General features: G+C 47.6%; 3 protein-coding genes across 3 annotated transcripts; 1 reads left to right on the plus strand and 2 right to left on the minus strand.

Moving 5' to 3' along the window:
* Window positions 1-33671: 33671 nt before the first annotated feature.
* F5891DRAFT_1283250 (uncharacterized protein) lies at window positions 33672-35298 on the minus strand (the record flags this gene model as incomplete). Its single annotated transcript, XM_041370568.1, has 5 exons — window positions 33672-34093; window positions 34142-34374; window positions 34421-34760; window positions 34810-35048; window positions 35097-35298. 5 exons carry the CDS (start codon window positions 35296-35298, stop codon window positions 33746-33748), a joined length of 1362 nt encoding a protein of 453 aa, XP_041216941.1. The 3' UTR covers window positions 33672-33745.
* Window positions 35299-35804: 506 nt separating this feature from the next.
* F5891DRAFT_988107 (uncharacterized protein) lies at window positions 35805-37475 on the minus strand (the record flags this gene model as incomplete). The annotated part of the gene is made up of 5 exons (XM_041377977.1): window positions 35805-35995; window positions 36155-36191; window positions 36374-36489; window positions 36510-37128; window positions 37158-37475. 5 exons carry the CDS (start codon window positions 37473-37475, stop codon window positions 35805-35807), a joined length of 1281 nt encoding a protein of 426 aa, XP_041216942.1.
* A 529-nt stretch (window positions 37476-38004) lies between these two features.
* Window positions 38005-41551, plus strand: F5891DRAFT_1132109 (uncharacterized protein; the record flags this gene model as incomplete). The annotated part of the gene is made up of 6 exons (XM_041364724.1): window positions 38005-38189; window positions 38243-38453; window positions 38575-38925; window positions 39872-39994; window positions 40016-41120; window positions 41169-41551. 6 exons carry the CDS (start codon window positions 38005-38007, stop codon window positions 41549-41551), a joined length of 2358 nt encoding a protein of 785 aa, XP_041216943.1.
* Window positions 41552-72089: the final 30538 nt, after the last annotated feature.

Genomic DNA, 72089 nt, shown 5'->3' on the forward strand with positions numbered 1-72089 from the left:
GGGAAAATGCAATGGAAGAAGTCGTGTGCGAAAACCCCAGCTAGAGTTAAGGATGAAAGGATAACGCATGGACACAAGCCCATATGAGGAGCAGTAACACTATTGTTCGACGGTCTGCATGAAGAGCTGCTGCTCGATGGCAATGTACTTTGTGGATGTTATCGATGATTGGTGTGTGTTGAGGGTGGAGGATTCCAACCTAGTTTCATAGGCAACCTGGAGTCCGAGAGACGAGGTAGACCCATCCAACCGGAAGAAGGGGCAATCAGCCAGGTGCACTAAATTTCATGCAAGGAAAAGAAAGGCCAGTAGCCAGGATATAAAACCGACGGGGAAAGGAGAATACCCAGATTAGGACACAATCCAGGATGCAGAAGGATGTTGCCAGGATGCGAGACATCGAGCGCGAACAGACTCAGATAGATAATGGGAATCAAGCACACGTATGTGCAGCTAGAACTCAAGCTTCGGGATGCCAACTGTAAAACCAAAATATTCGATGCAAAGAGCGCAAGAAGCTCGCGAGAGCAAGACGAGAAGCGAAATAGTGAAGGGCCTAGGATGATGCCAGTGAGTCATGATATGACCATGAAATCCCTTCGGAATCAAGTTCAGCCCGAGTTGTAGTCAGTACTATACGAGGTAGCGCGTCAAACACGGACGAGGAGTAAGGCATGGACAAAGTGCTATTAACAAAATGATAAATGATATAAACTTGAAGAGATCGGCATAGGTGCACACTGGACGATGAAATCAATAGAGGAATCTAGTATACTAGCGCACTGGAGAAACAATGAAAACCGAAAACCCGAAAGGACGAGGGAGGAGGGGGCGAGTCACGCACGAGTTCCAGACTGTGGATTTTAGTTGGCATGTTCGTCCCAACAACGTCACATGAAGGGCACTCATTAATATCCATCCATCCATCCATCCATCCATCAATCCATCCATCCATCCATCCATCCTGTGATCCAGCATCTTGTTCGGCGACACGAGCTAATTCCAGCCATCTTTGATGCATTAACTTGTTCGGCGAGAGAGGGTTGGACCTATGTTTTCCGTGATCAATAACACATTCTGAAAGCTGTGGAAACATGAGTAAGATGCATGTTTACAGTGCAGTCGAGGAAGGCAATTAATACTCGTAGAGATCATTCTTGCTGGAACGGTGATAGTGAACTCGTGTTCTCATATATGGAAACCAGGTAGGTTAGCGGCACGGTGAAGCAGCATAAAAACGCCGAATACACGCACCTCTGCAGCTTAGAGAAAGACACCCACAATCCCTGGACCGTGTTCGACACCATCAACCTCCAATCAATGTCAAGCACCATACCCCTTCGAACTTTTGAAGATCATCAGGGGATCGTAAAGGCAGTCGCAGTGTTCCCTGACAAGCGACGAATAGTCATAGCCTCGAACGACAAGACACTTCGTCTGTGGGACTTGAAGACAGGTGTTGTGTTGAAGAAGATGGAAGGACATAGCGGTGGAGTGTGGGCATTGGCGGTATCACGAGATGGTCAAATGATAGCAAGCGGTGATACAGAGGGAGAGCTCATTGTCTGGCACGGAGAAACAGGTGAATCCATCACTCAACCCATTAAAGCGCACTCCAAGTGGATCACCTCGCTGCATTTTTCTCCTGATGGTACGATGCTGGCCACTGGTTCATGGGACGAAACGACGAGGTTTTGGAGTACCGAAACATGGCAGATGCAAGGAGAACCAATCAAGTGTGATGTTAAGATCAACTGCGTTCGATATTCGCCATCTGGGAAACTTCTTGCCATCGCAACAGATAGCAATAACGAAATTTATAATCCAAGCACGAGGGAGCGCGTCGCATCTTTCAGGGGTCACGCCCGATGGCAAACGCCTTCTTTCAGCAGGCAATAAAGACGATCCTACCATACGGGAGTGGGATCCATTAAATTGGGAGCAAGTCGGTCATCCCTGGGAAGGCCATACTCGCAGTATCTACGCCATTGCCATTAATCCCGCTGGCACTCTCGTCGCTTCTGCATCTGATGACAACCATCTCCGTCTCTGGCGGCTCTCAGATCAGCGAACCATCGCAATCTTCAAGCACCCATCCAGCCTGACATGTATCACATTTTCTATGGATGGCAGGCACATCCTCAGCGGAGGTCATGATAAAAAGATCTCAGAGTATGAAGTACCGAGTGACCTCAATTCAAGGGCGAGTTTCCATCCTCGACTCTCATACTTGACGCAATTCGAGCATTCTTCGTGTAGATCTTGGATATTGCGACAGCCCGCAATGCATGCATCATTGGGGACCTGGACACCGCTGAAGAGTTACTCAACCAAGAGATCGATACCGATGCCAACCCTTATACTTCTTACGCCAATCGCTCATTCATCATGGCCCGAAATCACGACTGGGACCATGCTCTTCAGGATGCAATTGAAGTGAGTTATGCTGACCCGTCATGGTCTTCTTGCAAAAGGCTAACCTTCATTCATGACATAGTCCGTCAGTATTCAGCCTTCATTGACAGGCTACATCGCCAAAGGAATCGCCCTCTGCGGAAAAGGCTGCGTCCGGGAGGCAAGGATAGCATTCGACGTTGCATCCGTGTTCCCAAACCAAGATTCAAAAGCCAATCATTTTCTCCTCTTGATCAAGGTAGCTTCAGTTTGTTTTGCATCTTCTCTATTTCACTGTGTGTTTCAGGCCATTGCACTCTTCAACGCAGATCAACGCGAGGAAGCAATGCTGCTCGTTGAAGAATTCACTGCCGCTTGTCCGAATACCGATCCCCTCGGGTGTCATGTCGTAGAAGTAAATATCGTGCAGCCACGCTCGGTCATCAACGCTGATCTTCGTCACTTGCACATTAGACATATCTACGCGTTCAGCTCGGAATCACAGCCTTGAATGGTGCGCGTTATGACGAAGCTGCTGACCACTTCACTACCGCTATCAACTCCAGCGCTTTCTCATCGAAAGCCATTCATGAAATATTCGAGGACTTGACCGTGGTGTGTCAAGATGATATATACATAATATTTTTCATAACTGAGTGCTTTGTCTAGCTCTTCGGCTGGGACGTCAAGTCCTCGCGTCTCACTGCAAACCAGAAACGGTGCCAGGCTTTCCTTTCGGGAGGTGAACCCAATGAAGCCCTCGAAGCACACAAATACATGATGGACACCATCGACGAATCTGCCAAAGCCAGCTGCCTTGATTGGTCCAATGGCAAGTTTTCATTGACGCCACTCAGGCTACATACTCACCACCATTTGACCCAGAATTTAAGGAGCGATGTAGTGCACTCGCTGCACATGATGACCGTATTCTTGGCGTATGTACTCTCTTTCTCATTTCTTTCTTTACCGACCTGTATGCAGGCGGAGATACCCGAGCACGGTCATGATGGCTACGATATAGGACCCAATTTCTTCTATGGAATGCATCAAGTGTGTGCAACAGCGGGTCTTTCTTCTTTTCACATCATTCATTACAGCATTCTCAGATTTCCAGGTCACGACCTCAACAGCGCCCTGGACGTTAAAAGACTCAGGCTCGCTATGACGAGAACCCCTCGTTCAGCTCCTCTACCTGTACCACCCACCACCACCACTACTACCACCACCACCTTCAAAACTTACTTACGGCACCTATTCACCTGGCTGCCCCATCATGCAATGCCGCCTGTTGTCGATGTTCCTTTTGCGCAGGGTCGACAGGTGTGCCCGGTCTATATTCATAATTGTGTCTTGGGTGTCTGATATGTAAACATGCAGCGTAATGCTGCAGCGGGTGCTCCTGAGAGTGAGCACTCTTTGATACGTGATGAAGACTATCATGAACCTCCTACACCGGACCCCAATTCACGGCAGCAAAAGCAAACGGTAGCAGTTCAGGCAGACACCGGGCAACACGGAGGCGACCGGTCGTATTGCTGTTGCTAGCATTGGTGAATGTGCGAGGGTATTTCAGTTCTATTGTCGCTTCGTACTGGCAGTTCTTATTTTATTGATATGTATCCTTATTTCGTGTCCTCATCTATAGCTAATCATAACCATCAAACTCGCATCCTCCATTTGTACAGCTTGCCTTGCACACAGCAAATGAATCCTGATACATTTTGACTTCACCCGAGGACATTGGTCTGCCAAAGTTGGTGGATATCTTGAATTTACCTGAGTCCTGCACGGACGATAAATCGGAGGACGACCTCCGTGATGACGCGATTGAACCATAAGTTGAAGGGGCACTTCCGAAGACTTGTATCACCCATACCATTCATTGCCAAGTGATGCATATTGCTACATACATGGTCTTGACATCGGTGGTTGGAAAGCTCAAGACACCATGGAGGAGTGACCTGCTGAGGCATGCACAACAGAAAATGGGGACTCGGTAAGAACGACAGACTGAGATATGATGTTAAACTTCCTCCCAGTTGGTGCCAGTACCAGTACAAATGGGATGACTCAGGAGTATTGTCGCAGCTGTGATGGACTCGGACAGAAGGTAATAAGATAGGCCTTGTCAGTATGAAATCTATGGTTATTGGCGCTTAAACATCTGTGAGGCCAAACTTTGATATCATATCTAGATGCCATATGCGATAGACGTTTCCATAATGTTAAATCAGGGCACCTCGTAAAGTGCCGGCAGCATCCATGCAGCCATAAATACTCCAATAACATCGATCGACGCCATCCAGCAGCATCGCCACCTTCAATTCTTCTCTATGAATTGATTAAAGATCTCTTCGACCTCCCAAGCGCCCGCCCAGTACTTGACCTGACACTGATGACCACCTTCTCGAGAAATGCGGCCCTCGAGGCCACGGAACCGCCGGCAGAGCACTAGATCCTGGCTACTAAACCTCAGCAACGAGATAAAAGTAGAAAATGATGCAGATTTACCTTCGCAGTCTGAGGATAGGACAAAAGTCATTAGACCCATCTCCAACATAGACGATACGGTCGTAGCCAGGCTTGTGGCGCTCCAAAAACGCAGCGAGCTCTTCACCTGGGTGCTGCGTTAGCTAAGATTTTGCGGTCGTATGGAGCGGAACAAATGACCTTTACACATGTTGGGGCTGCATCCGACTGCACAGCTGTGCTGAGGCCCGTCGGGGTCGACTCTACGACGGAGCTTGAGTAAACCCGAAGGATCAAACTCTGCTGGGTTAGTCACGATTTCTTCAAACAGGTTTTGCAGCCCTTTGGACTGCGATTCCTCATGAGCCAAAGCGACGAACTCGAAACGCGAGGGAAGGCACCTCAAGAATAGTGTTGATAAAAACAGAGTTAGCGTTAGAGAGGCAAAATAATGTAGTGGTGGGGTTGGACGCTCCCTTGAGGTTGGTGATACCGCGTACCATCGCGGGGTGCTAAAAGTATATGCTTCAAGATGCCTACTCCCCTACATGCGAGTTACTCACGAACGGCATTTGACGAAGGGTATGTTCGATCTCCTCACGCGTCCTGCCGCGTGCATGAATTTCCTGCAACGACTGTGCTCTGCAAGCCATGTGAGGTTGATTGGATAGGAAAATGGAGTGCACGGACATGAGATCGGTCCATTGAACGCTTTGTTGGAGCGTTTTCATCTTTCTGCGGATATCAGGCGCCAAGACTTCGAATACCCAGCGATCAGTGTCTTGATCTGCCATCGACCTAGGATGCGAGACATGTATGATAAATGACGGAGCGAATGAGAATGAATTACCAGTCAAAGTCGAAGACGATCAACTGGGTTCTGATCGCGGTCATGGTGGTTAAAGAGATAAGTCGATCTTAGAATGGTGAGCTTGGTGTTGTACGTCGCGGTGTTTAAAAGTGTACATTATTGGAAGGTGGTTGTGTGAGCGCAAAGTCGACGATGCCTACGACGTTGTGTTCCGCCAAAGCATCCTACAAAAAACAACCCGGTACTCTCGAACTAACAGATTCACTTTTAATATGGACACAAGAAGGCAAGAAAACACCAGCAGTCCGTGTTCAGCACCCAGAAGCATCTTGTAAGTAAACTCAATTCACATCACATCAAGCTCATTATCGCTTCCAGCTCTGTTCTGCAGCAAAGAAGGCGCTGCTCAAGTCCGCCTCAAACTTGGACTTGTAAACGATGAAGCAGGACATAATTTTACTTTCACTTCGCCTTCAGCAGTCGCGTACGCCGAGCGGGAAGCATTCAAGCAAGAGCTCACAAACATCATCTCTCGAAACCGGAGCGCTGCACCGACACCTTTACCAAAACTGACACCACTCAGCACACCTGCAAAGACACCTGCACCAATCCCATCCACATCCCGTGCCACCTCCGTCTCGAGTGACACTCGCACTCCAATCCTCTCCGGTATAGATGCAGCAACTGACTTTCGCCTCAGAAAAAAAGTCCTCCTTTCGAATCCTGAACTTTTGGTGCTACATAAAGAGCTTGTTATGAGTGGTCAAATCACTGAGTCTGAGTTTTGGGATGGCAGAGAGGTATCGTATCCTGCCTTTATACACCCCTTTCTTGTCCTGAGTTATTATGAAGCACCTCTTGCTTGCAGAAGCTGCTGCAGAGGGCCAGAAACGCGGGCGTCCAGGCCAGCTCGTCGACCCTAGACCACAGACCGTAGAAGGTGGCGAGGTCAAGATTGTTATCACCCCACAGCTAGTTCACGACATATTCGACGAGTTCCCCGTCGTTGCAAAAGCATACAATGACAACGTTCCTAACAAGGTCCGTCCCAATTCCATATTCATCGCCTGTATCTAAACTGCACCGCTACAAGCTCTCAGAAGCCGAGTTCTGGAAGAGATATTTCCAGTCAAAGCTCTTCAACGCCCACCGTGCTTCTATCCGTTCCTCGGCTACGCAGCACGTCGTAAAAGACGACCCCATATTCGACAAATACCTAGAGAAAGACGACGATGGTACACCACTTCTATCTACTCTGAAATTCACCCCCGTCATTTCATTCCACAGAGCTAGAGCCCCGAAGAGCACGAAACGAAGTCTCGGACCTCTACATCAATATAGGAGCGACACTTGAGGACCATGTAGAGGTAATACCATCTAGCATGTTTGGTTCATGTTCTCTCTTACCCTGAACAGACAGGAAACGAAAAGGACGTGACGATGCAAGCCGGAAGACAACGCGGGGCCCTCCCTCTCATCCGAAAATTCAATGAGCATTCTGAACGATTACTCAATTCCGCTTTGTCTGTCTTTTCTTTTCAGAATCCATACTGATCTTGATGAACTCAATGTATGACAGAGGCGAAGTACCACCCGCCAAACGCCGACGCATTGATAGTGGTAACGATGAGGACGACGACGCATACGCCCAGATCACGCTCGATGATCTAAGGGACTCAGAAGCTATGAGTGGAATCACGCTCCAGATGCAAGACCGCGAGCGGTATTTCGAGGGACAGCTTGCTCGAAGTGCTTCAGAGCAGGCAGGTAGTGAGGTGCATTTCCCTCCATTCTATTCTCTTGTATCTCAAAGTACTCACACTGAATAATCAGGTCGTTGACGTCCGCGCCGCTTTTACAGAATTGAAACATGGCTTTAGGGGTTGGGAGACGCGATTCAGTCAGGTAACGTCTCCTTTTTTGATGTATCGACGACACATTCCCAATTCCTTTACAGCTTCGAATAGACAAAAGAGCAGGAGACGCAGCGCTTGACTCAATGACTCAAAATGTCTCTGCGCGATTAGATATCCGCACTAGAAAAAGTGCGTACCCCTCACAATCACCACCTCTTTCATTCAAACCCTTGCTTTAAAGCTGATTTCCCACCAACGCTCTTCCGCCAACTCACGACATGCCAAACGGCTGCAAACGAGTTCCTGAGGCAATTTTGGACTTCTCTCTATCCTCCCCCAACGACTACTTCATCAGGCGCCACGCCCTCTCAAAGCGTAGCTAAAGCAGCTAAGATGGCGGGTTATCTCAGTAAGACGCGCGAGAAAGTCGAGGCGCTCGTGCGGGCGGGCCAATTAGAGGGTGTAGAGCCTGAGAGAGTAGAGGTGGTGAGTCTTTGTTCTCTTCTTTTGTTTGGATGATTTGTGCTGAACGCGCTTTTGCAATAGGCTATGAAACCCCTCTTGGACGCTGTCGATCACGCGCTTGCGTTTTATAGGGCGCGGAGTACAAAGACTTCGACGTTTAAAACTGCGTAGTGCGATTCAGGAGGGTGATTGCGTGTCTCAGCATGTAACATAGCCATAGTGCATTGATATTTTACAGCATATAATCTAATCAGCTTTGAGCATGTGTCCCTCCAAGTTCCACGACGTGGTGAACTCTAAAGCGAGCGGTCAACTAGGATTATCTCGCTCAAGACTCCACCATGATCAGTAGGGCCCCGGCTGAACCTGCAGCTGCCCGCTTGACCACGCACACTCATACACCGTGACGACAACTAAGAGATGCAACGCTGCCGCATAAAAGATAAACGCCGTACGTGCACGCCGGTTCCCAATAATCCCACGCGTGAGCACGAGCACACCTCGCTCGACAGGATTGAGAGCCTCATATGCACGTGTCGCTTCCTGAACGACAATCATCAACCCAGCACACACGAAGCCCAAGTACAGGACACATACCCTCCCACGAAACGCTTCAAACGGATTCATCGCTTCCTCATACCTCGTGCGCCATTTCCCTAACTCGTCCCTTCCACCACCACCACTTCCACTTACATTCCCGCTTCCGCTTCCGTTAAATGCCGAGGAAGAAGACGGCGGAAGAGGGTCAAGCTGCGAGACGGATCCTTGTTCGCGGTATGATTGCATGTAACGGACTTTCTCGTAGAGCTTGAGGTTGTCGGATTGGAGGGATTTGATTTCGGTGCGGAGTTCTGAGATGGTGTGGTAGTGTTTACGCAGTTCCTGGGGGCGGGTTAGCATCGGGCGGGATGAATGACGACAGAAGAGCTGTAGCAGAAATGTGAATGCCAAACTTGACACTTACTTCCTCAAGCTCTGCGTTCCTTTGCCGGAACCGGTCCCGCTGACTGGTCACGATAGGAAGAATCGAGGTATCGGCGGATGACGTGAAAGGTATCGGTGTCGAGCGTGTGGTGCTTGGATCCGCTGCGTCCTGTCATATCAATTGTACCAACTGCCCAAATTAACTCCTTCAAACGTAGACAAACCTTGGTCCGTAAGCCAAATTCGAGCCCAAGCCCCGAAATCCCACTCTCCCCGTTCTCCCCGTTCTCCCCTCTTAACCCGCCCCCATTGTTGGTGTTCAGAGCAAGTAGGTCCGTCTCGAGTTTCTCACAAAGGGCTTGTTGCTTGGCAAGTTCTGTGTGCGTATCTGCGAGCTCATCTTGTGTGCTTTTGAGGGAGGCTTCAAGAGATGTGTGGAGGATCTATGGAACAGAAAGTTGGATGAAGAGGTCAAAATCAACAGTAAGCATACCCTAAATCGAGTCAACTCCTCCAATATCCGTTTATTCTTCGTCGCAAGGAGCACTTCAAGACTTTTTCCGTGCTGTGCATTTGCTTTGTCCGCATTTGGATTTGGCAGATGTACTCCGTCTTCGTCCTCATCAGGACTTGACCAATCATCATCGGGGTCGAGACCTGCAAATTCAACGTACTATCATGGGGTCGACACGATGAGAAGGACACACGAGGGAAAGGCGCACCTTCAGAATCTCCAGTTCTCGCTTCACCTCGTCGTAATCTGCGTATGTTTTTAGTTTGATCTTGAGAGCGTCTACTTCTGCACGAGCAGAGTCTGCTTCACGAGCCTGTGGCGTGTTTAGGTTATCATGAGGTATGTCTCTCCAAACTTGAAACGACACCTACCTTCTCTGAAATCTGCTCCTCTGATCGCGCTGCAGCGCTTCGTGCGACGTCAACGGCGCTTTCGAGTCGCGTGCGCTCGGACTCAAGCTCGGAGAGACGAGTTGTAAGCGATCTAACACTGTTCGAACATATGCATGTCAGTTGGGTTGAGAGCACGTATAAGAGTCAAACACTCAGAAAAAGTGGGTGGAGGGGAAAGCGAAATGGAAGATCAGACGTACCGTTCACTGCTTTCGCTGCCAGTGCGCAATGCCTCGATCTCTCCACGGAGTGCTTCCTGTGGAAGTAGTCAGTGTCAATTGGATTTCAGAAGAGTAATAAAAAGGAAAATAGTAGGGTGAAATGCATGCATAACAATGAAGGGAAGGTGGTGATATGTCAACCATGTGACAGCTGTATAGTAACTGGGGTGGACGCATGCAAGATGATGCGTAACAAATAATGTGGAACAACAGAAAAATGACGAACAAGGAGTAGAGGCTGATACAACTTACATTCCGCTGCTCGACGGTCACGACTCTGCTATTCGCACGTTCCAAGTCGACCATGATCATGTCAGCTTCTGCGAGACGGGAAATAACTTCCTGGTCTAAGTAGAAGTGTCAGCGTGCAAGAATAACGAAGCAGCAAGAAGGAAGCAAAGCAGCACAACTTGCCTTGACGCTGGCTGTGATCAAAAAGCTTCGCTTGATTCGATTCGTTCGACAATCGGAGATCGCGCACTTGGTCCCTATATAGTGCAACTTGGCGATGCAAGTCCTGTTCCCTGCATCTCAATCAGCATCATGCAACTGCAAAACATTGACCTAAGTAAACAACACGCCACGTACCGTTCCTCGTAATTACGCATGCGTTCGTCGTACGCAGCATTGATCTCAGACTCCTTCTGCGCGACAAGCTCGTCCATACGCGTCTCCAACTGTTCGACACGACGCTTGGACCCATCAAAAGCGCTAGACGACTGTCGAAGCTCAGCGTTCTCAGCACGCAACCGGGCAACTTCAGCTTCTAGTGCATGCGCTTCTGCGGCTTTAACCGTTTGGTCCTACGCCCGTGTGAGATTGGGGAGAAGTGAAGAAGATGGGTGAGACGCACGACAGCAGCTTCGAGTAGAGGATATGGATCCGGTGCTTCAGCGAGGACCTTGTACACGTTGAGGAACGCATTCTCAGAAACCTTTGACCGCTTCGTGAGGTTGTCGATCTCTGTCTGGTACGCTACGCCAGGGTTAGCAATTGATGGCAGGTCACTGAGAAGAGGATATGCGAACCTTTGAGCAGGCCTTTGAACGAGTTCAACTTTTCATCATCTGTAATCTTCTTGAACTCTACACAAAGTTGGGAGCTGCTGAAAATCAAAGAAGGTATGCACGCGGACCTTTTGTGCGGTCAGCAAGCTGCTTGCGACCCAGTACAGATTCCTTCTGGTTGTCGACGATCTCGATACCTTGAGCGTCCAGCGTCTTTTGCAGCTCGTGCAGCTTGATGTCTGCGCTCGTTAGCTTGTCGTTTTATGCATTTAATTTACTTTGCGTACCCTTCCATGTTGCCAGCGCACCAGAAAAGTTGTGCTCTGCTGCGCTCATGGTCAACCGCGTCCTAGTCTAAGCGTAGTAGGCCACGTGACTCTACTAGTGTATGTATATAGATATACAAATAATGCAAAAGATTAATGGTCGGTTACCGTTGAACGTTGAAACTCTACTATATCCTGACTCACAGTTTCCTTGTTATACCATTACCATATTGTGTGCCTACATGTGGGATACTTCAGTGATGTTGGCAGCCTGAGTTTATCGTGATTATATGGCCCGCAGTTGATGACGGTGGTCAACATGCCCATCATGGCTCGTCTAACTTTTCTCCAGAAGGTACTCCGAAGACCTTCCCAGAAACTACAGGCTCAAGCTGCACACCATCAACTTCAAAAGCCCCTCAACGTCAAGAGCAGCCTCACCAGGGATTTTTACTCGACTAAGGGCAAGTTGCTTCGTATAGTCCAAACTCAATCATGATGACCTGCCTGACCAAAATGATCATGAGCACCGACGTTGTTTCCCAGATAAATCATGTGCATTTAAACAGGTGGGTCACGATAAATACATCTCAGAACACACCGACATATATTGACATCTGTCCTTGCTGAAGAACGGCCGGGTTGTCCTTACCGCTGCGACAGCACTGAACTTTGGAAGACAGGCTTCCGGTGTTTCTATCGCCGCTGACGTCCATAGCAGGAAGCTACAGGCGCCACGACAAGAAACAATTTGGGAGTCCCACGCTTCTGCAGATCAATCTATAGATCCCTCTCAACACGACTCTGAAGAGGTGTTCTACACCTCTCCCAGTTCACCTATATCTTCCCCTCCAGCTCACTTCCCATATTCGACACCTTTTCACTTTGCTGCATCGTCTACCGCCACTTTAGGGTTTGATAATCCCCAGTTCATATCTGTGTCAACAACATCCTTGATTGAATCTTCTCTGAGTACCACAGTCACCATGATTCCCATCAAGAACGAGCCGGGCTGTCATAAACGTATTCCCAACCACTGTAAGCTGGCTTATACGGATCGAGATTGGGCCAAAGACGTTCGGTGGCTTGAGGCCTCGCAACATAACGGGGCTAGAGGCAACGATATCCCAATACTTTGCCGAGCAGTATCTCAAATGCAGCATCACGCTCTGCCTCATTTTTACCGACCACTGATGTGTCTTCTGTATGATTGCATGTAACGGCCTTTCTCGTAGGGCTTGAGGTTGTCGGATTGGAAGAATTTGACCTCGGTGACCTAATACTTACTTCCTCAAGCTCTGCGTTCCGTTGCCGTTGCCGATCCCGCTGACTGGTCATGATAGGAAGAATCGGAGTATCGGCAGATGGCGTGTAGCTGCTCTCAGGTTAACGTCTTGCGTGCAAATAGTCTATAATGCATAACTCAACGGTAAGTTTTCACGCATTACTTGGAGAATATTCGGGGTGATATTTAATGTTGGTGTTAGGTATTATCGGGCAAGGCTTACTTACTTACCCACCAGTGGGTGTTTGTCGGACAATTTGTGATTACTACTTGGTTTTTTGACCTTCGTACTTGCCATTGAGCTTGAGGTACTTTCGGTACCTGAGCTTATATGAGCGTAGATGCGGTCAAATAAAAGATATCCACTCATGCAGATCCAATCTCAGATCTCGGACGACGAGTTGGACCGCAAACCTCACCCCATGTGCATGTCAAGGCGCCATCTAAAAAACCCCGTCAACCTTTCATACGAAGCGGGCAGACTCTGCGCAAGTAAGGATTCCAATAAACATTTAAATCAGATCCAGCGGTGTAAACGCGGCATAGGCGGACTACATAAGAAAAAAGATCTAAGGGTATTGACTCGCCGCTAGTTATGATTTTGGACTTGGCATCTGCAGCATCCAATGAACTATCATTTGGTATATCATTTACAATACAAGATAGTATGTCAGGTAGTCTGTACATGAAACGAGTTGAGTGTGACGTCTTGATTACTGCCCTTTTCACACCGTGGAGGATGATGGGCCCTGGCATCAGTAAATTCACATATTGCTTAATTTCCTTTTTCGCTCTTAATTTTCCCACCCAAGAGCGGCAAAGTGCTGACATGAACCAGAGTGCCTCCTTGTCACAAGGAGCAACAAGCTGCCAAGAAGATCCCTTCCTCTTGATTTGAGCATTTTTGCACTTGTTTTTAGAATGAGCTACATTACAATCCCTTTTGTCGTACTTATTTTCAGCTTGTTCACACTTTTTTATACTTGTTCACACTTATTCACACTTGTTACAAGGAAAAACAATTTTATTTCAAGCAGACAAGTAGTAAGTAGCCAGCAACAAAAAAGTAAAATAAGGAAAAAAACAAGTACTACCAAGTAGATTAATATGAAGCTAAAAACAAGACATAGTAGTGCAGCAAAGCAAATGGTATAATGACATTAGTAGTAGCGGAGGTGGTAACGCACATTTGTGTTGCACGAGGGTCTGCGAAGTCATGAAGTTTGTGAGGGCCACTATTGCGCCACTCTGACAACCGCTGGAGGGTCTAAAAAAAGAAATGATAGATTTAAATAGTGTTTGAAAAAAAAAACATACCATGGCAATGAATACCAATAGTGGTAGTGGTAGTACATGGGCGGCAGCACCATCAGCATCGAGTAAGTAGGTCGAAAGATGAGATCACGTACCATCAGCATGAGGTAAGCAGATAAAAAGGCAAGAGATCATGCACAAAAAAAAAGGTAGGTTAGCATGATGAAGCAGCATAAAAATGTACAATACACGCACCTCTGCACTTAGAGAGTTCAGATACCCTCGATCCCAAAGACAAGTGCTGTTGAAGAAGATGGAGGGGCAGAGCAGTGGAAGAAAGGTGTTGACTATGTCACTGTGTCGAAGAACAAGGAATGAACGATGTTGGTTGAACCATTTGAAAGTCATGTGAGAACGTGGGAATAAATAAACATACACAAATGTTAGACTTGAATGTTTCGGATGTCATCGTAAGCCACTGCTTTCACAGGGCTGGTGCGTGTGTGTTCCTACTAGTACCATTGACGGTTGGCACAATTCCCAACAGACCTTTCGACCTGTCTGGCGTGACATCGAGCTTGGTTGTGACTGGCTCGCATTTGTGAATGTGAGGTTTGATGGGATTCGATTGCTTCGGCTGGATGTCTTTCCCTGGGGCCTGGAGGTACATGTATATTCATTAAAATCATTTTCATATGGCTGATTTGTGACAGGCCATACCGGTATGGGTTTCTGTGGACCTCATTCGCAAATATTCGAGGAGTGCTGCTGCGAGCAGCCTTGCATAGTTATTTACTTGTAATCTACAACACACTTTGATTTGCATTGTTTTCCCTGCTTACTGTAGAGATACGACACTAGGTTTGTCACAGGTCACAGCCCTTAACGAATTGAATCTATTTGGTGTGACTGTCACACAAATTTTTGGTGGGACGAAGCTAATATGTGACATATGGAAAAAAAACATAGGTTGTGTGTTAATGGGACCAGAAATCATCATAAATCAAATTTGCGATGCATCTACGCTTTCCACGCCCATAGTCAACATTCAGAACACTGTTCGAGCCACTCTCCACATCTTCGGCAGTAATGTCACCCACATCATAGACTTCGGAGTGGTTTGAACACAGAAGTCCGCCATCTGCATTGATACGGCAGTCAGAACGGACACGTTCACCCCCGGAAGCCATATGGTCAAGAAGTGCATCCATTGGTACATCACTGGCATCAAGGTCATGCTCGCTAGCATCGTTGAAGGGGGATTCAGCTCCAATAGTATCAGTGGCCTTGTCCTCTGACTCGGAGTCTGTTGCCTGGTCGACGCTGACAGTCTTGTACTGAGCAGTAGCAATCCTCGTCCATCCAGCTGGATCATTCTTCTGGACATCACGTAAATATTGCAACGCCTCTCGACTTGCGAGGCTCGCGAATGAGAGATTGAAATTCTCCCCGGCCTTACACATGAAAAATGCCTTGAAAACATGATTTAGCTCTGTGCATCAAGATTTGACAGTGCGAGAAATTGAGAAACAAACCTGCTTTACAATAGTGATGGCCAGGTCTGGTTCTGAACCGCAGTTCAAACCTGAACCGTTTCAAACCTGACCGAAGTCCAGTTCAAGGTTCGGGCAATAGGGAGGACCGAACCGTTGGTCCAGTCCGTGGTTCGGGGACTTGCAGAATTGCAGAACTGGTTCTGAACTGGTTCAAACCTGTTCGAACCGAAACAAACATGGGGTACCTGATGAGCAGGTGGACGTCGTTGGACCAGAGGTCGTGTAGCATTAGCCTAGTGTATGTATGTTGAGCCCAACAAGATCTTTGAATGAAGGTGTTACATACATGGAGTGCAGATTTGTTGGCCTGGCATTGCAAGTCTGTTCAGTTGCGAGAATGTAATACAATGAGACTATCAACTCACCTTTGAAAAAACTTGCCAATGGACCAATCAAGGCAAGCGGCCTTCGTAGTTTCATCACTCTCATCCATCATATATCGAAATGATCTAACAGCTTCGATAAGTCTACCCGCACAAAGAAGTGCCTCACACCATTTCTGCACATTCGGTTGCATCACATCAATGTACCATAACGAAGTCCTCGTACGTAGAATGAATGGCTGATTCAGACAAAAAGCCAATGGCATTAACAGCTTCGGCGAAATGGTCAGCAGCTTCGTTGTGATGCCCACCATCCAAGGCATTGGTACCCAGTCAGACAAGAAGACAAGCTAAAGTACAAATTAAGAAAAAATACTGTCAATCGACACAAGAACCTGGATTTTGTTGAATGTAAGATGCTCACTTCTACGATGCCATACGCAGTGTTATCGACGTTAGGGCAAGTGATGGCAAGTTCCCGAAGGCGCTGCACTCCGTCCACTCGTTGATTTGCATTGAAGAGTGCGATGGCCTGAAATTTGGAATGAAAGAGATAGTATGTGAGCGAAACTAAACCTGCCTTGATCAATAGAAGTAAATGAACAGTCTTTGAATCTTCGTTCGTGAATGTGAACGCAAGGTGTTGTTGGGCGTGTTTTGATATAATTTTTCTTGATGAATTTTTTATTAGTTTGGATGGTCTGGTTCTCGGTTCGAACCCTCACTGAACCAGAACCGGACCATTTTCGGACCGAACCAATGGTCTGGTCCATGGTTCTCCTAATTTCCTGGAGAACTGGACCAAACCAGACTTTTCCATCACTACTTTACAAGCTCGGGCTTGTTTATAGCATGATATCCATTTATAACCCACTCCAATGACCAATCACGAAGGGTGCCAATGGTTGTGTCAAGTCGGATGAGTGACACGGCAGACCCGGTGTCTTGGGCAAGTCGAACAAGAGACTCATCACTTGGCAGGCTTTAAGACCACGGAGTCCAATTCCACTTGTTACCATTCAGCGCTATGCGAGGCGAATCCATGACAGACTGAAGCAAGTTGCTTGAATCGCGAAGCAGCATGTCAGATGGTTGCAAACGGCATTGCGAGCGAGCAGCGAAGCACCACGTCCGATCTGCAGGCGAATCTATTTGGGTAAGGTCACAGGTCGCCTGGACATTTGAACCTGTAACACTAAGTGTGACATAGTCACGGGCTGCACGTGATGAACCTAGTGTTGTATCTCTACAGTATTTACTTTTCGGCATTTGTTTGCACTTGTTTGCACTTGTGAATCATGCATTTGCTTGTGAGTGCTTGTGAAAAAAAAAGACAAGTGAATAAGCAATATAAGCGGCAACATTTTGAAGATTTTCGTGACAAGTGGCGAAAAAGGACGTTAAGGAATTTGTGAATTTACTGATGTGTGACTACAATAAAAATCGACTTGTTCAGTACCAGTCAAAATACGGATAACTAGATGATGGACATACAGAATGTCACAGGGATAAAACCTGGTGGGTAGCAGCAGCCCAACTTGCAGGAATGAAGACACGTCCTTTGGGTCCATGAACATGATCGGCAATTGCAGAATGGCATGGCTCTGAGGATGTGATGTGCGCATGAAGGAGATTGTGACAGCACTTCACAACTCCACATGCAGAGCAATGCAGTTTGACACCGAGGTGAACAAGAAGGTGTCTTGTCATGCTTCCTTTTTTCAGTGTTCTGGAGCAGCCGCCCCATGTAGCATCAGTAAATTCACATCTATGTTTTGGACTCCGTTGTTCTGAGACTAAGTCAAAATATTCAAACTAATATTTTCGGACCATGAGCAAGCTATCTCAAACGGACTAAGGCAGACGCCAACAATGAAACTAACTAAGTGTTCTTTTTTGGGCAATAAACTTTCAAGTTTATTCAACTGAAACTTGCCTCTGTCCTGCAGGGAAACAAGGACAAGCATGGGCTAAGGACACCCAAAAGGAAGGAGCACAATGATGCATCCAGCGAATGCTTGACCCCAAGAAGAAAGGAGTGCAGCGACTCACCAGCTAAATCAACGCACGGCAGGCATCGCATAGTGAGTGAATGGTTCCAGTGCAGGTGTGTCTTGAAGGTAAGGCGCCATCACAACTGCGTGTTGACGCAGGTATGAAATGAATGAATCCCCACTCCATCTCCCCATAGACTTCACATTTTCGAATGGGACACCTTGTAAAAGATACTCAAGGGTCCTGCTGATTCTAATCCCATGTCCTTTCAATCCAGGGACACCAATAGACATAGAGGCATGGTCCAACCAACAGAGGAATTCAGACCTGGTCAAAGGCCAGCGACCATTCTTGTGCTTCCAGCTGAAGAGCGCATCGGAAGGAAGTGGAGAGTTGACCTGAAGATGGTTGGATAAGGCTGACAGCAGCATCAGCAAAACCCTCCTGGGCTAAATATCAGTGATTATCGACAATTATTGATGGATTACTCAAAAAGCGACTGATTTCAAGGATCACATAGATTATGTTACCCCAAGAAACTTTGACAGAAATGTTTCTAATTATTAGCTATTTGACTAATTTGTCGAGCATTTGTGAGACCATCCATTCAAATTTCGGCAAACAGTGTTCACCAATTTCCCCACCATCAGACAGCATTACACAAACAAATTAGTTTTTGATTAGAAAAGGGTATGCAATAGCTAGTAATGACTGGAATAGAGATATGTATCAATCAACACCACAACTTGGAGTCTTGACAATCTTTGAATCACATAGGTACACCAAAAGAGCAGATTCCCGTCACTAGTCTTCCTCCATACCCTCAAGGTCAAGCAGTTCGAAGGTGTTCAGCTCGATGTGATCCCCAGTAGCACCACTCTGTTTCAACTTACTGCAAGCAAAGTGACGAGTCAGTAATGAGCATCGAGGATGAGGCAGCCTAAGAACACTCACTGTGCAGCCTCGTAAATATCTGCCATCATATAATGGAACTTTCCAGGTGCATCGTACTTCAGCTGTTCCAGGGACTTGACATGGTAGCTGTAAACTTTGCTGAATTGGTTTCCCGAGAAGTTGAACTTCCCTGGTGAACCAAGCGACTTCCACAAAAGAGCGGAATAAACCTATGAAAAGTTGAGCAGCATATTCACAGAGTAAAGACAAGTACAATACTGCTGTTGCCACCAGTGCAAGCAAAGGTATCGGAATTTTGGGATGCTTCAACTTGTTCTTGGCGATTTCAACAAAGTGTGATGCAAATTTCACACCAATGGCCCTTGAGCTATGAAAGAGCTGGTTAGATATCAACAATATGAGGAGTTCACCCTGGTAGGGCCTGTTCCTGATGGGCGTGGCATTATTGCTGACCTGAAAAAGAGGTACAACTATCAGCGACAGCCAGAGAAACTGTAATAGACTCACATTGAACTTCATCGTGTAAATGTAAACAAGCTTTTCCATCTATTTTTTTGCCTTTGCGAAGTCCTTGTGCCCAAGGCGGAAGTAGCCATCAACATTTGTGCAAGCATTGTCTTTCAGCTCGCGGTGCATTATAGGGATGCATGCATCCACCTCAGATAAATTAAGGTCAATTAGAATATCCTGGGTAAGTGCTGCAACTGAATCAACTCACCAAGGCACTGAGCTGCAAAGCATACAGCTCATCTACTTGAAGATGTTCTTTGATTGCGTCCATACCACGTTTCTCAGCAACGGTTAACAGAGTTTGTGTCGAGAGCTAGTTCTTTTCGACTAATTCGGGGTACCCATGGACAAACATCACATGGCACTTGACTTCAGAGATTGCGGCTTGAATGACCTGGCGAGTCGGTAGATTCTGATCAAGAAGTTTGACTTTGCCTTTCTTGGTTTGAACAAGCAAGGCGATGCTCTTTGTTGCAGAGGTTCGGACAAATTTTGCCTTGACAGCACCTTCGTTATCAGAGGAGATCGACAATTAACCACCGGTAGTGGTACTTTCAATGGACTCTGAAACAGCGTCATTGACATCACCCCATGTTGGAGTATAATGCATTGAGTACAGTGATCAAAATAATGTATTTAAATTCAATGATTCTCACCTCAGTTGCTCGTTTCCAATCACATGTTCACTGGCATCTGACTCAGATTTGATGCGCTGATGCTCTGCGCAAATTTTAGTACTTCAGTAAGTGGCAATTTACATCATGCAAGAAACACATGTACTCAGCGTTGAAGGTTTATACCCCAGATTATGAGCCAATTTTGATACACTGGCACTGGGAGCTCTCTTTTTCGTGGCCAAGCCTCTTGCACCTTGCTCAGCTGGCGAGGCCTGTCGCTTGCATTTGTCCTTCTTCCAAACTATTTTCAGGTTAGTAGCAACTCGGAGTTTTTTGCTTGTGTGCTTCTCACTCACCTGCATTCTGCAAAGCCCTTGTTTTTTGCGCCGCGTGGCTCCAACTCTATAGAGGTCCTTTGAGACAGTGTCTGTGCTTGTCTTAATGGACACTTACTCTGAGGTACGGCCATTTTTACTTGATCAGATGGGACTTAAATAACTAAAACAACTATTAGGGAGCAGAAAATTTGGACTGTGAGGGAGTGTGATTGTCGGGGACTGGAGGGAGTGTGATTGACGGAGATTGGTAGGGAGTGTGATGAAGGTAAGAGTAAAATAAATTTTGAGTTTCGGAATGGAGGGTACTGACTTTTGTAATGCTGCCACACACATCTCGGACACAGTCACAGTGTCCCTGACTTGACTTTAGGTGGGTTAGCACTCGCAAATGATTACCTCAGGCTGACACTCTTCTGTTTTCACCCTCGTACTCACTCATTTTCTTCAGTATGAAACTACAGACGTGCCCAGCATGTGGCCGTAACAATTTCACTGTCACAGGACTTAGCCAGCATCTTGCAAAGAGCCATGACTCCCGGTGTCAAGCACTCTACAAAAATTCACGCTCGTGAACAAACCCAAATCCAGTCTCCAAAACCACCAAAACCAACCCAATCCAATCTCCAAAAACACCGAAAATCTCGCACCTGAGTCAGGACACCCCAAGGTTCGCCACTTTCTTTGGTTACTTTGAAGCTGAAGGTTCTGACCACTCTCTCTCTCAGTTTAACTACTTTGGTTACTTTGAAGCTGAAGGTGATGCCTCTGAACACTCTCGCTCTCAAGGCACTGTGAGTTTTTTTGATTACATACTTTGTTTATTTTGAAGCTGATCAGTTCTGCGTTCTCAGGGAGAGGATAGCGACCCTGATCAGTTGGATAGCAACTCTGACAATGATGGTCTTCCAGTGAGTTTACTTTGGTTACTTTGGAGCTGAAGGTTAGGTACTGAATCCTCTCATTATCAGGGAGAGGACATTGATGATTCATTCTTTGAACCTGAATGGGAGGTCCCAGTGCCATCGCTACCTGAGGACGGCACCTTTGACACGCACAATACCCTTGTCATAGCTCAGAGACGCTTCACTCCCTAGATGAGGCCTTGGATCTTTTCCACGCAAACAAGGATATCTTTATACAGCTTGGTATCCAAAATAACAATAACTTCAACTTACCGAAGTTGCATGCCGCACGTCATTACCACCTCATGATCACATTGTTCGGCACAACAGACAACTACAACACTGAATACACTGAACGCCTCCATATTTATTTAGCAAAGGATGCTTACCGTGCTACCAACCACCAGGATGAGTTCCTTCAGATGACTCGCTGGCTCGAATGAAAGGAAAAAGTTCTATGGCACCAGAAATATGTTAGTTGGTGTCTCACTGGTGGCCACCAGTTCGAGCTGTACTGTTCGCATCCACCGGATATGACATTCTGTCGTGAACAAGTCATGACGAAACATCCCACTGCTAAGGCTGTCAGTATTCAAAAATTGGTCGAAGATTATGGTGCGACTCATTTTTGCGAGGCCCTTGCATGCTACATTGTGTGCAAAAGTCGAGGTGATCATACAGTGCCGCTCCATGATCGAGAACTTGATCATTTGGTGGGTGACATTCATTTCCCTTTCCACCATCTGCCCGTCTTTCACAAGATCAAATGGTGCTCAATCAATACTGATGGCTTAACCAAGGGACATGTTACCTTAGACAGTGTCCACGCAAAACCTCAACAAAAGTTGGGCTCTCGTCTCATTCATCAGTGCTCTGACACTGTTTTCATAAGCTTTGGTGAAGACTCAGTTACAAATGATCTCAAAGGTGCGTGATTTGGTGCTGGCCATCTGATTGTTACTCAAGGACTTGCTGCTCACTGACTTGTTAGGTTTCAGGGTGGGTCAAGTTTGAGTTATATTCTCCTTGCCCCCAAAGTCTTTACAATTGCTCTTTCCACCTACTGTCAACATTCCTCCTCACCTCGCATATATTGAATGGTTCACTCCCTTCCCATCTGCTCCGGACCGAAACAATGGACTTTATAAATTGTCAAGATTGATGCGAGGTAGTGACAGATTAGCTAGTATCATGCCAGTGGGTGATATTGTGCGCAGTATCCACCTTATACCGAAGTTTGGAGACTCGGCTCCACGAGAATGGATGAGTGAGACTGTTCTTGAGGACTGTAACACGTTTTGGGTCAATTCATACATTGATAGACATACTTTTTCAATATTCAGATAATCCTTACTAATTCTCTTCTGTTGTGAAACAATCTCATATTGCCGCTACATTGTTATCAGCATCAGTAAACTAATATGCGCTGTACAGAACTGTACAGCGCACAAGGGTGGCAGCTTGGTCCCTTTTGGACAGTGACTCACAGACACACCAGTTCTGTGTCACACTACACAGAATCTCACAGACACTCCAGTGACTACCTCATGCACAGAACTTGTGCTTAAATTTGGGTGCCATCCTGCACAGAGGCTCACAGACACTCCAGTAACCACCTCGTGCACAAAACTCAGACATAAACACCACTAGATAGCTTGCCAGTTATGCAGTAGCACAATAGATTATATATTGATAACAGAATGATAAGCGAAATGACAGGATGCAGTAAACAAATGTAGGGAAGAGAAATACTCAGATGCGAGCACAGACACATGAATACGAAGCTTCAGTCAAGAATGATCTGCAGGTGGTCGTGTCGAGTCTCCATAGCTCCATTGACCCTCAAACTTGCAGCCCTGTATGGATAAAATTAGTATCAAACAGTCTATACAAAAGAAGCATTCTCGCCATCCAGCTTCAGCCCACTCCCGCAGCTGCGCCAACAACTTAGGGCCATGGTACAGATCCCGAAGGATGTTGTCGAGCATCTGGATCATTTTGGAGTAGATAGGGCCATATTCCCTCGCAGTAAACTTCGGGTAATATTTTCCATTGCTGTTCTTCGCAAGACCATCGAGGATGCAGTTGTACTATAGAGAGAAAATTAAATCAATATACTACAATGTTGGGGACGGAAAAAACACTACTGCTGCGCTAACTAAAGCCAGGCATGACACAGGCAATTGGTTGCGGAATATGTCTGGTTGCCTGCGTGCGATTCAGTAAGGTCCTGTGTAAAAGAAAATGATGACACCATCACAAAGTGCAGGATGAGCAAAATTCCTTGTTTTCCCCTAGAAAGATTTACATGAGAATAGACCTAGTCAGCGTGTGATCACTTACATATTCATCTAATCCAAAGCGTAAGAAGAGTGATCCTTCAAGTAAGGCTGCAGCAGCGTGTTCTACCCACTCTGCATGTTCTTGAAAGGGGATTGAAGGCGGGGGAATGAGCGAATATGATTGAGGTGCAAGACTTGCAGCGGATTTCTTCAAATCGGATCACCAAGTTGCGAGATCATCATACAACTGCAGTGCAGATCCTAAATCAGCAAGATCAGTGTGAATGTGAATATCACACTTACCAGTCGAGCCATGTTAGATTTGTGCTGTGGCCAGATCCCTGAATTACAACATAAAATGAATTAGTTTATGAAGGAAGAAGTGCTTACTGGCTCCAAACTGTTTGCCATCTTGGTCCCATGCAACTAAGACTGAAATGAGAACCTTGCATACGGACGATGGTAAATCAGCAACTAAAGCCGGAAATGGATTCTCCAGGGCATGTTGCGCACGACATTCTCCTTTAGCATCCTCGAGAAAGCTTTTCCATTGCGGACCATACCATGCTAGTTGAGTTGGCTTTGGTCCGTCACTCGGTTTCTTCGATCATGTAGTCTTAGACCGCCAATCATCATCGGACTCGACTTGATGCAACAACTTGAGAGCTCCAGGATCAGGAAGATGTGGCTGGCCATTCTTCTTGTGGTGGCATTTCAATACATTGTTGGGCTGTGATATCGTGATCTGTAAAGAAACAGAGTGAGCCTCACTAAGAATGAATTTCATCACCTCACCTGAATGTCCTGTAGCTGTGGCTGCATAGGCGAGGTATCCGAAGGAATCTTATGCAAGTAATTGTCAGAACGATACAGCTGAGTGAACTCATCATACCTGTGAACTGCTGGACCGCTGTACAGACAACATGGAGGGATTAGCTGCATGTAAGACACTGGTCTGAGCAACCACGTCATCTTCATCGCGTGAATATTGAAAGTCAAATTCCAGCATAATAGGACAAGTGACTCATGGTTGCGAAGGGGGCAAATCTTCCCCAGAAAATCCTGTAATGTATATTAATAAGATTGTTTGAAAGGCAAGGGTAAAAGGCACTGATCCTGGTGGGTTCCCTCGGACATGCAGGAGAGTTGCGAACACATTACCTGGATTTTCAGTGCAACGTCCACCAACCCCCCCCCCCCCCAGCTGACTCATCTCCTCCTCTTCCTCCTGCTCCTCCCCATCTTCCTCCCCCTCCTCATCATCATCTTCTTCACCATCGTCGTCAGAGCTGACACTTGCCTCAAATGATTGACATTCAACCTCATTGACACCCCGTAAGTCTGGGTCGATGTTCTGGTCCACAAAGGTAGTTGGTGGTGCAACCAAATTAGCTGCACTAGGGCCGGTTACACTTATGTGAGCTTGCTTCGCATTGCCTTTCCTCCCAATAGTATATCGGTTGTTTAGATCTGGGTTGGGAGGCACAGTAGGTGCTTGCATAGCGAACCCGAATCTTCCTCCAGGTTGATGGAATGAAGGATTGAGAGACTGTGAGGGTTCCACAGTACTGATGTCTATGCATGAGGTGTTAGGAACATTCATAGCAGTCGACGAACTATATGGTGGGGGTGCGACCTAGATGTGAACAATCAAGTTAGATAAATAAATAAATATAACTATGCATCAGACCTTTGGACGATGGCCTCGGCCCTTGATACGAGGTGGTTCTGGAGCTTGAGGGTTAACAGGAACAGTGGAATCAAGGGATGTAAAGCCCTTCTGTTGATGTATCCAAGATGGAGCCTCCAACAATGCACCGATCTTCTCCAATTGAGTATTCCTACCTCCCATTCCCGCATTGGCATGGCCAGAACATCTAGCAGGTTCGTCAGTGCTTGTGGCGTCGAGATGGAGGGACATGAGTGGCATGCCGGATGCCTCGACGGGTTCTGCTCCTCAGGGCTTCTTGGGCTGAGGCCTGAACACATCCAGACCTTTGTGCTTGGCCCGCTTATTCTTGGGGCTGGCAACAACACGAGGTTTGAGCAGACTGAGCAATAGCTAACGAGCAATTCCAAACTCACCAAATATTTTATACAACGATGCCTCAAGGTTATCAGAAAGGAATGGCAGGTTCTCCCTGGCACGACGTAAGATGATTTGTCTTGAAGAATCTCCGTGAGTAAGATGGAGAGCGAGGAAAAATGTCCCAATGTGTGCCTGATAAGCGAGTGCACCAGTGAGATTGACTCAGAGCTATCAAGCCCTGAGAAAGAATAGTAGGAACGTACATGTAGCAGTAGCCACCTCCCAACAGCTAAAACCCACTGTGCTCCCGCCGTGCCAGCCTCCGAACTAGTCTTTTATATCACATCATGCTCATGCCTTCTCAAGGTCGGGCTTGGAGAGTAATCACTTCTTTCTGCCCGTTTCTCCGAAGGAATAACTCGGATTGATCCAAGGTGAACTTGAAGAGTAATGAAAGGATAGGCGAGTAACGGTGTATCAACTTGGTATGGTGGGACAGAGAGATGAAAGATGAGTGCAAAAAAATGTGTTAACCGGAACACGTGTGCGCATAAAGAAAGATCAGTATTGATATAGATGGAAATGCGAAGGAAACACTGGAAAAGAAAGTACAAGCGCAGCTACAACAACTATTGGTAATTTATGGTCAATCTTGATAAATTTAATCTAAGCCATCTGAGTCCATCGTTGCCTGAGTCACTTCGCTGGCAGAGTCACCGTCAGCTGCCTCATGCTTCTTGCGCTTGGCTAATTGTGGCACAGACTCAGGCTCCATACTGCCCCCTTCTGCTTGCTGCTTTTTCAAGCATTTAGTGATTTCTGCAGCGGATTTCTTGAGATTCTTGTTGGTGGATGCGCGCTCCTCATCATCCTCAAGGGTGGCGATATGATGTTCTAGCAGATTGATGATGCTATCAAAAGTGACCCGTGCCTCCATGTTATCCTTCAGGATTGCCCACCACTCTTTCGCAAGGGGGATAAGTTTTGCAAAGTATGGGTGGAATTGTTTTTCGAGATGGGCCTCCTCTGATGACACTGCAAAGAAATAGACCTTCCTCAGTTTGCACACATCCAGGTTGAGGTTCAACCAGCTATCTGGCAATGAGTCAGGTATGGACTCCTGGCGCTCCTTGCTGTTAGGGCCGCTGTACTTGATACAGATATAGGCAAAAATGTAAAAAAGGGACTCAAGGTCATCCCCAAAGCTTTGAGAGACCCAAGATGGTGGGAACACCAGAGTTTTGGAGGATTTCCGTGCTTCTTGTTGTGTTGCCTTGGCCTGCAATTCTACCATTTGGGCAAGAAGCGCGCGCGACATAAAAGGGATTGTGCCCTAATAAACCAGTCAACCAAATTTTGTGCGTTCAAGAAAGATATATTTACCGTGCCACCAATAGAATATTTGTCGTTTGAAGTAATGAAGACTGCAAACTCCCAATCAATTAACAGCCCCCTGCTATTATTGGGCCCCTCCATGATCATGACATTGTAAAGACTACAATCACGATGCAAAATGCCACGGTCTACTGCCATGCATTGGACTAGAATACAAGAAAATGAATACAGAACTCATGTAGAATCAACTAAAGCCTCACCGATAACAATGTCCCTAATCGCTCTCATGAACTCCTTCAGCGTTCGAAATGCATGAAGGGGGCGAGCACAGGGCTTCATGACGAGGTGAACATGCATACAATGGGTCCCTTGGATACTTGGGTTTCCGCGTGACGATAATGCCGCATCTGGTCAATGACGTCATCTGACCTTTCGACCTTCCAGTAGTCTACTAGCTCGGGAACACCAGAGATGCCGCTCATCACTTTTAACATGTTAATCTCATTCAAAACTTTCTCCTCACCACCCTGAACCCAGTGGTCTTTAATGATGTATTCTTCTTCGTCCAAACTGACCAGATAACAGATGGTCCCGCAACCAACGAGGCCCTTGGTGGTAAAGAGGATCTTCAGGATAGTGTAGATCTTGTTATTAACGCGGATTTGGCCACAGGGTTCTGCAGGCGATTGAGGGGTGTGGGGAAAATGGGAAGGATGAGGGGTAGAGCTACAGGCAGTATCAGCCCCCTGCAGAGGCCAAGATGCAAGGCCCAACAAAGGAACGCTAGTGACTGCAAGGGGTTGAGGGGGGAGATATGAGGTAGGAGGAGGGACAGGAGGGGAAGGAGGGGGGACAAGAGGCTCTTCTATCGGATCTTCGAGAGACTCGAGATTGTCATTGGACATTAGCTTGAGGGTGTCATCAGTGGGGGGCATTGGCTCGAGGGCATCAGAAGAAGAGTGTATTAACCCAGCCTCATTGTCAAGGAGTAGCTCCTGGGGATCCTCAAGCAATGCAGCGAGAGACTCGCTATCAGGATCGGCAGGAAAGGTGATACTCCAAGTAGCTCGGGCAGGAAGGTTCTTGAATGGAGCGGTGTAAAGAATCATGCCTCTCATGGCGTGATATGGCAGTTTCCACTAAGGGAGTATACAGCACAAACTCGCAGCACCACTCTGTGTACTGTCCACAGCTATTCCTATATGAGGCGCAGCTTTCCCGCGCTTCGCGATGTATATGCGCGCGCACGTTCCCGCGCTTGAGTGCCCTATAGCGCCAGCCATCCAGATGCATCCATCCACTGTCCTCCAAGTTCTCTAGTGCGTATATTTCTGTTTCTCTCATTTGTATATTATTCCACCTTATTTTTATCATGGACCCTTACTTATATATATCTCTACATACCTACTCGGTAGTGCTTCGGCTCCGCATTACAGCGCTTAGGCGCACTATATAAGCGCCAGCAGTACATACTACTTGAGACACATTTTTACCACTTTTTTTTCAACACTTTCGAACTACTTTTTACCTTACTGAACTTCCACCTTACTATACTTTCCACCCACTATCTACCTAGAAGAACATAGTAGAAATCTATTTGTCTGCACTTTGCACCTCTCTTCACTTGTCTTACATCATATCCTCACTTAAGCTTACTCTTTCTCATTTCCGCACACGCGCACGCGCTTTCCCGCGCCTTGCGCGCACCTGCGCTTGCTCGCGCCTCACTTCAGCGCATACCTCTAGATCTTCGCTGCACTCGCTTCCCCTTTAGGGTCAAACACGCTTGTCATCTCAAGCATAGCAGACTAGGCAAATGCATGACCTTCAACATTTATAGATACAGTTTGGAGCATCATCTGTTCCTCTCTGTATTGTTGTTTCTACAGCGTGCTCCATACCATTATATTGAGTGAGATGAGAGTCTGCACTTGCGCCAAATTGAGGGACAACATTAACAGGCGCTCTGAGCTGAGTGACTGGTATAACATCACCAATGCGAGTCCCATTTGATCGCTTCACCCTCTTGAGCAGATGTAGGTGCGTAGCTGGCTTGCGCTCAGCGCTGTTGTTAAAGTGTTGCATGTATGTGAGGAAGCGATCCTTCCAAGCCCCCTGTGTATCCATCTTTCTAATTGGACAGAGAATAAGCCTGATTTGAGCGATGACATGGCCTAGGAACTCAAGAGTTAGAGAGCATTTGGCATAATGGAGGAACATCAATCACCACGAAGACCATCAGCAGGCCATGAGTGCCCATCCTCGTTATTGACAATAACAGTGTCATACCGACCAAAGGTCCAGATGTCAGAAGGTGGTATGCAGTTTAGGCTCTGTGCAGGTCACACGTTGGTGGTATCATGAAATTCCGTATCCTGAAGTCGAAGTTTGAACCATATCTGTAGTTTATCGAATGGAAGCGAAGCATTGGACCCAGCCCTCCTAGCCCCTCCAAGCGGATGAATATAACCATACCCATGAGTATCTTCATGACAAAGGAAGTCGGCGAAGGCTGATCATAAGTCAGGAAGGCCAAATTTAAGGGCAGCATCGTCAACAGAGATGGCCCTAATTGACGGGTTGTAGGCAAGATGAAAGGCTGTACGTCCAACAACGAATGTGCATAATGGCAGGGGGATTGTCCCAACCTCCCTGTGCTGGAGGACCTTTGCCATTGCAAAGTAGTTAGTGATTGGACATGCGTATCCAGGGGACTTGACTGTGGACAAGAGGTTTGTGGGGAGGTCGTCGTCATCGTCAACATCAAAATCGATGATGTCATCATCAACGTGGTGTTGGTCCAGGTTGGTTTGCAGCCTCAAGTCTAATAGACTTGTTACAAGATCAAAATGACGACATTTGTCCGCACGGTCAAGGTGACGGCAGATTTGTGAATCGTAGTTATTGTTGTTGCTTGAGCGTGCGGGATCCTTGATCTCAGTTATGTGTGCATGCTCCGTAGCGTCTGCACTCCACTGCATGGTGACACCAGTGTTACGTATGCTGGGAGCTATATTCTGCATGAGCTCTATCTTCGGGATGTACCAGTTATCAATAGGCTTGTTGCTCTTCCCGCGACGAAATCCAGCAGCTGTAATGGTGTGTTTGTTGGCATGAAATTCGGCCAGCGCTGTGGAAATATGTTCGATGTTGCGATCATCGATCTGTGGCAACTGTACGAGATAACGGAAATCCATCAAAGCTCATACAGCAGTCATCACAGCACTAGGCACCGCATCCGCACTGACCACAATAATCGAGCGCTGGATATCATGTTGGGCATGCCCTGTGACCTGCTTCAGCTTTGAGATGCCACCATGAAAATGGCGAAACCCCGTCACAGGCTGCAATGCTGAAAAGCGAAAATCGATTTCTGTTTCCCCGACTGCGCATATGATCCATTTGACGTCGTGATCGTAAAATTCTCTGTGAAGATGGTGGATATTTTCGAGAGTGAGGAAGTGGGATGGTTCGGCAAAGAGCCAGTCCTGCCAGAAAGGTTTGTCAACACCATTTAAACGGAACTTCTGTGCTTCATGGAAGAAAGCTTCAATGTCATTGGAATCAACCTTGCTACGGGCAGTAGCGATCTGTGTGAGTGTAGTTGAACTAGTTCGAGGCTCGTGTTGGAAAGGGTCGCCAAATTGTTTGAACATGGCCATGGTAACTGGGGAAGTTTTACCACCAATGGTAGCGAGCATCATGGCCTCTGGAGTATCAACAATGTAACTTGCAAGAGGAGTGAAACAGTAGCAACTATGCCCAATGGGATCTGACAGCATAATTCCCTCATGGGCAGCCCACTTAAGCAGCTCTAGAACAAGATCCAGGCATTGATGGACTAGACGATCCTCCAGTACGCCACACATGTGTTTCTTTTTATGAAGGAATTTTGGCACAGGGAGCAGGGCAGTGAGCATGAAAGAATTAAGTGATGTCTTGAGTCAGGTGGACATGGGTATATTGGTGAGGCTGATGAGGAGGGGGTGCGCGACTCTGTCGCCCATCATCATAGATATGTTTGTCTTGTCGGATGATAGGATGGTCCCAAGCAACATCGCACCTCGTGGTAGAGTTGACTGCATTGAAAATGATAAGTACTGAGAGCGCCTTGCACAAATGAAGATACGCACCTGCATTGTCCAAGCGTCATCTCCTGTCATCCATTCGGAGTACACATGGCACAGCCACTGTGCTGTGGTATACACCTTGCAGGGTGTAAAGTCTAACTGGTCGTGAAAGGATGGATGGTTAAGTAGACTGGAGATACAATCCAAAGGGTCACGCCAATATAATATGACAGGTGATTTGGTCAGATGCTTTGTCTCAATGACTTGGGACATCCAGCATGGACCGCTTGGCAACATTTCTGCTCTGCCTCGCAGTTCCTTGTCCGATGAGAACGTCAGAGGAAGACCCTGGATCTTATCATGCACGTTGTTAGACTCTACCAATTGAATATATTGTGTACTTACTATCTCAAGTGACAAAAAGCTATCTATCTTCCCCATGCTTAATCCCGAGTGAAGTAGCCATGATGCAAGCTCCCAGTCTTTCCGGCCACTGAATGGGTAGTAGAGATTAGTTGCACGGTGCACGCTGTTCTCGTCTGAATTGAATATGTCAAGGAAAGTATGACCTGTTCCATACGTTCGAGAAGCTCCAGGGAACCAGTCGATGAAGTCGCCAGTTGGTGATATCCCTTCTTCATTCACACTGCCGGTAAAACCACCTTCATTTAAATTAGCACCACTCCCAGTATCCTCATCCCAGCCTCCAGATCCGTCGTGGTCTTCATATGTATGTGCGAGGTGGTGAGAATCATTGGGAGTACCGAGCTCCTCGTCATCGACGTCCATAGACTCGATTCATGCAGAGTCCAACCATATTATATCATGTAGCCAAGTGTTACATCCTGAGCGGGGCTGATTCATATGATGGGCCACAGCGACCTCATCTTTGAATCTGCCTTTGCTGCATGAAGGACACTGAAACATATCGTTAAGTATAGAATGTATATGTGAGAAAAATACCTCGTGTGACGTCAAATTGAGCTTGGATTTCCCCAAACCTACTGTATAGAACAAATGAAGTCTGCAAACGAGCATTATCACCTATAATTATAATATCATATTAGTATGTCTGAGTCGACCCCACTTGTCTGCCTTAACATTCACAACAACATCCTCACCTCAGTCACAGCACCTTCTCGCTGTCCTCGGTGCTATGGTTCGCATGCAACTTCTTACCTGTGTCTCTGAGCAGTAAAAATCAGCAACCACGACCGTGCTCTTGCAGAATTGTATGATGTTGCTGAGGCTATTGGCTCTATGGTAAGTGGCTTGCTATTTGTACCAGAAACTATCATCTATCATCTAACGTACCTGTAGACTATCGAAGATACAGACCTTGAAGCCAACTTACTCATGGAACTCGCGAGAGCCAGACAAGAGGTATTCAGAGCCAAAAAATTGCTGGCTGACTGTGTGGTCTGTGAGCATGAAGTCATGGCGACTTTATCGAAGTTTAAATCCAGCATATCCGAGCACAAACTTGACAAGGCAGACGTCGGATTAGGATGCATGTGGATCGCCTTTAAAAAACACGGTCTTTCTCACCATGCGTCTCTGCATAGTAAGTCTTCCAATACATTAATATTCGTGTATATAGTCAACAAGCCACAGGTTCTCACATTGAGTCGCAGGCTGCCAGTCAAAACATTACTATCAAGTTGGATTGATGTGGGATGGTGTAGTATTTCATGATCGCACGCAATTCTTTTTGTATTACCTTACCATGCATTATGTACTATCACACTTGCATAAATTTAATTGCGTGTTTTTAATAGAACGACTCATTACAGTGGCAGTATACTAGTAGTCTAATTTAAGTTTATTTAGTATGCTGGCATTTCAACTCAAAGTTAGTCACTCAGCGTTCAACTGGGACAGCGCTCACACTGGCAACCTTGATAGCTGTGCAGCCTGTATGTCCTGTCAGAGCTGTGCGAAATATCTATCTGTGCTTATATAACTTTTGTGAGCGCTGTCTGCTCTGTGAGAGTCTGTGGGCAACTGTGTGAAACTGTCGAAATAGGCATTATCTGGGGAGAAATTTGTGGTTTACTGATGAACTGTGTTTCTAAACATGAGTAATTATACGAACTTTCAAGATTACACGAAATTTAGCCCAGGAGGGTTTTGCTGATGTAACCTGACGAGTCGGTGGAGGAGGGCAGCTTGGCACAATATTGCAGGAATGGTCACGGTAGCCTGAGGTCCCTCGGACTATCCCCAATCACTGCAGGGAGGTGGAACGGGAGCAGACTCGACAGTATGAAATATTGTGGTCGACATGCACGGCCCGAGAGGCTGCCATACAGCACAACCACACATGCATGCATGAACCTAATCCAGCGGCATCTGGGTCCAAGCCCGGTCTTTCCCCACTCATCTGCAGAGTAATCAAAATAATCGTAAAGTCTAAATAGGTGCCGTTTCGTGATTGCATAAAGTTCTGTTTCGCTATCCAGAGCGTGGGCTTCTGTAGTCCATATCCACCTAGTTTGTAAGTGGTTTTCTCATTATCTTGCTATGGCCTCGGCAGTTGAACCCCTCCTATGATTAGTATGGGATGAACGATGGTGCCAAACTGCCAATCAACGCGTGCGCTTGCAACTAATAGATGTTTGTCCCATTCTGGCCTGCCTCCTTTGAATTTTATCCCTTCGCATATGCCCCATGGATACAAGTACACGTAACGCAAGCAAGATAACAATTGATAGCTGGGCAAGATAGCAAGCGGCAGGTGCAATAGACGCTGAGGTAGCAGATGTCGATCGGGCAAGGTGGAACATCTAAAAAACTGACTCGGTGGAAATATAGTTTAAAACTCTTGTAAGACTCTCGCGAGAGTTGCCGTTTTGGTTAGCACGAAATCTACTAGATTTCATTTGTAAATACCTGGTTTTGGTTATGTTTGAACCCTGAGCCAAGTTTCACACATTTAGATGTGAGATTATCAGTACAATAAATGTGTTATCCAGTATTACTAGTACAATCAAAACTACTATCTGATAGAATCTACGAGGGTGCCTGTGATGGTCCAATCACTAACATGTACCACAAAAAGTTGTGAAACTGTACTCGCTTGTCCCCGGAAAGGTTGTTCATCGCACTGAGGATATATAGGAACTTGCGATTGGATCCCATTCCTCCAAAACTATCCACTTTCACCTGGACTTCGAACTGTTCGTCGAGGCTGCAGAACGTCGCTGCGCCGGCAAGTGCCCACATGAACTTCAGATTTTCGATTTGCTGTTCCTCAGTCTCGCCGAGGAACTCTTGGTGCAACCCCTGCCAAACAAAACGGATAATGTTGCACATGATGAACGCATTCTGGAATTTAGCTTTGATTTCGACCTGTCCATTCTGAAAAGATTGAGCTGCCCCCGACAACACACACGAACGAAAACTTACTTGATTGAAGCTATAAATGTGCATGAAAGCGAGACCATCTCCATCTTGTGTGATCTTTTCGATCAAGCGTTTGCGATAGGTGATAGCGGGTGCGGCAATGTGCAGTGGAGGGAAAAGCCGATACGCATGGAAGACGCCCTTGCGCGCGTATTCAGCGAATTTGCCGTGAGTTGACGACAACGCATTCGCAACATCCTTACAATGTTTATTTGAGATAAAATCCTCAAATGTTGCTAATAAAACAAGTCAGTATGATGTTAATGGACATATGATACTCACCATTGGGTTCAAAGCAGCGTGGTACCGAGTCCCAGATGACCTTGTTCAGCATGATTTTCTTGGTGGCTTTGTCAATCGCCATCGCCTGTTCTCCAAATAACTCGCGCATGACCAAATGTGTTGCCGTTTTCATGGACTGGCCAATGATATCATCCGATAGTTTGATGCGCGTGGGTTGAGGTGTTGACGATGTTACAGATTGCGAAGTTGAATCTTCAACTGCAGATGGTAGAGATTGGGTGTTGCCCTGCGGGCGTATGGCAGGGTACGGAACCATCCGTGGCGTAGGTGGCATCGCACGTCGGGCTCGCCTTGTTGTTTCCCTTGGCAGGCCCATCGTCTAAGTGAGTGGTAAGCAGGAAACGAATTGAAGAAGAAAAAGAACTTACATGCATCACATCGGTTGGCGGAATCTCACCTCGCTGGATCAGCGTCATCTCCGACGTGCTCGTGCTGGTACCAGTACCTTGGAGGAGGGTACTTGAAGGAAAGTCGTGGTTGGAGCCTTGAGGTAAGGGTTCGTAAGAAGAGCCCTGGGAGGGGCCCTCCGAGGACGAAGCGCCATAGTATTGGCCGTGAGGGAAGCGGCCGTTGAAGTCAGTGTTCTGCATACTCCAGCCATATGATGCTGCGAAATCGTCAGAGTCATCAGTGAACAAAAGTGTGATTGACTCACATGTGCTCCCACTTGATATGGGGGTAGGAACTCCTCCACTGGCCGCATGCGCATCGAAGTTGAACTGAGACATACGCGGCTGCTCAGTAGGAATGTGAAGTTGGCCACTTGCTGGTTCGCCAGATGGATTGAGGCCAGAACCGCGTGGCGGTTTGGAGACTTTAGCTTTAGTTTTTCGCTGAGGGCCACGCTCACTAGGCATTCAAGTTGGAGGGGATGTAAGAGCGCATGCGTGCATTTAAGTTGCGAAACAACGTAACGGTACATAGGGGGAAAAGAAACACAAACTTTACACGATCTTTACAAACCGGGAACGCATGACGAGCTGATAAGATGATTTGACAACAAAAAGCAAGGCCATTTACTAATGAAGCATAAAAAGAAGGGGGGGGCGTGGTCCGATAAGATGACTTATGAACGGGAGAAAAAGATATATGAACGGCCGGAGCGGGCGAAGCGCTTTATTGAACGGTCAAAGCGTGTTTATGAATGGTCGAAGCATGTTACGGACGGGTGAAGTAAGGCGATAACAATCTATGAACAGTGACATGAGTGTCACTGATATTGATCAATGAGTGGCGTGAACAACTTGGCAGTCACATAACATTGATAGTCACATACCATCGATAGTCACAACTGCGCATGCTGCTGGCCCGGCCACCCGCTGTAGAGAATCATGCCTCTCATGGCGTGATATGGCAATTTCCACTAGGGAGTAGACAGCACAAACTCGCAGCACCACTCTGTGTACTGTCCACAGCTATTCCTATATGAGGCGCAGCTTTCCTGCGCAATGCGTGCCATGCGCGCATTCCCGTGCTTGAGCGCCCTATAGCGCCAGCCATCCAGAAGCATCCATCCACTGTCCACCAAGCCCTCTAGTGCGTATATTTCCATTTCTTTTATTAGCATATCATTCCACCTCTATTTTTATAATGGACCCTTACTTATATATATCTTTACATACCTACTCGGTAGCACTTCGGCTCCGCATGACCGCGCTTAGGCGCGCTATATAAGCGCCAGCAGTACATACTACGAGGAGGTTTTCCACTTACTTTCACCCAACTTTACTTTTGACTTGAGTACCACCCACTATTTACCTAGCTGAACATAGTAGAAATCTATTTGTCTGCACTTTGCACCTCTCTTCACTTGTCTTACATCATATCCTCACTTAAGCTTACTCTTTCTCATTTCCGCACACGCGTGCGCGCTTTCCCACGCTTCGCGCTAATACGCGCGCGCGTTCCCGCGCCTTCGTACCTTGCGCGCACCTGTGCTTTCTCGTGCCTCGCTTCAGCGCGTACCTCTAGATCTTCACTGCACTCGCTTCCCTTTAGGGTCGAACGTGCTTGTCTCCTCAAGTAACGCAGACTAGGCAACGCACGACCTACAACATTTTATAGATACAGTCAGGAGCTTCATTTGTTCCTCTCTGTATTGTTGTTTCTACACCGCTGCGACGATCCTCCTCTTCGCCGAAATCGATATCGGAGTCGGTATCGGTATCGGTACCGGCATCCGTGAAACCACCACGCAGCACATATGTGATGTTGTCCCTGTTTTGTGAGGCACCAACGAAACAAGGGAGGTAGGGAACTTCGCCGGTAGACGCTAATAATTCACGTTTGGCACGTGATCCCAGGCATTTTGAGATTATCTCTGCTTGGGTGGTGATGGTGCGAAGCATCTCGCATTCATCGTTGTAGACAGCTTGAATGTAATTCGTGTCATCGTCGATTTCTGTGCGTTCATGCTCAGAAAAAATGTTCCTAATCTTCTTCAGCTGTTCGTCCCTCAAATTGAGGTGGTTTTTGTTCTCCTCATGGAGCGCCTGATTAAACACTGTCATGCGCTCTGAGTATTCGACCTGCCATAATGATGTCGCCACCTCATGGCGAGCAGCCTCGTGACTAGCGAGTACTGCCTTGAACACTTTGTACAAGGTGTCAAAGCTCATCCGTGAGAGACCGCTGGATATTGCGTCCTCATGCTTTTGGACATAGATCATGTGAGAATTTGCGAATTTCTGGAACAAAGAAAAGAAAAAACAAATACCTCTTGCAGTTGTTCAGATGTGAAGTCTGGTTCCCGTACTCGCCCTGTCACGCGGTTGGCAAACCGAAGTTCTAGTGGAGATGGCCTGGAGGGGTATGGAATATGCCTCTTGGTCGACCTCTCACGCAGGTAAGCTACTCGAGAAGGTGACTTTGGGGACTGTAAAATGTCAGGCTTATACAACAGACTCTCCTTTACATCAGGAAGGTACGGAATTTCTTCCACCAGGGAGAAGTGAATTATTGGAGAACCTGAGGGGTAGGGGGACAGCTTGGGAGAAAGTGAACAGTCAGAGCCAAATAAGAGCTCAGTAGCCATGGTATTGATATGGGGTGACTCAGGGTGGTCAACCTTCTTAAAGAACTCTGAGGAAGTTAGTTCTATGCGAGTTGCACTACTTGATGTAGTGCTGGTGAAAGCAGGGCTACTTGGACGAGCAGGAGATGAGACTGGTGATGAGGACACAGGCTCCATTACTTAGCCTGGCGTGATGACTGTGCGCTGTGAAATGTGAGGTCTTTGGACTTTGAAAGACTTGTTACTTCCTGTAAACACTCACCGGCTTAAGTCTAAGCCAAGTCTACGGTACAATGTAAGTACTTCCATTGTTCACTTTACGATACCATACATACCATTGACAGGCTATGTCCCAACTGCAAATTGGGGGAATATACATACATCCATCGAGGCGCTTATCTCACATCTCAATTCTCCATCTACTTGCTGGCCATCCAACGCACAACCACGAACATTACCCGTCCCTTCAGTATTCAATCAAAGTGGTCAGATACCCGTCACTGGTACTTGTCACCCGCAATCTGGATACGTCTATGGTGTCGGTAGAAATATGCTGGATAAACTGGAAGACGATCAATATGCGCATCGACAGAAGATAAATCATTATCATTATTACCCTTTCCATGATGAAGGCGAATGGGAATTAGGGAAGTTTTTGGTGGAAAACCTCACTCAAACTCAAATAACCAAGTTCTTAAAGTTGAAATGGGTAAATGACGGATATCGATCTAAGCTGTATTCCTCAATCTGATCCTACCTTCACAGTTTGACACTCCGAATTGCACAAGACCCTCTTTCACCATGAAAGACCACCTCCTGGATTGGATGGATTCACTACCTTCTTTTGCCCCGTGGAAAGTCTCCAAACTAGCATTTAAGGGCTATAAGACTGTCCGTCCTGTGGAGTTCATTTGGCGCGATGCGCTAGAGGTCATGAAGCAACTATTCAGTGACCCAACTTTTGCGAACCACATGACCTTCAACCCCTACGTCGCTAATGTCAAAAATTAACGTGAATACGGAGACTATATGAGTGCTGACATGGCATGGAAAATTCAGGTTTGTTCACCCTCCCATTCATATACTCCTCGCTGAGTAACAGATTAATTTTTACTTCTAGGACCATCTCCCGTTGGGTGCGACTCAAGTCCCAATAATCTTGGGATCTGATAAAACACCCGTGACGCGACTTGCTGGAGGAATTGAGATGCATCCGGTCTTCGTCACAATTGGTAACATTGATTCTGAGGTTCGCTCCAAGGCAACATTGCAAGCTTGGCGCTGCATAGCCTACATTCCCGTAATCAAGTTCCGCGTTCACACAGATTACCAGTCTATTCTCCAGGCCAGACTGTGGCACAAATGTTTGGACCTTGTTTTCGCCAACCTCAAGGTCGCAGCAAAGGATGGCTGCTTCATGCCCGATCCTTCCCGCTATATTCGCCATGTGTTTACGCCACTTGTCGCTCATGTGTGCGACCTACCGGAGGCTACTATAATCGCCGCAGTCAGTAAAAACTCATCCCCACTAACTATTGTTACGCACTCAAATAGATCTGTTATGTGGAGCCCTAAGAGGGGCGTTGTCCGCTAACGTTCGTGACATAACCGGAAGGGTCCGGTGTAGCGACTGAGACTGGCGACGTCGAGTCGGCAGATATCAGAGACGCGCGTGTCACGTGACTTCTAAGACAGATGTCTTCAAAGTCACTGACGTTCTCAAAGTAAGGACAGTCTTGTCCGAACGATGAGGTGGTCGATCGAGGTGGACTTAGGCGCGATGAGCACCTAAGAAAAGATACTAGAGACTGAAGCTGAGGGGGCTTCAGAAGGAAGTATGTTCGAGGGAAGATTGAGTAGATTCAAGTTAGGGAATCTAGTACAGAGTGACCGACTACTTATACTAAGTGGAAAGGGTTAAGGGCAAGGCTACCGTACTGTAGGTAAGGGCAAAGGGGAAACGGAAAGGGTATAGGTACGCTGGTAGCAGAGCCTGATTAGTGATGTAAGGTCGAATGCAGAATGAGACCGAGAAACGTTGGAACGAGCCAACGGTAAATGATACAATGTGCAGCATGCACGAGTCAAAGGAAAGATAAGACAAGATAAGGGAAGCCACATTGGTGGCACGAGTCAGAACGAGTCATAGCCCGAAGGCACGTGCGCACGTTGGTGCGATAGGAGGGGGATGAGGGACGGGAACGGTCCCGAGGATCCGGTCAACGGATAGTCGGTAGAGAAGTACGAGCCGGAGGCATACGAGGGCGAGGACGAAGGGGAAAAATGATAGGGGGGCCATGTAGCCGATGTTACTTGTAACAACTATGGCAACACAAGTGGATTTTGGGGATGGAATTCTCCACCCGCCTCGTACCGGGAAGTATACATTGCAGCTCCTTGTGGAGATATCTCAACAGGTTGATCCCTGGGACCTCGACAAATTCCAGAAAGTGGCCAAAGCCATTAATCTATCTGGAGTTCACATGCCATACTGGCGTGATTGGATGTTTGCATGTCCATCCGTTTTCCTCGCTGGTGAGGTGCTGCACACCTGCCATAAGTTTTTCGTGGACCATCCGCTGAAATGGATCAAAGAAGCTCTAGGAGATTATGAGCTCGATACCCACTTCATGGTCCAGCACAAGCGAGTCAGAATGCGCCACTTCGCAAAAGGCATCACACACGTTAATCAAATGACAGGTCGCGAGCATAGAGACATTCAACGCACTATTGTTGCGTCAATCACAGGGGCTGTTCCACCCAGATTCGTTCGTACAATCTGTGCCCTTGTAGACTTCTTTTACCTCGCACAAAATCCGGTTCACTCCCCTGAATCACTTCAGTTGATGGTTCAAGCACTTTCAGATTTCCACACTTGCAAGGACGCTATCATCCAGGCTGAGGCAAGGAAGGGGAAGAAGGGCGTCAAAGAAGATTTTTTCATTCCAAAACTCAAGCTTCTGCAGAGCTTCAATGGTACAATTCAGAAATTAGGCACTTTGATGCAGTTCTCTGCTGATGTGACGGAGCGGTTACTCATCACACACTGTAAGGACCTTTTCCCGCAGACGTCCCGGCAAATCAAAGACTTTACAGAGCAGTGCGTACGGATTCTTAACTGCCAAGAGTCTATGGAAATGTTTGGCCTGTACACGCTGTTAACTTCTCGCGGGGCATCACTAGTTAATGCAATATACACCGAAGATGAAGATGTCACAATTGCCAATCCCGCACTCTCCTGGGTCTCCCGAGTTCTCCCTGATGAAGTTAAGTCAATACATGGTCCCCGACCAGTCCGCAATCACTTTCTCAAGGGTATTCTCTCTGGAGATGCCCTCACTGCTTTTCAACTCAATATCACGCCTGATTATAAATCGCTATCACCGTCTGACATACACGCAAAATATGCACTCTTGGGCTTTGAGCGTGCGCTCGCCGAATTTATATGTTGTTCCCCCCTTTCTAGTGGTGAAAATTCTTGCTGGGACCCCAAGTATGGGCACTTCCAGGTATGGCACAAATTCCAATTGCAACTCCACTCAGCCTTCCAGCCACGAGTCATCATGCCGAGTCGCGTGGTACAAGCGTACCCACCAAGCGATGATTTTCCCTTTGGAAATTGTGATACTGTTCTCGTGGAGACCACAGGCATTGATGGCAAAACCAGTATGTCTTTCATGTGCTTATGTTGTAGCCTACTGATATCATATACAGCAAGTTGCATCGCGCAGGTTGGACTCATTTTTCAACCGACGGTTCAACGAGGTTCCAACCTGGAACTACCATCGTGTCTCTCAGACCCACTTCTCTACGTCCAATTTTTCCACTTCATTTCCAGCCCTGATGATCGTCCTGAACTCACAATGTGGACCGTGGAGCACACATACATGCAGGAGGAAAACAGTAATCGCTGTAGGAAGGGGGCTGTCATACGAGTGACAGATGTGACACATGTGGTTGAGTTGATACCAGTTTATGGTGAGGCAGTGGCCAACAGCGTGTCCTCTACGACTTCTTTGGAACGCTATGAGCATTTTTTCCTGAATAATTTCGCGGACAAGGAGAGTTATCACACATTCAGTACCGAGTTTGTGTAGACAGTAGCTTGATCAGTACGCAGCGATTGTATCTATTACTATCAGCATCTATCATATCACAAATCACATCTTATCAACGGAAAACAACTGGCTTGAGTTTTATCAGCCAGATTTGGTGTGTTATATTGGTGTTCAGGCATCTCCACCAATCGCCTGAGTTCGCTACTGAAGTCGTAAGTGTTCGTAACGCGCGTAAGTTAAGCATTCATTTCAGTCGTTTTGCAGATGCAGCCAAGGGTTTTTTTTTTGCATCAGATTTAGTCCGTTGACCCTATGTTAACGTTGGATGTGTTGCGCATGTGCATCTTTTTCTTTGCGGTATGGGGCAGGTGGTAACCGGTAACCGGTTACAACAACGTGCCAACTACTTTGGTTGTCGAAACTAAGTTATGTACAGCAATACCCGGGTCTAGACGAGACTGCCCCTTTTCTCATCTTATTCACACCTTGGCCGAACTCACAGTTGCGTTATGGTGCGTTTGGTATATCTGGACTTGTAGCAGGGCCCAAGTCTAACCACCATAATCTTCTGCGATGTTGCTTGGAAACTATCAGTCTTTGATCTTCCAGTGCCGTATAGTGAATTTAACATCTACAACAGCGCCATTTAAGATGTCATTGACAGTAGGGTAAATGAGGATGCCTTCCTAGTAGACAGGAAGGCGTTTGGTCTGTTGCATTCTCAGCAGCTTGTCCACGAGGCGAGTTAGCTATGATGTCGTCCTAATATCAGTCAGGTATTACACCTTTAGGTAAAGAGGGGCTTGATTTTACAGAGTTATCAATTGCAAGGTGTTGATGACGACCTGCAGTAAGTGAGAGTAATGAAGAGACAACAATGTTTGGAGGGCGTGACAGGAGGACAAAATGAGCTACATAGAGCAGTCAAAGGAAGCGAAGCTCGCATAAGCAGATAACCAGTCTACAGTGACAGATGCTTAACGGATGTGATGTTAACATGAAGACACCCAAGCTTGAGTCCAAGTATGGACGCTATGACTTCTCTCATGAACCTCTTAAACCGTGGTACCTATTGGTTATGCGGATGTCGAATGCCTTGGCAACAATACCAGCAGGGCTACTCATGGAACGAGACCGAAAATAGCTGGTGACGGGCAGATATGCCGCGGGTGTTGGATCGAGAACAACCTGGCTCACAATCAGGAACGATAAGGAGAGGATGTATTTTCCGACCTAGCGGGTCGCTAGGAAGTGTTGTATCACATGAGTCTATCCAGGAAAACAGAGCTGGGACAACGCCATAGGGAGTGCGCAGTGCGCTCACCGAGACGCTCGAAATTGTTGTAAAAGTTGAAGGCAAGTAGAATTCCGAGCCGTCACGTGACGTCTATAACGCGGCTCAAATCACGGGTTTTCTTGAATTTTGTTCAAGACAACAATGAACGTCCTGCGACGACCGTCGGGCTTGTCCAAGTTTCGGTTTTACTCGACACAGACCACGAGGCCGTTTGTCCCACCCGCCTCTCTGAACCACTTCGACTTCCGCCAACGCCAACGCGAAAAACCGCGTCCTACGAGCCCAGCCTTCTATACCGCTCGTCCCGAATTCTACGATCAACTCTCGTCGTTAGAGTCAGCTCTGCAACATGCCAAGACTGCGCTAACGTCATGCCACCTTCTTCCCCTTCCCCAATTTGCCCGGGAGGCCCTCCCACCGCGTGTCAATGCTTGGGTAGACAAGCGCGAGCTCGGTCTGAAGCTCAGAAGCACCCTCACGACGAGCCGCTACAGACGAGTAGTTCTCGTGCTCAACGAGCTAGAGACCTATAGGGCCATTGCGGAAAAGGCTGGGATTGCAGAGTTGCAGGAAGGTATCAGAGGTATCACAGAACTGTTCGAGCGTGCAGACGCTGCGACGATGCTGGCAAGGGGAAAGGCCAAACCCGTCAAGTTCGATGAGTATGGGCGAAGCTATACCCTTGGGAAACGGAAGACCAGCTCTGCGCGGGTGTGGATCGTGCCCGTCCAGCAACCTCCCGCAGACAAATCCACCGCCTCCCAGTCCATACCAGCAGCAACGGAAACAGACACCGCGCTTACGGCTCTTCTTGACCCCATTTCTTCGTCGAAGAGCAACGAGCCTGTATCCGTCTCTCAGATTCTCGTGAACAATACTCCTCTCTCAACTTATTTCCCTATTCCCGCTGACCGTGCTCGCGTGATCCATTCAATCAAACTCGCAGGTTTATTGGGAGCATATAATATCTTCGCCATCGTACGTGGCGGAGGTACGTCTGGACAAAGCGGTGCGGTTGCGCATGGTATCGCAAAGGGTCTGGCAGCACACGAACCAGCCATCGCAACGATTTTGAGGAAGGGTAAGTGTTGCGCATCATTTCCAGTCCAGCCGTCCTCCACTTAACAACTTTGACTAACATCTCTGTTCATAGCGAAACTTTTGCGTCGTGATCCGCGTATGGTTGAGCGGAAAAAGCCTGGTCTTGCGAAGGCACGCAAGCGGGTATGTGTATTTTTCGTTGTGTTCTCTCTGTCATTTGCTCACCTTGTCTACAGTATGCCTGGGTCAAGCGGTAGCTATTCTCAGTATATTGCGCAGTACCTACTTCTCTTCCGTTGCTTTATTGTGTCACCAATGCTCCATCAACTTGACAATTCTGCATGAAGTACATAAGTGAATATTGTTTTCACCTCCATCGCTTGATATAACGGAAGGTCATTGCTTGGGACTCTAACCGGAATGATTCTTCGTGGGGTTGCGGATATCGAGAGATTCAGTGACACTCTCGAGTCAGGTTGTCAGCTACAACACACCTCGAATAGTTAATCGACCTCTGGACATACTTAGTAGTCTATCGATTGAATCTCAATCGCCTGGTCCGTTATAAAGCGGTTCCGCCTTGCTGTGTAGTGGTTCATGTGGAACGATATCTGTGCTCACTTGGCTGTCCTCCTGCAAAGAGTTGCACAGACGGGCGGCCCATTCGTCCCGTATTTCACTACCATTCAGCGAAGGAATCATGCCTTGCAATCTCCGCATCGTTTCACAATTTGACCATTTCACAATTTTCATTCACCAGCGTAGACGCCAAAGATAAAATGATATCATCATTACATTACCTAGCACGAGTGCTCCATAAAAAAGCATAAAATATGCTACAATACATCGCCGCGTGACTGAAGATTCGGTCCAATAAAAGAGACGCCAAGCAGCGAAGATTACCAGAAGTCTACGTTTGAGCAGGGATGGATAGAATGGGAGAAACAGTCATTGGAAGAGGACGTTCACTACCTCGCTCTGTGCAAAGCCTGAATTACAATGTGGGCACCGCCGCTGACGCGTGGAGATCCTCGCGTCGATGCATTGCTTGCAGAATGCTGGAAATAAAGAAATTAGTTTACTCATGTGTTATTGATTTCTAGCAGTGATACGTACTGTGTGAGCACTTGGTGAGAGCAACTCCACGCATATGTTCTTTGCATGTCGAACATTTAATGAGTCTCTGTGAACCCATTCAACAATCACTTCCAAACACCGAGGAGGGTACGACGTACCCAGACAGACGCAGCCTCTTCCATAAGTTCTGCTTCCTTTTCGCTTGCTGAAGCAGATTTCAACTTCTTCGCCTCAACACGGAGTTTATCAACCTCGGCTTTCATACGAGTAAGGTCGTCGTCCCTCTTGAATAGACAGCCCTTGAGGTGGTGGATGTGAGCATATTTTTCGTCAGCGATCTTTCGAACCTAGGTAGAGAATTTATAAATATGGACCAGACAAGGATGTGAAATCGTACATTCATCATCATCTCTTCGGTACTTTCGGCCTGTCTCTTGTACATCAGAATATCGGATTCGAGAGCAGTGAATCTTGTTTCTGCTTCATCCATCACTCGATGCAGACGCTGGTTGGCTGCTTCGAGATGACCCTGAGTCAAAATGACGATGGTAAGAGACGGAGGGGTAGAATGCAAGGGAGGAGAACGCACTATTTGTTGTTGCAAGTTTTTCTCGCCGTCAGCCAGTCGTTCGACAACCTTGGCTTGCTTCTCGAGGTTCCGAATGGCGGTTTTCCGCTCAATCTCGACGGACTCTCTGTCGCGCATGGCCGCAAAGTACTTGTTATCCGCCTTCGCTTTCTGGATACCAAGTATACACTCAACCTGCTGGACGGACGAAAAACGGCGACGTACCTCGTGTGCGCTCTTGGCGACCTTTTCCTCCGCCGCTATTAAGCTCACTACCTTACTCTTCAATTGCCCATCCAAAGCCTCCCATGCTCCCGAAAGCCTTTCCACCTCTGCGTAAATCGCATCTTCCGCTTGCTGATGTTGCTCTGCAAGAAGCCGCATTTTCTGGAGCTCATCTTCCTTCGCTTGTAATTGCCTAGCGAGGTCTGAAGAAGGGGATTTTCCGAGGAGAGATTGATACCGTGATAATTCTGTTGTGACCGCCACGAGCTCTTCCCGGGTAGCTGCTTCTGAGGCAACATGACGTGCAATATCGGGTTGCTCTTCTCGTATAGTGGACATAGATTTCTGAAGTGCGGCAAGCTTTGCTTCGGTTTCACTGTGTGATGTCAATGTTACCCGTCTCCGCACTTTAGAATATCATGCTCACATCAATTTCTTCCGAAGACCGTCCACGTATTGAAGATCATCAACTTTTCCCTCCCAGAAATGCTTCATGAGATCTTCATTACCGGTATGCGCAGCTAATTTGGCCTTATGTCTCCTAACCTCCGACTCAAGTTGCGTTATCCTTTCCTATTTCCAATGTATCAACAACTTGGTATGAATCTGTGTGTAACTGGCGCACCGCTCGTGATTCGGCGAGGGCCTTGAGCTCCCGAGATGACTGATATTTTATATTTTCACGACTTCTAAGTTCATTTAATTCGGCGTGCAGCAGCTCACGTTGGTCGCGAAGGCGAGAGAGATCTGCATCCCGCTTAGCAAGTACGGCTTTGAGTTCTTGATTCATTTGTTGCGCAGAAGTCTGACAAAGATAAAATGAATAAGTAAGAGGACAAGTGTGGAGTGACCTACCCGAGTCTCCTCCTCAAATTGCGTCCGACTTGATTGCAAGTCACGTATCATGACATCCAAGTGTCCTATTCTGCTATCGTTCTCAGCTTTCAGGTGCTCCAGCTGGTCCCTACGCTCAGATAATATCTTGTAATGCACAGTCCCAGAGACCATTTCGACTGTTGGAGCGGCGCGCTTTGGGGTTTCAACTTCAGCATTGTCCTGCGGAAGGTAATAACCGACAAACCTCGACCTCGAGCTTCGCTATGATCTCTGCCTGCGTCCTAATTTCTGCCTCCAGTTTACTTGCACGTTCGGAGGAAATTTTGAGCTCCAATCGAAAAGCTTCGATATCTGACAGGGATGAATCATTATGACCATTTATTTGAGGCGGCTAGAAAATGTGAGTTCTATGCAATAATGAGGGGCACACATGGTTACTGACCGGTGGAGTTGATGACCCATGATTTGGGGTGCTTCCTTCCGCTGGGCATGGTTGGTCCGAGTTTGCATCTTCTTTTACCCCACCCTTTGTCTTCATGGCTGCAACAGTGCCACTTTGCATACGGTCTAGCTTGATCTCCGCAGCAACGAGGTCGTCGTGTAGTTGCTCTTTCTCTGACTGGACCTCGTCAAGCCTCTGCTGCAGAAGTGATATCTCAGAGCGAAGAGCAACACACTAGGTCGAGTCAATATGGCATGGTATAGCCCAGTGGAAATACTGACCTCGGTCTGTGATGTCTGACAGCGTTGATATGCCTTATCATTAAAGGTGGCCGGATTTAGTTTCATGAAGCTTGCGATTAGTTTTTCGGTTGCAAGCATGTTCTTTTCTAGTGCAGCTTTGAGGCCCGAGTCAGTTGAAATGTGTTGTGACAAGTCAAAAATATCTGGTACAATGTTTAACGGAAAACCAAGTGATGAAATGAGTGTTTCACGCACCTTTCGTATCGACTTCAACAACTGGAAGTTCCTCTGGTGGCGTCAGGGTTTGAACGGTGTCTACCAACTATCCCACCAGAACGTTGATGCCCACTACTAAGATGCCAGCAACATATAGTACATACCTGCTTCCAGCATGCCGCAATAGCTACTAGACCTGCCTCGCACGAGCTTCTTCTCTGCTCCAGTTGAACAATGCGCGCCTGATTCCGTTCATTCTCTCTGGAGTAATGCTTCATGCGCCTGAAGATAGCTTCCTTGCGAAATAGCTAATAAAGAGTGAGGTGTTTGTAGATTGTAAGGTACAGGAGATGCCAAAATCACCTCTAACTGGTGGTTGTCTGCAGGTTCTTCTGCGTCGTGATTAGCACTCAAGCCGTTGACCTCCGGGCTCCCACTCGTGCTCGTCAACACCCGCTTTTTTGCTTGAGCAACCTCTCCGTCATCTGGCAAGGGCCTCTTCCTTGATTCCAACATGATGACGGATGAAAGAGGCGTTGGTAGGACACAAGGAATAGAATAAACACTTTCAAAATGGACCTTAGCAATGAACAGTATATCTGAGTTTGAAACTCCGATAGTTGTAGCGGGTTGTCGGGTTTATCGCCACCCGCCTAATTTTTGCATGTCCTTCTGACCTGTCATGCAAACATTTGTCCGGAGGCTGCCCAGTTCATGGCAATGGGCGTTATACAGTTCTAGATCATCCAGAACTTCTCCGCAGTGCTTTGTATCATGCTCAGGCAGACGCGCTGCTTCAGCAGCAGCCGCGGTCGCCAAGTCTTCACCAGTGGAATATGAGCCACCAACTTACCCCACATATCAGTTAACAGGGAAAGATGTGCAAAGGCTCAATTTCCAGAGGAACATTGGTGTCTCCGCCCACATTGATTCCGGCAAGACGACTCTCACAGAACGTGTACTGTTCTATACCGGTCGTATTCGGGAAATTCACGAGGTGAGTTGGGCAATCATTTTGGTTTCCAAACAGTATTTGTTTCGCAGTCAATTTTATTTACATGGGACGCGACTGATTTTTTTTCGGCTAAGGTTCGAGGTCGGGATGCTGTTGGTGCCAAGATGGATAGTATGGAGCTTGAACGCGAAAAGGGTATCACTATACAAAGTGCTGCTACGTTTTGTGATTGGGAAGCAACTTTACCTGTGACAAACGAGAAACAAAAGTATGCTATTAATATCATCGATACCCCAGGTAAAATGGTCACTTAACTATCTCCGTACTGAAATTGACACGTCTTTACAGGTCACGTCGACTTCACCATAGAGGTTGAGCGTGCCCTCCGTGTCTTGGATGGTGCTATCCTAGTTCTGTGTGCTGTATCTGGTGTACAGGTGTGCACAACATAGTCAAACTTGATCAAAAACGTCTCATCATTTGTATAGAGCCAAACTACCACAGTAGATCGACAAATGAGACGGTATGGTGTTCCCCGCATTTCCTTTATCAACAAGATGGATAGGTAAGCGTTGATTCATCAATTTGAAGTTTGAATTCTAAATTTCCTCCGCAGGCCTGGTGCCAACCCATGGCGAGTTATCAATCAGATCCGGTCAAAACTTAAGATTGCAGCTGCAGCAGTTCAAGTACCTATAGGCGTTGAAGACGAGCTGAAGGGCGTGGTCGACCTTGTACGTTGGAAAGCCATTTACAACGAAGGAGAAAAGGGGTATGTCTCTAAGAACCTGTCTTCCAAAGTGGTGTTAACCGTATGCTGCAGCATCAACGTCGTAGAGTCTGACGATATCCCTGAATCTGTGCTTGATCTCGCCAAGGCCAAGCGTGCCGAATTGCTCGAACAACTTGCTGAAGTGGACGACGAAATGGGTGAACTTCTGATCATGGACGAGACCCCCACAACTGCCCAGCTTGTTGCGGCCATTCGTCGTGCCACCGTCGGCCTCAAGTTCTCGCCAGTCTTTATTGGCTCTGCAATCAAGAACACCGCTGTCCAACCTATGCTCGATGGTGTATGCGCATACCTCGCGAACCCCGCTGAGGTAGCCGTGACAGCCCATGATACAACCCAACCTGCATCTGCCCCACCTGTTCCGCTTGTCCCTGCCTCGGATGCACCTCTCGTCGGCTTGGCTTTCAAACTTGAGGAGGGACGGTTTGGCCAGTTGACATACATGCGGGTTTACCAAGGTACTCTGAAGAAGAGCGGTATCATTTACAATGCCCGCACTGGCAAGAAGGTTAAGGTCCCTCGACTAGTCCGTATGCACAGTAACGAGATGGAGGTACGCGTCTTTGTAGTTTACGCAGTTCTAGACCTCTTACCCTTATGAAATTAGGATATCGAGTCTATCGGTCCCGGTGAGATCTGCGCCATCTTCGGCGTTGAATGCTCCTCCGGTGACACTTTCACCGATGGTTCGACTAGTTTTTCCATGGTAAGCATTTTATACTCTCCCTCTGGTGCTGGTCTTACCCATATCATTCTGAAGACGTCGATGTTCGTTCCCGAACCTGTGATTTCCCTCGCAATCAATCCTGAAGGCAAAGAGACTCCCAACTTTTCTCGTGCCCTGAACCGATTCCAGAAGGAAGATCCAACGTTCAGAGTTCATCTTGACAAAGAGAGCAAAGAGGTATGTATACTTGTATGCAATGCCACTCCTTTATTCACGTTTCACTGTAGACCATCATTTCTGGTATGGGTGAACTTCACTTGGAGATCTACGTCGAGCGCATGCGTCGTGAGTACAATGTTGCTTGTACGACTGGTAAACCTCGCGTCGCCTTCCGCGAGACTATCACGCAGCGTGCGGAGTTCAACTATACACACAAGAAACAAACTGGTGGTGCAGGGCAATTCGCACGTGTCATCGGAAACATTGAGCCCATGGAATACAGCGAGGACCTTGGCCGCGATGTTGACTTTGTGAATGTTGTCATGGGAGGAAACATCCCCACTAATTTTATTCCTGCTGTGGAGAAGGTACGTCGACGTAGTTACTCGAAGATCGATCATGTCTTCATGTTGTCGTACAGGGCTTTTATGAGGCGCTTGAGAAGGGTTCACTGTCGGGTAACCCCATCACTGGCTGCTGCTTCGTGCTCAAGGATGGCGCTTTCCATGCTGTGGACTCGTCTGAACTTGCTTTCCGAAACGCCACTATTGGTGCATTCCGCGAAGCTTATAAAAATACAAAGCCGGTCATTCTTGAGCCTATCATGACTGTTGAGGTTGTCGCCCCATCCGAATTCCAGAGTATGTCACAACAACCCTTTTGACTGCATGGATGAACTCACTTCTCATATAGGCGCTGTCATCGGTGGACTGAATCAACGGCGAGGTACTATCATTGACAGTGAAGTCCGCGATGAAGAGTTCGTTTGCACTGCAGAAGTCGCTCTGAATGACATGTTTGGCTACTCGAGTCAGCTCCGCGGTGCGACGCAGGGCAAGGGCGAGTTTACCATGGAGTACAAGGTATGTTATGCACCTTGATTGAAGGGTAGGAGCTGATGTTGTCCTTGTAGAACCATATGCCTGTGCTACCCAACGTTCAGAAGGAACTGGAAGAGGCCTACCGCAAGACGATGCCGCAGGCAAAGAAGTAGATTTATTACACTAATAGACATATCACTGACCTACATAGAGCTTATAAGCCTGGATTGTGGCTTGATCTCGAACACTAGAGCTTAAATAATACACATCACTCCGATCTGATATCACGCTTTGTCGATCAATCGCTATGTCGAGTAGGAAGGTAACCTAGTGACGCGGAAGCGCCAAAATGACCACTTCGCTAGCTTCCAAGTCCAATATTTCGCAATCCGCCTTGTCGCCATTCCCGATTTGCGTCTCCACGCAAGTGAAGTCCATTGGCTTCCAGAAAGCTGGTGAGCTTGTGCATTCCAGAACAGATTAAAGAGGCCCGTTACCTTGTACAAAACCGTCATCGGTTGATCTGAAACATGTTGTAAAAACTGGTAACGCAAAAGTGGGTGGGTCACTTACGCCAAATTGCGGTGTTATACATGATTCCTTGCCCTGCACTCGCTACGAATGCACGAAGAGTACTGAAGTCGGGTTTGTCGTCGGCTCCATTGTGGGCGACCACCACAAGATATGCATTTCCTGGCTCCTTCAGCGCCTCGTCACCCTGTATACCTCCCCCTCCCATAGGAATGAAGGCCTGGTTTGTATATGGGTGACGCTCGACGACCTTGAGCTCCACACCACCATTAACGACTTTTGTCGGATTGCAGCGATAGACGGACAGTCCACTGCTAGCCCCCAGATCAGCCGGATACGACGATTTCAAAAGTGAAAGTTTATGAAATTTGGTTGCAGAACCCTGATTGGCAGGCGTGATCTTGGTCCCTGGGGGAGCCGCGGCATGGTCACCGTATGCTTGGATGACTTGGCCAAAGGGCGAAAAGGCTTCTGGTGTAAGGGGGAGAACAGGTATGGTTTTGACCTGTTTCATTGCTACAGGCGCCGACTCAAATGGTGTAGCAGCATCGTTTTCTGCTGTGTCAGTAGGTCTGACCGCAAGGTCTGCTGTAGGACAGGGGCCCTTCGTGCCATGGATTCGTACGCGTTTGATACCACCATCAGGATATATGGTAAGCTTTACGTGCGTGTAGGCGACAGAGATATCTGCATCCAGTGCGAAGAAGTGCCTCCGATGCGGACCAAGCTTGACCGGGGACAAAATTTGTGTCCAATCGACGGCATCGCTATCTGGTATCTCGTCTTCGCTACATAAAGCGTGGAGCTCACAGCTCTCTGGGAAGTTGCCCTTGAAATGTGCCGTGTCAATCTCGACTGTTCCTAGATGGCCTGGTGCGCCCCTAGATAGTCGCCTATAAGCTCAATTCATGGGACTCTGGGAGGTTTCGGTGACTTGCAATTTAATGATCACCCAATCCTTGTGACCCTTTTGCCGGCTCCGCTTAGTCTCCCAACCATCGCCCATATCTTTTCCTGCACAGATATAGTAACTCAAACTGCCGAGATGCACGAGACGTCGAGACCTACCACGTCCTGGGAGAATCAGATTGGCGCCAACACCAAAATGCTGATCGGACATAAATGTCACGCGACCTCCAGCGAAAACATGGGCGAGATCGAACACTTCCTGAGGGCTGTCAGGCTGCACAGGAGCAACGTTACCGTAGACTCGGAAACGCGCCTATAATTAAACACGTGAGTTTCACGTTCGAGCAGTCGTTCACGAATCTTACGATACCACCGTCCGGATACATGTTTAACTTTACAAACTTCACTTGTTCAGTCTCTGGTATCTTGAAAAGATGCCGCTTAGACGGGCCGAGGGGGACACGAGGTAATATCTCCGTCCACTGGAGCGTTATATTTCGGTTTAGGAAAAGCGGACGCGAGGTACGGACACGAACCTTTGCGTTGTCCACGTTATGTTCATCCAATGATGGGTCAATGATGCCATCTACAGACACTTCGGGAGCTTCATTACCTACTCATTACGACGAGCTTATCAATGTCATTCATTGTGTAAAGATAAGCCTGAGACAAACCGTTGAAGTGGGATGTGTCGATGTCGAATCCGACGACCGTGCCCAACGTGCCAAGTTTAATGATACACCTGTGCGGAGAACACTTTCGTGACATATTATGCAGATCATACCTCGTTAACATACCAGTCGTAGGAAGGATTGTGTCTCCGTGACTCCCAGCCGCTGTACAACGCGCCATTAGGGCCAAACTGCCCTTTGAGGCTGGGAGCTGGCTGTTGAGAGGGATTTGATATGTTGCAAACTCGCACTGGCTGTGGAACTTACTTCAACTTCAAGTAGGTGAGATGCCTCAGCGAAGAACTCGTCTGAGACTTTCACAACCTTTCCTCCTAGTGCGACACTGGAGAGCTCTGAATTCGACGAGTTGCGTCGGGATTGAACAAAGAGCGATCCAAATATAATGTGACGCACCTGTATTAGATTTGAATGTTTCATGGAAGGCTTCGAGTGGGATGCTCTCGTATGCCATGCTAAGCTTTGCGTATGAGATGGTAGATGTATGAAGAGACTCCTCTGTCGGCTCCCCCCGTAGTAAATGACTGCCTTATCTTGCCCTTGTAGATCCAATCACGCGAACCGTAGTGGCGCCACGGGCAGTGGTCGGTTCCAGATAGCGGGCCGCAGAACCAATATGCATTGGTAGTCCGAATAATAATTAATCTCGTGAATTCAATCACGCGAGCACTGGCAAAGGTATGCAGAACCAACATCCATCGGCTTGTACAAGTAGTAATGATCAAGATCCAATCTAGTGGAGCTTGTTTGGGCCGCCGGTTGGAGGCGGTGCACCGATCGTCATTGCAAGCATAGTTGAAAACTTCACGGCCGGTGAGGGACTTCCGCTACTTGGCCAGATGTTTTCAGGAGGGTTACGTTATGTACTTGACGCAAGTTTCAGCCCACATCAATATTCAAAGTATTCTAATCTCTCGATGCGAGGCTCGAGCATAGCTACGCATTTGCTAAAGCACGATTATTGTTCATTTTGAGGTAATCCACCATGTAATTCGGTTGACTACAACGCCCTTTGGGGTGTGTGAGCTTGGAGTGTGCACTTCATTGTTAGAAGAGCGCCCATACACCAGCTCGCCCCGTTGGAAGTAAACCTCACCAATATCCCTGGGATGCGCTACGACCGCAGGTGGAACTCCCACTGGCTGTCTCCGCCTTATCTCCGACACCACAGGTTTCAGATCATTTGGAAGATGACGATTCTTCAGACCAAGATGTGTTGCTGGAAGGTTGGAAACACGTATCGTAATCGGGCAAGCGATGCTCTATTTGAGAGTAGAAACTTGATGTGAAGTGATGCGTTTGGATCCGACCCCTGCGGAATGCTAGTTAGATGCATGTACAAAGGCGCGGGAAGCTCAATCACTCGCGTAGGATAATTGAGAAGCACTCAACGAACAGCTTCACGACTTGTGTCCAAACTAGATATAAGAGAGCTCGATCAGTCTGGAAGATAGGAAGAAGTAGGCACTAGGCTCGGCAGCTTACAGCAAGATCAATCTTCCTCAAACACTCCAACATCCAGAGAATGGCGACAGAAGTGGCGCATGCATCATTCCGATCAGACCAAGATGGTCTTCCATGGTGTTCTGTTGATTGTCGAGAACAATGGATGCCACTGTAACCACCAGACTCCGCGGCTAGCCCACAAAATCCTAGTATGGCGAATCAATCATGAATACTTGTTGTATCATCTCGTCTTGTTGGACTTTTCCTGGCGATGGTGCGGAATGACTGTGGAGCACAAAAAGGCGCCAGTATATCTATTTGAATCAACGAGTCGTCGTCGCCCTCTACCTTCTAAATCCATTTGCACTACTCTGTCATGGCGGTAATGGGGGCGTTAGAAGAGGAAATGCTGCAAGCGGTGGTGAGTACAACAGTGCTCATGTCGCACAAATATCACAGGGGGATTTAAACCAATGTCGTAAAGTCGGTGGTCTGAAGCCTAGAATACAACACGTTGTTGGCTGCGTATTGATTCATTATTCCTTGAAGACTCATCTGACATATACTCTGACTCACTCTCGTAAGAAACCTCTCAACCTTCATCGATATCACCACCGCCAATCAGGAGAACAGCTAAAAGTAGGCCAGATTTCAGCATCAACTAGAAAATAGACATCTTCAGGCGGAAATGTGGCGCTTGCCGGGGCTTGGGAATGCGATGAGATAAGGTGAGATATAAAGACGGCGGAAATATGCAACGCGAGGGGTCTGCATGGGTTGATCAAACTTTTCATTAAGCTGCTCACAATGAGATCACTCACATAGAATTACACTTCGGCTTTCTGCGAATGTAACATCAAATCCATTACCTCCTGAGTATTTGGATTGCGGACAACCTTGAAATCAATCACCACGAGCAATCGGCTTTCCTCGCCAATCATGGTCGGTTGCTCTGCCACATAAGCGCCACGTGCAATTATTGTCATTGTCATGGCGTCTCACCCTTCGCAGTGGGAGATTTCCGTCTGTATTCCCCGCATGTGGGCTGCCACGTGTGGTCGCCATGAAATATCCGGAAGAGTTTCCGTTCAGAGAACAAATCAATAGTTCGATCATAGGTCAACCACGTCGTTGTCGAGGGAAGCGGTAGAAACCTTCATATCTCGGACGTCATGAGTCACGGCAGAAACGGAGTAAGATTGCTATTATTACGCGCATCTGGAGATTAGAAGAGCGTCGATCACTCGAGGACATGCCACGTGTATGTGAGTATCCTCAAGTGCGTGCAAGGACGACACGTTTGACATTCCATGGGTCTTTCCATACTTGCGTGTTTCGCAAGCCTGCTGACTGCTGGAGTATGCCCTCGACCGCATCTGCTTGAGCTCGGCCCACTTCCAATGCCACGATTGAACCGTCCCGCAACATCCCTTTTTGTCTGAGAAGCTGTGAAATGAGACGATAGTAAGTGAGGCCATCCTGTTCCTCGGAATCTGGGGGGTCGCCCAACAATGCGGCAGGATCTTCGTAATCCTTGACTGATATAGGAAGCTCGTCGTACTCTCGTTTTGGAATGTAAGGAGGATTCGCCGTAATAATGTCGAATGGCGGCAGGAGGTATTTGAAGATGTCTGGATCATGGAGATCACCAAGCACTGGAATGAATACGTTTTGACTGTATGGAGTCAGGGACGAGGGCTGGGATGATGGAATGTTGCAACGTGCAGCATTATCCATGGCTAAGCGGATCGCGTCTTTAGATATGTCTAGACCATAAGCGCGAGTGCTGCCTGGTGGCCAGAGATGACATAATAAAAGAGGTATGCAGCCGGTGCCAGTACATAGATCGAGGACGGTTAGCGGACGGTGGGGGGTCGGCGATAACATATCCGCAAGGCGAAGAGTCCAGTCTTCTGTCTCTGGACGAGGTATTAATGTTGGAGGCCTTGTCAGCAGGTCAAGTGGGCCAAATGGCGTAGTGCCTAGAGATCTGCATGAGTGATTGGCACGTGGAATTGATGGACTAGTCTGCACACCTAAGATATATTGAAGTGGTTCTCCACTCAACCTGCGCTGGAGCATTGCGGGAAGTGTGAGAGAATGAGATGGGATCAAAGCTTGTTTCATCCATTTGAATTCGCGTGTGGCAGTTGCACGACCGAGTGAAGAAACTAGCCTAGCGAACAGGTGTTTCACACTGTCACTAGTACGCATTCTAACTTTGTTCAAGACCTATAGAATTTTTGCCTCGTTGTTAGTCCGGTGTTTCCGGTCCGTGATCGGCAATGCCGACCGGTTTACGGCTGTTTGATTTATTATGTAATCAAAATAGTAAAAAAATATATTATATGTACTTGGCAATAATTGGAAATGAGAAGGATATCAGTTGCTCATCGGTTTACGGCCGACGTCAAAGTTTCCCTGGCTTGCAACCGACAGTCATAATCCTTCTTCCTTTTACTTCTTACAAGTCTTTAAACATCTACCTTGTTGATCATTATATGTCTTCATAACAACTCTCATGGGAGCAGATTCCATTCTCACTGCTACATCCTCAGAAATGTCTACTTTGGTCGACCCATCCCCTGTGACTACTGCTGCTCCTTCACCATCTAGTGCATACGTGAATCCTTCCCAGATGGTCACTCCAGAACCGCAGGCAGGCCCTTCTCATTACCGCACACAAAAAGACAAAGTCGCCTTGAAGAAACGCAGACGCGATGAAGACACTGAAGCTCCTCGCAAAAGCAGGGACGGTCCCAAGAAAAAGAAAGCGAACCGTGCCTGCGCGCACTGTCAGAAAGCGCATTTAACATGTGATGATTGTAGGTCACCTGTTTGTTTCCCGGATCTCGCACATGTCAACCTCATATTTCCTCTAACAGCTCGACCTTGTCAACGTTGCGTCAAGCGTGGAATTGCTTCTACCTGTACAGAAGGCCATCGCAAGAAAGCCAAGTATCTTCTCGACGATGACGAACTTCGTGCGTGCTTCTCTGCATCTCCGCTCGCCCGGTTAATTTTGATCACGTGCCTATGACAGAACAACTTAAGAAAAAGGGCAGAGTTCCTGAATCGAGTTCAGAGCCTGCACCCGCGCTCCAACCGACATGTAACACGTCTTAGCTCTTTTGTCTAGTCGTGTGATATTCTGACACTGCATGTAGCTGACACCTTCCAATCGCACGATCCACTCTTTAATGTGTCGTTCGATCCCAATTTCACGTTCGGCTCCGAGGCCGCCAACTTAGAGTATTCCATACTTTCTGCGATCCTAGGTAATCCAAGTCCTCCAGAATCCGGTACAGCACCATCTCCGTCACAGCAGCAGCAACAGCAACAGGTTTCTCAGCCACTCCCAAATTCGGCGTGGTCTCCTGAGCCACTTCACGCGCAACCACAGTACATTCAGGGAGCGCCAAGCAATTTTGGCTCCCCGTTCGGAGATCCGCCTCAGTTATCAATGCCACAACCGGATAGCTTGTCTGCCTCTCAACCGTCGCCAACCTTCCTTTCAAGCTATCCCGCGCCACTATGTCGAACATCGTCACCAGCGCTCCAATACTCCTACGCTCAACCACAGCCGCAATTATCAGCTCCATACAACCTTGCTCCACACTATGCGCGTGGTGTCGTCAGTCTCGGTTCCTCAAGTGTAATACGCACGCCATCGAGGGATACTCGTTCTCACTCTTACGAGTCTTCTTCGCAGACGTCACCATCACCTACGATCCAAAGCGGTGATCATCATTCTGTTCGTGTCTACTTTCTCATGCTGTATCTGGCTCATCTTCCCATCCAGGCCATCAACGTAACAACACCTTATGATTATACTGAAGGTTACCACTTCCTCATGAAGCATCTCCCGAGTCGGTGCGTATACTCTGTGTGCTGAGAAGTCGAGAGCTCCTGGCCTGTGTGGTCAAATCCTAATATTATCTTGGGTTGGATTGCCTCTGGAACCCTGGACCGTTCAGTTTTGAAAAGAATGACATATTACGCATTGTTCGAGCACTCGCCATCTTTCGACCATCACTTATTGCTCTGCAAATGCCCATGACGGATGAGGACGAAGTATTCGTCGAGAAATGTTTCCAAAGATCACTACTCGTACGTATATTACTTCGTTCTCACATGATACTGGTTTTGATTTCCCATGTAGGAACTCGAAAAGCTTATCTCGTACAGTGGCACACCAACGGTAGTCTGGAGGCGAACCGGCGAAATCTGTCTCGTCGCACCCGAGTTTTGCATGCTCACTGAGTGGCGTCTGGAAGATCTTGTTGGAAAGCGCAAGTACATATACGAAGTTCGTATACTTGGTCTCTTTCTTGAAATCACGTTGACCCGGTGTCAGCTTTTCGAAAACCAATCCGTCGTCGAATACTGGGAAAACTTCGCCTCTCATGCCTTTGAGAATACGACCAAATCAGTTTACTCGCACTGCGTTCTCCTCAAACCCTCCGGCGCGCCGATACCCTCGACCTTTTGTTTCTCGATACGAAGGGACATCTTTGATCTTCCCAGCATAGTCATCGGTAAGTGATATCCTTACTCCCATCAATACGTTAACTATAGGCGCCCAAAAGGCCAGTGGTTACCGCTCCTATGACCCGATGACCCACCCGGATGATATTGTGATTCGCTTATCTATCTATCTACATTTGTACCGAGATACTGCATTCCTTGGAGAGGATGGCTTAACTCTGTACATTACTTTATGAGCTTCTTATATTGCACATGATTTCGCTTGCACTGCCGTTGCAATCATAGAATCATTCATTATCCTAGTACTGATATTCTAAACGTAGACAATGACACTGACTTTCGGACCATCCCATTCCGATTTATACAATCTATGTACGTAAAGGAAATACGCGCCTATACATTGAAGACGAGGTATCAACGAATAAGAACGAGCGACCGGAATTGGGATTCACGAGAAACAAAAGACACAGTCCAATCTCGAAAACAGTACAACAACCACATGCACACTCAGTCCTCATTCTCTTTCCCCATGACATTTTACACTGCTCCTTCGATATTTGCATATTCGCTCTCCACTCCTGGTTCAATCAAGCATGCGTGGGTGAGAATGAGACACGCGGATGCTCCGATGAGCCAGAACAAAGTCATGAATGGAGAGGAGAACCACAGGAGGGGGATGCCGATCACGAAGAGCCCTGTGTACAGGGTCTTTTGAGTGACGAACTGCCCATAGACTTCCTCTAAATAAAACCCTACGTCAGCACCGAATCAAGGGGAGAGAGAGATAGAGTAAGTCGCACCAAAACGGTTGATGGCAGCAAAGCCTCCAAAGAGAAAGACGAGGGATAAGAGAAGGAGAGGACTTGCAATACTAGGAGACGACGTCAGCTATGGGTTCAGGGTTGAGCGCTAGCTCGTGGTTGGGACCCTGCGCACATGGAATATACTGCAAGAGCAGCTACGATGAGAGTGTAGTTCCCCGAGAAATACCGAGTGTTATATGTGAGTCGCTACGAGTTCGGTTCTCAGCATCCGTCCTCAGGGAATGCAAACCACGAAAACGCACCGATACCGCCGTGTTGAAATCTGCAGGTCTTGAAATTCGATGGATATCAAAGAACTCTGCAGGAGTTCTGAGGGTGCTCAAGCGGGTTTCCTGAATAAGTGTTAGATGTCAAATTTCCCTTTCATGCAGAGTACTACTACGTACCCGGAAAGACTTGAGGGCGTCGGTGACACGAAGAACGGCTTCCATGACTGTTTAGTGGATGGTGGTTGGTTGAAAGTTCAAAGTATGGTCTGTGGGTACAGTATTTGTTCAAGGTTTTTTCTGCTGCGGCTCAGCTGCTGCGTTCCGTTTCGCGTGTCGGGTTTAATAACCAAACAGTTGTGAACACGTATTGTTGTCAGCAAGGGCGCTTATTTGATACCTCATTATCACCGCTCATCATTGTTTACATCGTCAAACTAGCGCTTGCGCTTGTGTTATACAGATCATCCAGCCTGTGATTTCTATCGACTACACCATGATCAGACGCACGCCTACCATGATTCCAATGTCAGACGCCGATGTCCAAGAAATTAGAGACCTCGTCGCAGACCAAAAGTCTCGCTTTGAGGCCAAGCAAAAGACCCTCCTCGCAATGAAAAAAGTGGCTGAGCATCCAATTCAGCCAAATGATCCAGAAACCTTGCCGTGGTTCCAGCTATTGGTGGCTGAGAGGAATAGACGGCTCGGTATACCTGCCCCGAGCACAGGTATTCGTGGGAGCGCAGGTATTCCTGGTCCGAGTACAGGTTTGAATCAAACGCTACTGGCCCAAGAACTACTCCGAGCTGATAGCCCCATAGGTTCTAGCGATACAAATGCGAGGTAAAATACAGATGAAGCGGTGCTAGACGCAGTAAATCCAAGTACAAAATCAGACATTACAGCACGAATTGTCGGGGATTTCAAGGATCCGCTTGTCAAGGCCCGCTTTCAAACGCATTCCTGAATCCTGTACATCAGCTGTCATCAGCCCCTTATCAGAAACATCAGAAGATGTCCCAAAACATACCATCCAGGTCTCTCTTATCACATAACGCTGCTAGGTCAGGCCTATGAAGGTGTAAACACGTCGTCTTGAGGCTCTCCCATAGTGTGGAGTTTGTTACACCACGCTTGTCGTTCATGCCACCATCGTCCGCCACACCATCACTATCTTGCAAAACTAACGCATCGAGAATGTGTGACTGTGCCTCCTCGTATCGCTGTCAAACCAACGTCAACAACAGCACAGCATCACAGCTTATCGGAATAAGAAAGACCCACCCGAAGATTAATGCAAGAAATACCCAGGTTGAACCTACCACATGACGTGTTTCACTCAGCATCCACGACAACCAACTATGAGGAAAGGGTCACGATACCTCGCTCGTATATATGCAGGGTTTAGATCCAGTGCCCGATAGTAGAACTGAAGTGCTTCCTCAGCCTGCCCATTGTTTGCCATCGTGGCACCCACTCTATTATACAGAAGCCAGTCCTGGTAATAATTTGCTTCAGTCTCGCGCCCATGAAATCAATTTTGAAACACTCACATTTGGGCGAACAGCCAAGGCCGTCAGGAAGCAATCTTGCGCCTTGGCATATTCCTAGTGGAGAAATTGATAATCAGCCCATCACTCTCGGAACAGATGGAGACGACCCGAGATCACAAGCACGTACATCTGTCGTGTTTAGTAGCACAGCAAGTGCCACTTGTACATCCGCATCCACACCTCCCACCTCATCAGCGTTACGTGCCATACTGATAAGACACTCTATCAACGCCTCAAAATTACCAGGAGAGGATACATTAATAGCCGATGTCAAAGTGGCGTTCTGAACCATATGCGTGTAGTTGGGATTGCGAATCGCCCATTCTTTGATTGCCTTGTGAACGCCCATGCGATTGTTTTCATTAGTGTAAGATACCGAGAGGGCAAGCCAAGCACCCAGGTGCGTCGGATCAAGCTCAACAGAACGTTCCAGGGCCTGGATAGCCTTCTTTTCACGTTCGCTTTCTTGATGTTTGACGCCAAGCTCATACCATGCTGCAGCGTTGTTTCCATCGCGCTGGACAGCCGCCTCTAGTTCGAGCACGTTCTATTTGAGATGGAGCGCAGTCAGCATACATGTGAAAAACGAAGGCGTCTTGTGACTGACATCATAGGCACGTTGGACATCACTCACGTGCATTCCATGATGGTGCGTCCTTGATGAGTCGCCCAGGAGATAAGGATTGTTCTCCTGAAATTGGTAATTTGCCAACGCTTTAATTCCCGTGGAGGTAGCTTCAAAGGCATCCCAATCGCGTTGCAGTTCATGCCATGAACCTTGCTCGCCCGCGGATATAGTGCGAGGCACAGGTCCTGTATAATGAGCATCCCAGTAATCTGAGAACTCCTCGTTTTCTTGTTGAAAATACGCATCGTTTGCGCTATTGTTTTTGTCACGTTGACGGTGATACGCCTCGCTTAATTCGAAGGAACCTTGAAAACCCTGGATGGAACTCGCTGGTACTGAATGGACAAGGACAGGTTCCTGAACTTCTCGCACAGGAATGTCGAGCGCACGCCCCTTTCCCTTGACGTCTACACGAGCAGCAGTGCTGCTTTCACTCGGAACGATCTTGTCTTCTTCAACGATGACTTCGCCGTCCCGAAACTGACGCATGAGGCTCATGAATTGACTCTGGTGGAATTTGGGATTTTGTTCGCCCTGAACAGCATCAATGACGCGTGCTGCTAATTGTGCCATATCGTCTTTCGGCGTAGGCTTTGATGCGGTGTGAACAGATTCTGCAACTGGGGCAATATGCGCATTCAACATCGTTTCCTGAGACTGAAACTCTTTGTCCCATGACATCTCTTCAGACAATGTATGAGCGTTTGATTGCATTTGATCAAACTATAAACGCACGATCAGTCTGCAAAGCAGATCTTTGCATCGGCATCGGCACTGCGGCGGCCATCATGCCCGACATAGGACTCATTCTGTAGCCCACATGCGAGGCGTTCCAGGGCATGCTACCTAGCACTTGAACTCCGCATGTACCATATATTCACTGTACCCACCATAAGCACGCACCTTGCAGTCCCGGATTTATAGGCACAGAAATAGGACTCTGCATTCGATCTTGCTGAGCCTCGACATGATTGATCGCAGATGCAGGCGTCTGCACCTGGTGTACCAAAAAATCACTCGCCCAGCCCGAGGGAAATGGGTTCTGGGTCTGCGGTGATTGAATGGATGCTTGAACTTGCGGAAGAGCATCATGAAATCCAGCCAGATTGAAAGGCTGAGGGACTACAAGCTGGGCCGGGGGCGCATGCGTCGAATTAAAGAAACGTTCCGCATGCTGTTGTAGTTCAGGTGAAGTAGCTTGTTGGGTGCGGAAAACCTGCGTGTGATGTTATCGGGGTTTTGTTTGATTAGGAGGTTTTATTATTACCTCTCGAGATGAACTTGCACGCGTGCCACCGATGAGATCCTGCAGTGGGGTAGAATGGTTGGTGACCCTAGGACTTCCCATAACCCCGCACGCACCTGCTGCACTCCGCGGTCTTGGTCGAACTTTTTGGACAGGCTCTGCAGTGGGTTCGATGGGCCGCACTCAGCCCCGCCGACGAGCATCGCAAGGGACATTGTGATGGGAGAGGAAGAGAAGTGTTGGATGAGTACTAAGTCATGCAGCGACACCCTATGATAGCCGAAGGTGCACTTCTCACGTGTTTCTCCAAGTTCTCACGGATCGTGGCAATAATGATTGGGGGTAACATTAAGAGCAAAGTATATTAACTGTAAGCCCAAGGAATCGATACAAGAGTGTATACATCAGTGGGAATGAATGATGATGAGCCTATAGCTCAGGTAATCTTACATCCTGAGTGTAAAGAGGAATCATGAAAACATGACAGAGAAATATCTAAAAGCGTTCTGGGAGTCCGACTGTCCATGGTCTCAACCATTAACTCTAACTGGCGGCAGTGCTTGAGCTGGGTCCTGGTTGATTGCCGGGAGGGTGGTCAGGTAGTGGAGGACCCTGAGATTGTGTGATCGCTTGAGCATGTGCTGCAGCCTGCTGCTGGGCTTCTACAATCTGTCTGCATTCAGAACCACCCTCGGAACGAACTATACCGCGGAGTAGTAAGCACTCGAGTGTCAATAACGACGGGAATAGTGACTTACGATGTCGCTGGATGAAAGCAAAAGGGGGGTGGACGTTAGCTAATGTGAGTTGGTAACGATATAGAGAAGTTACGTTTAGGGCATCCAGGCGACTGAAGGTCTTTTTGCAGCCCTGACAGATGTTGGATTGGGAGCGCGTGGCGTGTAGTGCTTGATGTCGCCTGTGTAGATCATGACGTGAGCATGTCATAGGTGAGTCAATGATGTAGAGAGGATCGGTGACGCGATAAGGAACAGCGGTCGGCCGAAGACAAACGTAGGATCGAAGAGTATTGTGATGGAGTAAGACTCACTTGCAGTCATGTTGTCTTGCAAAGCCTTTCTTACAATCGGGGTACTCGCACACATATGGACGTTCCTCGGTGTGAGATCGAAGATGACCTAGTGAATTGGTTAGAGAATGCAGAGACAATATTGATGTAGTTGTGCACCTCTAAGATTGAATCGACGCGTAAATGTGCTCCCACAACCCGGGACCGGACAGGCGAAATGAGCTTCATTTCTCCGCCTACTTGCACTTGCAGCCTGTGTTGCGGATGTGGTGACCTGCTTCTTCTCTACTTGTAGAATAGGGGGGAGACGAGTTATAGCGGTTTGGGAAGTGTAATGGGCGGAAGCAGACCCCTCTGCTGCACCGGATGCGAGGACCTGAGCATGAGTGTATAACTCTGCGGAGGTTGGGGTGTAGTATGACTCCTGTTTTAGCTCCGGTTGAGGTTGAATTGGTGGAATGTTTGGTTGTGGATACGGTGATGGATGTGTGGTGTGTCGGAACGGAGAGTTTGACTGACTCCTCCTGTACGCGTGACCTGGAGGGTATTGGTCTTGAGGAGCGTCATTCGGACCTGCGCCTGGAGGAAAGGATTGCTGTTGCTGAGACATGTTTGTGGGTTCAGTTGAAATAAACTGGTGATTGTTATAAGCTTGAAATTCCTGTTGAGATGTGGGAGATGTCGACCAGTGAACCCGTGTCGAATCCAGGTTCATGATTGATAGGACCTTTTTATTATTTAGGCGAGGGAATAGAGGGCTTCTTTGATTTGAAAGGTTGTACTTAAGATCAACGGAAGTTCTGAACAGAAGCGGATGCTGAGACTTTTCAGGACAACGGGTGGGGAAGCGGATGACTGAATCTGGAGCGCTCTCCTGGCGCTATTTGAAGGAAGATGACACAGCCTCAGTGATTTAAGATTAGAACTAAACAAAAAACCAGTGCAACGTACCGGATTGACAAAGATCTTGAAGCAATTCAAGGGTGGCTGTGTCCCACGCCCCGGTTCCCATTTCTACCCGTGCACAGCAACTTGAATTATAATCAACTAACTATGGTCCTTCAAAGATATGTGCATCCAATAACCTCCTCCGTCTCAATAACTCGCTCTCCGTGATCCGTTGCCCTATCTTCCCGTTCCCTCCACGAGGCGTACCGCTCTGAGGCGTCGTACTACTCGCTGTGTCAACATCCCCACGACGCAACTGCCCATACTTCTGCGCTTCCAACACACTCTCAACAAGCTCACCAGATCCCCTCCGTGAGTTCATCAGAGGCGTCGATCCCACAGAGCTTCCCTGCGTCATCGTAAGCCGCTTTCGAGCCACAAACGTGATACCCGAGTCGTCCGTCTCCGTTTCAGATGTAAACGGGCTAGGGCTACCATCGGCGTGTACGTCCCCATTCACCCTTTTCGGAGTACCAGACGATGATTGCGGCGAGTTTCTCCGTGACCGGATCTTCTTTGTTCCACCATTATCAACAGGCTTGACCTCAACCCTGCCGCATGGGCTGCCCTTCTCTTTACCGCCGTATCTCACAAACGCATCCTCCATCCAGTCCGCCAAATCTTCCACCACAGCCCGTGCCTCGCTCATCAGGGACATCATCTGAAGGTACCCGTGGCTCCAATCAGAGAATAACACCATCTGCACCCAGTCGTCCTCCGTCTCTTTCGCAAGTTGCTCCCTCTCATTCCTCAACTTCTCCAATTCCTCGCTGCTCTCCAGGTGCGCAGAGCTCATTTGGAGCGTTTCCCCAAATCGGGCACTCTTCCCAGAAAGTGCAAGCTCCAATTCAATCTTGCGCGCACGTTTGGCCTCCCGGACACGCCCTGCAAAAATGACGGTATCGTCCACAAATGGATCCTTTTCACCACATTGCATCAGAAGTGGGGGGAATTGCGCTAGAAGTTTCGCGGGCGTGAGGATGGGCGAGATAAAGTAATCAGTGGCAAAATCCGGATTATGGTGGGGACCAATATAGAGGATGGCCATCGCCCGCATCTGTGGAGTTAAATAAATACCCAATGGGATTTGAACACTAATCAAACTTACCATACTGGGAGGTATAATTCTATCCTGGAAATACCCTGTGCGGCTAGTCATCGTCAATCGGGTGCCAATCAGTTCCCGTTTCTTGTCTTCGCCTTTGGTAGATGACGCTTTACTATCAGCCTCCGCTACAGCTGCAGAAAGTTTTGCCTGCTGTTTCTCGAGCCTCTGATGCAAGTGTGCACCGTCGCCACTGCTGACGCATTCAGGGTACACATAACGCACACGATCCTCAAGTGCCCGGTCCTCCTCTCTCACAGGCTCGTCCTCGTCGCTTTCAGAACCCGCCCAAAAACCGCTATCGTCATGTCGCAATGGATTGCTTCGCGCGCTATCTCTCCCAGCACGCGTTCCAAACGATACCACGGAGCTTTTTTTCTTCATTCCCAAGGTAGAGTGGTGCCGAGCTGGCACCGGCTTCGACCTGACAGCATCAGCGTCGACCCCTGTAAAATCCAATAGCGCATCTTTCCAGCTCCTGCGTCTATGTAATTTCCGGCGTCCGGTCCCATGTTTGCGGTCTCCCACCATACTTAACGGGCTGACGTGTTGCAAGTGGTCTTTCTGCGATGCTAACTCATGTATGCCCGGAAGGTTACCCGAGGATTGCTCGGAGCGCAGGACCTGGAGGTTCTCGGGAGACATCCACGAGGTAAAATTGAAGTCGAGTGCTGCATAGCTCAGCACGAGTGCGACAGGCGCGGGAAGAGGAGCTGTAGAAGCGGGGAGCGCGGCATTGTGTTGTAAAATCTTGGTCATCACGCCCACCACAAGTGTTGCACCGCTGAATGACCCTGAATGAGTGGTATGCAACTACACATGAATCGACGTACGCAGAGTCTCCCGTTAATATGATGTTAAGCTTCTTACCAGACATGTCAATGCATTGTCCAGCGGACATAGAAATGACCCGATAGACATCGAAGCATTCATCAATCGCAAAAGGATATGGATCTAGAATACGTTAGTGAGGTGAGAACAGCACATTATGTTGACATTACATTCCGGTGCCTTGCCGTACTCGACGGAGAGGACTGGTTTGCCTGTGCGTAGCGCCCAGGAGCGCAGACGCTCATCATGATGTTCCGGAGTCATTGCAACAAACCCACCACCCGGGAAATCAAGTATGAGATCCGTAGCTTGTTGAAGCTGAACAACAGGTGGCGCAAAGTACACATGCACCTTTAAAGGACGGTCGTATGTCGACGTGATAGGCCTTGGCAGTAGAAATTTCTTGCATAGAGACATTCGCGGCGTCAGCGCAATTAAACGGAGCTAGAAACGTTTTGAGACGAGCCTCAAAGCAATACGAGGATATCTTACATATGGGTTAGTAGTCTTCTCCCAGGTGGTTCTGAGCATCTCGACAGTCGGAACAGCTCTGTGCCTACGGATCTACGGACGTGTTCTGTGAATGGTATTGACATTAGTGGCATGCACAAGAAGTACCTTTTCGTCAGCTTCATTAGCGTAGATGATATAATAGATGGAGAATAAGATAGAGCAGAAGTCTTTAAGCCATTTAGGGCGTATGGACATAGCAGTAGCAAATCCAGCATCAAGTCCAATCGCAATCCATGTGGCACGATAGTATGAGGGCGAGTACTGCATTACAACGGTTATGACACTGTCAGACAGCAACAAAGGTCAAAAACTCACCAAACGAGCCAGAGGTTCCGGCGCTGCGAGATTTCAATCCCAGATGAGATGAATAAACGGCTGATAGCGTTCCATAGACTTACCTCCAAAACCAGTAATCTTGTCCAAATTTCGAGCAGCATACACCGCAGTGAGTGTACTAACGATGATCTGCCAAGGCGAGAAACGTTCTAAAGGCAGTATGTAATTGGAAACTATAAACATGTATATGTCCCACTCACGCAGATGCCTATTAGCTCTTCTGAGCCACAAAAACCGTGGAGCATTGGGGCTACCGTACACCAACCGCCAAATCCAGAAGATGATGACGAGAAAGACCTTGCATTCACTGATAAGCAAAGGGATGCGCCAGATTATAGTTGTCACTACCTGAGTGCGTTTCCAAGATGGACTTGGTCTGCCTAGAAGATAGTCGATCATGATGAGTTGCGAGTAAGGAGGGGCAGTGGGACGAGCATGGACTACCAGACAACACTCTTTGCATGTGATTCTCTAATTACAGCACCTGCCTTATTCGGTGTACAACCATTTCTACTGTCGTGGCTATTATTAGTCATGTTCGTCTGGTCATCATTTGAAAGTATCATCCATGTACTACTACCTTGTTGTCATGTGCGGTGGGCGCACTCATGTTCTCTGAGTCTCTTTATGTACTCCCGCCGATTACACGTTATCGAGCACCGCAGTCATTGCCCTCGAGAAGTAAGTCCCATCTGTGTCGAACACATGATTCGATTACTAGTAGAATTGGACTATACCCTAGTCGAATAAGCCAGATCAGAGCTCGTCATCCAATCTCCGCGGTAAATCAAGGAATATTCACGGCACGTAAATTTACTGCTCTCAAAGTTGTGCCATGGGTAATGTGCACAGATGGTCCATGATCCCAGTCTGACCCACGATGCTCAGGCAAAGGGTTGAAATCATGTTGTAGTACTTGGCCCACCCCGGGCCGCACAGCGGGACAACTGTCAGTGACACCTAATGAGCTAGATTGACTTGCGACGCAGGGGAAAATATTTTTCGTCAACCAACAATTGCTCCATCGGATACTCGAAAACCGAGTCCGGAGTGTTTTAGTACGGTACTGCCCATTTCTTAAAACAGCTCAACTAGAGAATTTGACAATTAGCCGTGATTTCTAGATATCACTTTGAATAAAGACTGTAATACCGATTTGGAGTATCTCAGAAACAATTAGCACTAGCTAATTTCTAGCTGAAGTTTTGATCCGTCACGTGGGTACAAGTACATTTTACTTCTAGTCGGTATCTCGTAAGATCATACAACTCCACTTAGATCGAAACTAGTCTCGCCCTCTTTCCTAGCTGCGACGCCCTTCTCTGTGACAATCGCGGTGATTAATTCAGCTGGGGTAACATCAAAGCTCGGATTGTATATCCCTTCAAGGCCGCTTGGAGTAATCATGACAGTTTCCTGCCTAACCTTTCCTTCGACATCAAATTCAAAGGGATGAACAGCCCCGCGCACGAGGCAAGCTTCGAGCGGCTTGCGATGCTCGATCGGAATGCTTGAACCGTCCGGGGTATCGAGATCGACAGTGCTAATTGGGGCAACAACAATAAATGGGATCTTATGCCGCGCCGCAAGTACGGCCGCATTATAAGTCCCGATCTGCACGGGTAATAATATCCTCTGATGACTCTGAGTTTGGTTAACAAGTATGACGTACTTTGTTCGCAGTGTCACCATTCCTCGCTATCCGGTCGGCACCAACCGCTATGAAGGGGCAGGATCAGATGATCGAAAGAAATGTTGAATTCAAATGGTTCTTACCGACGGCATGGATCTTATGATGTTGAAATAAAGAACCAACCATCGTGTCACAGATCATTACTGAGGGGACCTGCATTGTCTTGAGCTCTAGTGCCGTGAGGCTGTGAGGTACGAAGTATCAGCTAAAGCTTGGCGTTACCACGACCGATCGGCGGCTCACCGGGAACCTTGGTGGTACGGTGCGGTTTGGGTATAGTATGCTTTACCTAGCTTCTTTTGCTCGTGGAGATAGGTAATCAGCCCCAGAGCTGTACCGTAGCCCTGTAACACATTTATCACTGTCAAAAATGGATACATTAGCTAAGAGATGCCATACCGATGTCGCAAGGGATCCTGTGTTGCACACGGTGAGGACATTAAGTTCTTGACCACTGCCTCCAGATCCCCTGTCAAGTTCTGCAAGCCATTCACCGCCATGTTCTGCCATTCTTTTATTGCGGTCGAAATCTTCATCGGCTATGAGTTTTCCTTCGCTGATCAAGTCTGCTGCGATCAGCGGGACAGACTTTCCAGCATCTATAGAAGACTGAAGGACAGCCTTCAGGCGGCGAATTGCTGCGCCTAAATTAACGGCAGTCGGACGGGCGCCGGAGAGATAGTCGAGTTTCTGGATCACCTGTGTGGAAAGTGATTCGGGTGACAGGAGGAAGGCTGGTGGTTGAGCACTATCGAGACCGGTTTGAATGTAAGCAGCAAAAGCTAGCGATGCCAACGATGCTATGGCCGGAGCACCACGAATCTATTATTCATCAGAAACCGCGGAGTGGATATGTATTTTTTTCTTTCTGACCTTCATGTCTTTGATGGCATCATAGGCCTGTTCGATAGAGGTGATTTCCACGTACTTTGTTGTGTGTGGCAAGAGCAGTTGATCGATGATCTCGATCTTCCCATCTGATGTCCTGATAGATGTTAGCATATGCATGACTGGCTTTTCTGGTTTACAGGCGTAGATAGTACTGAATATTGACTGAGCAGAAGGAAAGTTTCTATAAGTGGCTGTGTCAATTACTTAGCACGCTGCAGCATGCATAAAGAAATATCCGGATATGATAGCACGGCCTTTTCTCAAACAAAACACAGTACAAGAGCAATTTAAATTAAGCACTTGTTAACGAAAGGGAACCAACTTGCGGTCCTATGCAGGCGCAGCTGGATCATACACACTGGTAATATGAATGAAAACCATCCTTTGTTCGATCGAGCGCCACTTTCTTCTTCAGGGTGCACGTAGCATGTTCAACAGTTTAAGTGTCCGCGAGGCCGTCTTCGTACAGTTCACTATGACACGATCACCCTCCAAATTCTCGAACGTCTTCTCATAGGAAGCTTCCATAACATGTTGTTTCAGGATCGTCGACTACAACGTGCCAATGACCCTCTCACAACTGCAAAACCGAAGACTAACTGCGAGGTGAATGACCTTGTCGGGCGTCTCCTCGTCGCCGACGGCAGTTTGATACGCCGATGATAATGCGGACTCGGCGTGCGGAGTATCGTCCTCTATGCCAAGTAGCGTGAGGCGTTTGTCTCCCATAGTGAAACCTGAATTGTAAGGTTGCTCAACACGCTATGTTTCGGGGATACCTGATTGTGTGGCTTCATCGCCACACAAGATAGTAGCGTTGTTCTTTGTCCACGAAAAAGATCGAGTTCATCATCACGAAAGACGGGGCAACATATGTCTTCATCGTCTGTCGAGCTCTGATTACAACCGAAAGCGTCGGCGGGTAAGAACAGATATGGATATCATCCAGGCATGATTCCCGCCCACATCACAGTAAGCCATGGCCATGCAAGCTTCCTGAAGTGACACAAAGCAAAAAAAAAACAGGCGACGAAGGACAATGAACGGAGAGCTTGATGACAATGTCTGATCCTGAAAGCCTTGAGCAGACGATCTGGATGGTTCCGATTGTCTGCCTTCGAGTCGAAAGTGTATATCTAGTATCAGCGATACGACAAACCTCAGTCTGCAAACAGGAAGAGGTCAACGTTCTCAACAAAATGAGATGGGGCGCTGATTGTTACAATTACTTATCTAAGCAATGTCTAAGCAGGGTTTTCCCGCCAGCTAATTTCATTGTTTGTCGTCATGTGACGACTCCAAAGCGCGCG

The sequence above is a fragment of the Suillus fuscotomentosus genome, assembly GCF_016647785.1.
Source record: "Suillus fuscotomentosus strain FC203 chromosome Unknown F5891scaffold_197, whole genome shotgun sequence".
Lineage (NCBI taxonomy): Eukaryota > Fungi > Basidiomycota > Agaricomycetes > Boletales > Suillaceae > Suillus > Suillus fuscotomentosus.